This window comes from Felis catus, chromosome C1 (assembly GCF_018350175.1).
Source record: "Felis catus isolate Fca126 chromosome C1, F.catus_Fca126_mat1.0, whole genome shotgun sequence".
Lineage (NCBI taxonomy): Eukaryota > Metazoa > Chordata > Mammalia > Carnivora > Felidae > Felis > Felis catus.
In genome coordinates, this window is record NC_058375.1 from 209,400,527 (window position 1) to 209,472,615 (window position 72,089).

A 72,089-nucleotide genomic window follows, 5' to 3' on the forward strand; every position below is an offset into this window, starting at 1 on the left:
CCCACTCTAAGAGGCCAACATTGACTTCCAGGCACGCTCAGTGCTGGCAGCAGGCAGAACTAACACTATGCATGCGCAAGGAGGAATCAGATCTTGAAGCAGTACCGAGAATAGTATGTTTCATTTTATATTTAACATTATTATCAAAAACAGTGGGGTAGAGAAGACACTAACACAGTCAAGTTGCACCAAAACTCTAAATGAAAGGCTTCTAGGGGACGCCTGGGTAGCTCACTTGGTTAAGCATCCCACTCTTGGTTTCTGCTGAGGTCATGATATCATGGTTTGTGAGTTCAAGCCCCACATGGGGCTCTGTGCTGGCAGTGTGGTGCCTGTTTAAGATTCTCTTTCTCCATCCCTCTCTCTGCTCCCCCTGCTCTCTCTCTCTCTCTCTCTCTCTCTCTCACTCGCTCAAAATAAATAAACTTTTAAAAAAAAGGCTTCTAAAAATGAGGTTTTGTACAAAACAGCATGCACCTCGTCTGAAAATCTGAGAAAGATATTAGACCTCTACAATGAGGACAACTAACCTGTCCTTTCTACTGAAAAGCATCCTGCATGGTAAAAGTATGAGATAAAAGACCAATGGAAAAGAAAAGTATGGAACTGCTATAACAGAATAGCATCTGAAACTCATGACTATAGGAGTTTATGAGAGTTTAACTTATAAACTTATATAAGGGTTTAACTCTTATTATAAGAGTTATAAGGATCTATCTAATACTGAAACATTAGACATATTTCTACCCTTATGAGATGATTTATGGAAGGGCCAGCTAACGCAATTAGCCGTGGAATGAAATAAGGTGTAGAAGATTTGAAAGGAAGAAACAAAATTCTCATTTTATGCAATAGAAACAACACAAATAACAAATAAAACAAAAGTGATTACTGAATATATTAGTAATCACCATTTTAAAAATATAATAGACAAAATATCTTCTAAATACAAAGATTTGAATATGGAAACACAGTATTAAAGGTCCATATTTAACAAAAAAATACTTTAGATCTGAACCCACGGACTCAGAATATCTTTATACTCCTATCAAAAATGGGTTTTCCTGCATGGAAAGTTTCAATATTCTAAGGATGTCAATTCTCTTCCAATTAGACTATAAAGATACTCCAAATAAAACTCAGGAATTTTTAGTTGTAGGTGTAGGGGTGGAGAACGGGGAACTTAACAACATGATCTCAAACTCACCTGGAAGAATGAGCACAGGTATATAGACAAAATTAGAAAGCCAAGAGTAATGAACAAGCTCTTTTCAGTTAATCAAATATATTATAAAATTACATTAATTAGATTCTTTCCAGTAAAAAGATGGAAAGCACACAGATGATTTTTTTTGGTGGATAATGAGTACAGGCATACTAAACATTGAAAGAGCACAAAACCCAAGCTGCATCTCCTCTGATCCCAAGACTGCCTAGAATGGGAAGAGCAGAGGATGTGCAGGAACAGAACACAGCCCAGGCTCATGTAATCTACCTTCTCAAACAGCACACAACATTGTCTCTTCCCAAATGGATGAGTCCCAGGATCAATCTGGCCCCATCCTAGGTGAATTTTCCCTTTGGGCAGAGTTTCATGCTCAACTATGCCAGTGGTCTTTGGCCTCCTACATCCCCATCCCATGGTACCTTTGACTGGGCTGGATAAGCCAAAGTTCAAGAAGCGATGGCTACCTTAGCAAAGTTCGTTTCACCTGATGTATATATCAAGTTTATGAAGAAAGAGAAGCACTGTTGTCATATAATAAATAGTACACGATGTAGTAAGTCGTATTCTCTCCCAGAATACCTTATGCCACAATAAATTCTAGACAATGGCGGATTTAAATTTCACAGGTGAAACTATCAACTTATTAAAAGTATAATTGTAACCATTCTTAAAATATCTCCAAAATCAGAAATACTAACAAAAAGGACTGGGAAATTTGAGTAAATAAAAATTCTTAGGTGGGAGAGAGGGATGAACAGGCACAGCACAGAGGGTCTTTAAGGCAGTGTAACTACTCTGTATGAAACTACATTGATGAATATATGGCATTATATGTTTGTCAAAATGCACAGAATATACAACGGCACAAGTGAACCTTAATGTAAACTATGGGCTTTGGGTGATAATGATGCTATGATGTACCACTGTTGCATGGAACATCAATAGTGGGGGTAGTTTGTGTGTGAGAGGGGTGGGGTAAGTATATGGGCAATTTTTGTACGTTCTGCTCTATTTTGCTATGAATCTAAAACTACTCTAAAGAATCAAGTCTATTAATTTAAAACAAAACAGCCAAAAATTTTCTCTATGGAGAAATACAAACATAAACAACATTTTTTTTAAATAAACAATTAAGGGGAAAATACTTGCCATATGCATAATAAGAAAATGGTTAATCGTCTTAATATACAAATTGTGCTCAATGAAAGAAAATCTGAAAATACACTATATTAATTTCCTAGAGCTTCTGTAAGGAATTATTATAAATTAGTGGCTTAAAACAACAGACATTCATTGCCTCACAGTGCTGGAGGCCAGAAGTCCAAAATCAAGGTGTCACAGTATACACGAAAGGCTGTAGGGAAAAATCCTTCATTTCCACCCTCAGCTTCCTTCTGGTGGCCGAGGAGTCTCTTGGTTTGTGGCTACAACACTCCAAACTTTGCCTCCATCTCCAGCTGGTCCTCTCCAGGTCTGTGTCATCTCATATCCCTTGTAAGGATATTTGTCATTAGATTTAGGTCCCACCCAGATAACCCAGGATGCTCTCATCTTGAGATCCTTAGTTATAGCTGCAAAAACCCTTGCAGTGTAAACGCCTGACATTATAAACTTTTGATTGCCAAGGCAATCATTTTTGAGAAATCCATTTTATGGATTTATTAAGTCGGTTTATTAACAGATTGGCAGCTGTATGACACAGCTACCAGCAAAAAAAAACAAAAAACAAACACACACACACACACACACAAAGCCAGATAAGGAACCAAGCTCCCTAGACGGATGAAGTTACCCTTTCAAAAAACCCAGGGCAATCTAGTTAATTGGTAGCTTGGGTGACCCTGCCACCACTCTCCCACACCCTAATTCCTGCTCTTAGTGTTCAAATTAGCCAATGATGAGTGGCCTCTTAAAACCTCAGACCCCCACCCTTGGATCCTAATAAAGGCAGAGCCCCAGGTTCTCCCTCTCTTTCTTTGTCTCTCTCCCCCTCATTTCTGTACCTTCATGTCATGTACCCTTCAAGACTTATGAGTCTTGAAGACTTATGAGTAATAAATCTTGTTCCTCAATGTTTCCTGATGGCTTTTTGCTGGAATGCATCCTGTGATCATAAGAATGACAAGGGCTGGTCTACTCACAAATTGACCCTGGTGGGAAAGTGTCCGTGGTGCTTGCTACTTGTACCACTGCCTAGGCAGGAGCCTCAAAGCATTCTAGTCAAGAGCATCACCGTCCGTGGGCTGGAATGGGCAAAACAACTCTTTCTCCAAATAATTTCACGTTCATAGTTCCAGGGGTTAAAACGTGGACATGTATTTTGGCAGCCACCATTCATTCTTCTACATACACTAATAAAAAAAAATAGGCAAAACATATGAAAAGGAAATTCCCAAATTAAGAAATATAAACCCTTTTAAAAGTCATCAAGCTCAGTAAAAATAAAATAAATGTAAATATAAATGACACTGAAATATGTTGTGCTCTCAGATGTATGATGAAATAAAAGAAAAAACTCTATGTGGCTAAATTCCAAAGTTTATCTTGGAATACCTGGAAAATTGATCCTCTAAGAAGTTATTTCCTCCCCACAAGCCTCAGGTAGTGAGTGCCAGAATAATAATACACATAGTTTGAATTTCCAATTTTGATTTAGTAACAACTAAGTAATATGATTGTACACCCTATGTCTCACTTTCAGGATTTTTACCTAAAGAACCAACAAAAGGAAAATTGCTCTACGTATTGCTTTTCCCATTAAATTTCTATCTCAGAAGTTAGATGGAAACTTGGATACATCTTTAAATATATGAAATAAGCTTACCCTTAACTGTTCTCTTATAAAACAAAGAGTCGTTTTGAAACCACATAACAATTCCCTAATTTAATGGTTTTGCCAGATCATAAATTTTGCCTGAATATGCCTCATGTTGGGAGTTAAGAATATACACTGGTACAACCACCTCAGATAATAACATACACTAACCCTGGACACACACATATTCTATTACCTTAATCTCCACTAAGCATATATTAAACAAAATTGTGTTTGTATCAGCATTATGTATGATAGCCAGACAGTGGAAACAATACCCATCAAACAGTAGTATGAGCAAATGAATGGGGGCCCATTCATACAATAGAATATTCTACAGCAATGAAAATAAACAAACTACTAGTTCACAGAACAACATGGATGAATCTCACAAAATAAAGTTGGGTGGATTGGGGCGCCTGGGTGGCTCAGTCGGTTGAGCGTCCAACTTCAGCTCAGGTCATGATCTCGCGGTCCGTGAGTTCGAACCCCACGTCAGGCTCTGGGCTGATGGCTCAGAGCCTGGAGCCTGCTTCCGATTCTGTGTCTCCCTCTCTCTCTGACCCTCCCCTGTTCATGCTCTGTCTCTCTCTGTCTCAAAAATAAGTAAATGTTAAAAAAAAGAATTTTTAAAAAAAAAATAAATAAAGTTGGGTGGAAAAAAATCTAGAAACAAAAGGTATATACTATATGCTTCCATTTATATAAAGTTCACAATCAATTAAAACTAACATGAGAGAAGTCAAGATAGCAGCTGCTGTCATGGTGACTAATGCCCTGGAAAAGGTTCATGGACACCTGACAGTTTGCTGGAAATGCTATTTCTTTGTTGGGGCAGTAGTTACATGGAAGTGTTTACTTTGTGAAAATTTACTGAGCTATATGCTTATGATTTATGTATTTTTCTGTACGTAATATATTTGTTACAATTCTGAACCACTATTTCTTCTTAGCCTCTTTTCCTTGCACAGCCAACAATTTGACGAATGTCCTAAGGGAAAAATCAGCAGAGAATATGCTTCCTTTTTCTCTGAGATCTTGACCCATCAAATCTCAGTGTGAGGATGAATCTGATACAGCAGTTAAAGGCAGTGGCAGAAACCATGTAGGTCTGTTTGCTTGCTAGTTTAGGATTCAATGAGATAACACCCATCAAATACTTAGCACAGAGCCAGGGATACAAATAGTGCTAAATTAGGTTGACTGTATAATTTATCATCCAAAACAGGACAATTCTGAGAGTCAGAGACTGCTATTAATAAATACACTGGACTACAAACATGCATTAAGATTTCTCAGAGACAAACTGAAAATTACAGTCAATGTAAAGCTAAATAAATTATGACATGTACAATTAGTGTACTTGAGCTGTCCTTGCTATTAGCAAATACATTAATAGGCTATGGTTTTTAAATTGTAAAAATGAGGAAGTAATGCATTTGAGTGAAGCAATTATAGGTCAGCTATAAAACATTTATCTCTGTAAACAACGTACAACTGCTCTTGTACTCAAAAAAGGAAGGCTCTGAAGAAGGAACACCATCAAACTTCACCCCACTTTGGGAGGAAACTCTGACGCTGACATTTTTCCTAGCTCTGTAGACTGTGCCGGAGAACTGAATTCAGATAACCAGAAATCAAAGCACCCTCAACTCTTCGGGAGAACATAATCTTTATCACTTACTGTATTTCTTCATATTCAGTATCTTCATGTTTAATTTTATTTTTTTTTATTTATAAGTTGGAAGCCCAGTAATCCCAGTAGCATGGTTTATACAAGCATATTGTTATAAATTCCATTGCATATTACAGAGAAATGCCTGGAATCTCATTAGCTGTGATTTAGCACATTTAACACAAATTTTCATGTTTACGCCTAACTGCAATGGCATCTTTTATTGCTGACACCAAGATCCCCTGGGTGGGCCTCAAAAGTCGATGACACTGGGTGGCCACGTATGGCAAAACAGCAAAAGACTGGGAAGTACGACAGAGGCAAGTTTGGGTCCCACATGTTGTGTTCGTTTCCTGCATAAATATTGGCTATACTTGGGCTTCCTTTCCCTGATGTGTATAAACATGGTTTTTCCCTAGCATTCGAAGATGACATCATAACCCAACAACAGAAAAAAATCTTTTTCCCCCAAATTAAGAAAGAGGTTTCCAATGTTCCATACCACTCTTTCCTCAGTTTACTGTTCATGTATAAAGTAGCTCTTTCTATAAGAAATTATTTTATGAAATCAGATGTAGAGATAATTGGACCGGGTCATTGTTGTTCAGTGTTCTTTCTCGAGCCCTTCTGATATCTGGTTGCCAAAGACATTCTATTATAGAGTCAACCCAAATACATAATTTCATTTTTCAAATTTCACCAAGCTCTATATTCCCACATTCAACTTCTGAAACAAGTTTTGTGTGAAAAATACCTTGTTTACTTCTCAGACTGGAAGCTCCTTGAGGGGAAAATGTGTAACAACTCTTCTTTCCTAGTTGTGAGAATGCGACTTACTCCCGTCAGCACACATTTATTGAATGAAGGAATGAGGGGCGCCTGGGTGGCACAGTCGGTTAAGCGTCCGACTTCAGCCAGGTCACGATCTCGCGGTCCGGGAGTTCGAGCCCCCCGTCAGGCTCTGGGCTGATGGCTCAGAGCCTGGAGCCTGTTTCCGATTCTGTGTCTCCCTCTCTCTCTGACCCTCCCCCGTTCATGCTCTGTCTCTCTCTGTCCCAAAAATAAATAAACTTTGAAAAAAAAATTTGAATGAAGGAATGAATGGACAAGGAAGCAGCAGCCCAGACCAATGGCCAGCCCAGGTCACACGTTAGTTCTGTCTGCACACAGCAATCACGGCAGTGAGTCTCATCCTGGGTCCTCTTTGACAGATCAACTTTCCAAAGTTGGACAAAAGGCCAGCTAGGAGGAGATGGTGGCCTAAAATTATGTAACTGGTTCCTCCTCCTCCACACCTGTTTCTGGAGTAAACCAATAAAGCATAGCACATTCTCGCAGAGTCCAGGCATGAAGTGTTGGCATATAGAGGTTGTGGTATTAGGGTACAGTCTAGGGGCCAGCAGGTAGGGAGAAGGGCCATCTCATCTGGGAGCCCACTAGAAATAGCATACGTGCGTGAGCCTGTTTTCACATAAGAGAACCCCTTTATGTTAGAGGACTGGACTTAACTTACACTGTAGTCAAATGTGCAACAAAAAGACATGGTACTTAATTTCCCTAAAACTGAGAAGTATCATGTGACCTATCATCCCATCATTCATGGCACCCTATCTGCTGGGTAGTAAGGGAGGAAACTATACTTCACTTCCGAAGATTCACTTAGTTTGAAACAATAGTTTAAACAGCTCCTTGAGGGACACCTGGGTGGCTCTCAGCCGGTTAAGCATCCGACTTCAGCTCAGATCATCATCTCCCCGGTTCATGGCTTGGAGCCCTGCATGGGGCTCTGTGTTGATGGCTCGGAGCCTGGAGCCTGTTTAGGATTCTATATATCTCTCTCTCTCTGCCCCTCCCCGTTCACACTCTGTCTCTGTCTCTCAAAAATAAATAAATTCTAAAAAAATGTTTTGTAATAAAAATAAATAAATAAATAAATAAATAGTCTCTTGAGTTCAATGCTCAGTTTTCTGGGTCCTCTTCTCTAAGTTGGCTTCTGGCTTCATGAAGTCGAGGCATGGCCATCAGATGGAGTCCTTAAATCCACATGGTACCCTGGTGTCCCCTGGACCTTGTAGCTGAATGACTGGTCCCAGCGGCCCCCACCCAACACCTGCTGCTCTGAACCAGCCTCACCCTTGGGCACCTGTCCGTCACGAGAACCTGTGATGGGAGCACTCAGAGCCTGATCCCTCCAGGTCCATCATAGCTCAGTCATGAGCTCTGGCTAATTGGACTCCACCACCCTGTCAGTCATGCCAACACTTCTGTAATTCTCTACGTCTTCTGCCAGCCTTGACCCTTCAGTCTCATCACAGAGAGCCGCCTCGTCCCACCTTTATAAACGGGTCTGGACCAACCGCCTTTTTATCGATCAACCAAGGTTTTCATGTTTCTAAATAAGAAGATCCTTCGCCTGCCCCGCTGAAGTCAGCATGACTTGGGTTACTTTCTCTGTCCTACAGTTCATGTTTTGACATAAAGATGAAAACATGTTACATCCACCAGCTGCATTCCTCCCAGCTTTTCTGGGTAAGCTGTTCTAACATCAGTGCTCCAGGAACAAGCTTTTTAAATTCCATTCTAACCTTTGAGTTTCTAATAATAATCGCAGGGTATTTATTTTTTTCAACCCAAGATTAGTTATCTGGTGTGTGATAAGGACTTCCACTCTTCTTGATGCTTTCATGAATTCACGAGATTAACCCTTGTACGGCTCCTTCTTCATCCTTCAAAGTACTTCAAAATAAGATGAGAAGGCATAGATGTAGGGCAGTGCACCTCGTGCTGCCTACTCATGATCATACTAAATAAAATACTCATACACAAGTGTCGTGAGGCCCAGTGGAAACGTTACCCGCCTTTGCAGTTCAAAGTGTTGGCTGAATAAAAAATATACAGATAAAGGGAAACAAAGCATTTCTTCCACCAGTGCAGAAAAAAAAATCTGTATGATGTATTCTCCATTTTAAGGTAGAAACTAACGGGAATTTAAAACCTCCCTCTCTCTCTCAAAATAATAAATAAACTTTAAAAGGGGGGCATGTGCCTGGGTGGCTCAGGCAGTTAATCGTCTGACTCTTAGTTTCAGGTCAGGTCATGATCTCACAGTTTGTGAGACTGAACCCAGTGTCGGGCTCTGTGCTAGCAATGCAGAGCCTGCTTGGGATTCTCTCTTTCTCTGCTCTCTGTCCCTGCCCCACTCCGTCTCTCAAAATAAATAAGCTTTAGGGGCGCCTGGGTGGCGCAGTCGGTTAAGCATCCGACTTCAGCCAGGTCACGATCTCATGGTCCGTGAATTCGAGCCCCGCGTCGGGCTCTGTGCTGACAGCTCAGAGCCTGTTTCTGATTCTGTGTCTCCCTCTCTCTGCCCCTCCCCCATTCATGCCCTGTCTCTCTCTGTCCCAAAAATAAATAAACGTTGAAAAAAAATTTTTTTAATAAATAAATAAATAAGCTTTAAAAAAATAAAATCTCCCTTTCTAATAATCAAAGATCTTTGATACCAGATGTGACCACAACATGCCTTCTTGGATGAATATCAGACACAAGGGCCCTGAAGCCATACTCACTGTAAATCTAAGATAAATCATCCACATCCCCACTCAGATACCAGCCACCACACTCAAAGCAAGGAGCCAGGCCTCTCTAGGTGGTATTTTGGTCACCAAAATGCCAGTGTCCTGTGTTATTTTTGAGACTTCCAGGTTCATCTTCCTGTGGAGATTTTGGAGGAAAGGAGGTAGGAGATCAAAATATCATCTTGGGGTTTTTTTTAATGTTTTTATTTATTTTTGAGAGAATGAGAGAGAGAGAGATTGAGAGAGAGAATGAACAGGGGAGGAGCAGAGAGAAAGGGAGACACAAAATCCAAAGCAGGCTCCAGGCTCCGAGCCATCAGCACAGAACCCTAGGCGGGGCTCCAACTCGTAAACCACGAGATCATGATCTGAACTGAAATCAGACGCTTACCCAGGGGCTCCTACAATATCATCTTTTTATTTTTAATTTTTTTACTTATTTTTGAGACAGAGAGAGACAGAGCATGAGCAGGGGAGGGGGAGAGACAGAGGAAGACACAGAATCTGAAGCAGTCTCCAGGCTCTGAGTTGTCAGCGCAGAGCCTGATGTGGGGCTTGAACTCACGGAGTGTGAGATCATGACCTGAGCCAAAGTTGGATGCTTAACCAACTGAGCCACCCAGGCGCCCCCTACAATATCGTCTTTAATGATAGCTCAGCTAAGGATAAGACAGCGATCTCACTCAGAGCCTAACCAACTTCCTCCTCCTTACTTCTTGTAATAAATAACCCATTGGCCACAGGCAAATCAGCCATCAGGAACAAGAGCTTTGCTCTGACAAGAGCCCCACTTGAAGGAGAAAAGAGCGGGGAGAATTTCTGGACTGTGTAGTTCCAAAGTAGCTGACAGACATCCATACCTGTGCAAGGGTCCTGGGGTTGCAATAACAAAGTACTACCAATTGGGTGGCTTAAAACATTCTCTCACAATTCTGGAGGCTAGAAGTCTGAAATCGAGGTGTGGGCAGGGCCACGCTCCCTTCTAAGCCTCTTAAGGAGGACCGTTCCTTCTCTCTTCCACCTGCGGGCAGCCCAGCTGTTCCTTGGTTTATAGCAGCATAACTACAAACTCTGCCTCCCCCTTCACCTTCACATTTTCCCTGTCTCTCTGTGTCATTCACTTATAAGGCTGGCAGTCGTATTGGATTAGGGCCCACACTAACAACCTCATCTTAACTCGATTACGTCTGCACAGACCATATTTCCAAATAAGGTGATACTCACAGGTACTGGGGGATTTGGACTTTATTTTTTGGAAGATATATTTCAACCCGTAACAATGCCCATAAGCTGCAGCACATTTATTCCACCTCATGGAGAAGTCTGGATAAAGGAATCTCAAAATCTTGCCTTCCAATAAGTCAGAGAAAGTGTGTTTTCCATGGGGAGGGTCCAGTGAGGGCCAAATGAAGAGCAAAAGCTTTCAAAAAAAGACACTTTCTTATTTTATGGACAAGAGTCAAAGGAAGTGAGATTAGAAAAGAAATACAGTTTGGGGCACCTGGGTGTCTCTGTGGGCTAAGCATCCGACTCTTAATTTTGGCTCAGGTCATGATCTCACAGTTCATAAATCCAAGTCTCCTGTCGGGCTCTTCACTGGCAGTGCAGAGCCTGCTTGGGATTCTCTCTCTCCCTGTCTCTCTGCCTTCTCTCTCTCTCAAAAGTAAATAAATAGACATGAAAGAAAAGAAAAGAAAAGAAAAGAAAAGAAAAGAAAAGGAAAGGAAAGGAAAGGAAAGGAAAGGAAAGGAAAGGAAAGGAAAGGAAAGGAAAGAAAAGAAAAGAAAAGAAAAGAAAAGAAAAGAAAAGAAAAGAAATAGTTTCGTAAACAAAGAGGGACTAGCAGGGACTGCTTTAGCAGCACCTATATGCTAATCTAACACTTCATGTGTTAATCGAACTAGGGATGTAAGTTATTTAATATGCTAAACTAAATTTGCATGTTTCCATCATTTATAAAATTAGGTTGATCTGAAGGAAATAGCTGACTTACGGTTAAATATTAAGCACGTGAAAAGCAGAAAATACTATCAAAGGCAAGAAAAATCAAAACATGCAAATTCAAACAAGTGGCTGTTGTTTTCGTCTAACAATAATTGGCAAAAAAAAAAAAAAAAAGAAAAAAAGAAAAGAAAAGGAAAGAAGAAACCTCCCAGTGTTCATGATTAGCAAGGATATAGATAAAAAGGTCTTCCTTTACACCACTGGTGAGAATGGAAATTACAACCCTATGGACTGTAATTTGGGAATAAATATCATGTACTTTCCATAGGACTTTCCAAAGACTTTCCATAGGACTCAGATTTTCTTTTGTCTAGGCAATTATCTTAAGGAGAGTCTAGCGCATGTGTACCAACTTTCAGTTATAAGAATTTTCATCACATTACTGTTTCTCAACAGTCATGAACTAAATAAATGCTTACAAGAATATAATCATACAGCCATGTGACAAACTCCTATCGGTGTCATTTTTAAAAATGATTCTGTAGAACAAGGATCAGAAGGCTATAGCCCATGGCTAAATCTGCCCCACTGTTGTTTGTTTTGTAAGGAAAATACTATCAGAGCACAATCGCGCACACTCACTGATGCGTTCTGGATCGCTGATTTCTCCGGGGTAAGTAGTTGGGACAGGCTTGCCCACAAATCATAAAATATTTACCCTCTGGCCCTTTGTAGGAAAAGTTCACTCGCTGATCCCTGCCCTAGAAGATGGCCGATGATAGGGAAGAAATTGTCAATTATGTTTATAAAAAGGAATATTACAAAATAATGTGCTTGCTAAGAGTCTATGGTTTTAAATGTACTTATTTAAAGATTTATGTATATATGTGTATGTAAGTCAGTACACCAAAAAATTAATAGTCATTATCTCAGGGAAATAACATTTTGAGTGTATTTTTTCTTTCTTTCTTTCTTTCTTTCTTTCTTTCTTTCTTTCTTTCTTTTTTTTTTTAATTTTCTATCTTTGGGGCACCTGGGTGGCTCGGTTGGTTAAGCATCCGACTTCGGTTCAGATCATGATCTCACGGTTGGTGGGTTGGAACCCCACATCGGGCTCTGTGTTGACAGCTCAGACCCTGGAACCTACTTTGGATTCTGCCTCTCTCTCTCTCTCTCTCTCTCTCTCTCAAAAATAAACATTAAAAAAATTTTTTGTAATAAATTTTCTATCTTTTCCAAAATGTCTGCAGTGAAAAGGTGTGTATGTATATAAACATATGCTTAAAATAAATACTGCTAATTCAAAACTGAATTAACTTTGAGTCAGTTGCTTAACTTCCCTGAGCTTCAGTATTGGCCACTGTTACTAATGGTATGTTCAATAGTCTTGTGAGCAGTAGCTAAGAGATAATATATGTAAACTGCATGTGAGTGCCTGGAACTTTCTATCCACCAACAGAGTATCAGTGGAAACTACTGTCAAAGCCGGGTCACGCACTGGAAACATCTGTAAACTCAACTCCAGAAAAAGTATAAAGAAATAGCCAACGTCTAGTAGAGTAACATTAAAGTTCACAGTAGTTTTTACTTTTAGCAACTGGTCTGACTAAAGGCACACTGGGGTGGGGTTGGGGGGCACTTTCTGCAGCACAAGAGCTGTGCCTAATTTTGGTGAAAACTTTTAGGTATTGTATTTAGACCTGTGTCCTATAACGCTTACAACACAGATATCAAATAGCCAGTTTGGCTCAATGATTATAAGAATCCTAAACTCATAATTCACCTGCTTTTCAAGATTAACTACAACCACATCAAGACGTCTTTGAAACCAAGGGACAGAATCACCTTCGTGAGAAAGCAGCCGTTTTTGACTTGTGTGCAAGTCAGGCCCCATGTCAACACCATAGAAAAGTGAGGTCTGAGATGTTATTTCAAACTTCTTCAGTTGCTTTCTCTCCCATATTTAGCCTGATAAACTTTGTTTTGTCTGTTTTGAGGCTTCATTTATCTCCTGGAAAATATAATATTTCATTAAACCAGTATGTGTCCAGAGTTTCTTTTCACTTCTTTTTAAATGTCCTCCCGGTATCAACTTGCCCAGAAGCCTCTCCAGATAAGAAAGCAGAGGATATCTGAAAATAATACAAAACCAGACCAAATTCTTATAGACCAGAAAAGCTAGGAATGCGTAAATTAGATAAATTGTGTGTCCTTGTCACACACAGTTAAAAGGACTGCAGTGCCAGCTGTCTTTACATCAAAGAGGATGTTTTGATCTCTGCAGGGAGCTAGCTGTATAATTATTTAACATTTCCTCAACTCTTTCAACCACCATTCGTTGTAGGTAACATCCCGTGTTCCTTCCAGAAAAAAAACAAGTCAAGTCAATTTTGTTTTTCTGATTTATTTATTAAAACTTACGTTAACGCTCTGTTGTGGGAGGGGGGACGGGCCAAATGGGGAAGGGGCACTAAGGAATCTACTCCTGAAATCATTGTTGCACCAGATGCTAACTAATTTGGATGTAAATTTAAAAAAATAAAAAATAAAACAAGCTAGAAAAAAAAGAATAATTACTTTTATTGACATCCAAGTTCTGCTGTGGCCAGTTACAGTGTAATGTTGATCTTCTCAGAAATAATTTTGCAATATAATAAAAAAAAATAGAGCTTAAAAAAACTTACATTAATGCTCAAATATACAATATTCGAAACCATTTTCAATCCATCATTCAATCAATAGCAATTAACACGAAAATGAAAAGCATCCCAACCGAGTAGGAATACAAACAGGACAGTGGTGTCAATTATTTAGACCGAAGCTGATTCCGCAGGAAGTCAAAACATCGAGTTGATTTAATTAAAGAAAAGAGAAACTCAGTCAATCCAGATGTCTGGCATCATAAAAACCAAACACAGGGATGATTGATTGAGTCTTTGACGTGATTCACCAGATGTTTTAGCCTCTTGGAGACAGACTAAAAGGAAAGGATTCGGATGAGTTTCAAATTCCTTCATTTCTCCCTGGGTACTCAGTGTGAATCTTCCTTCCTTCCACTCTGGTTACCTAATCCCTGTGCCCTATGGTAACATTATCTCATATTTGCTTTTGGACCAAATCTTGGGATATCTTGATCAAGTAACAAATTGAGAGCTAAGTGGTAACGTATAAACAATTTCATTTCCGCTCCCCCTAAACATATGACTTCATGCAGCCTTTTTTTTTTTTTTTTTTTTTTTTTTTTTGGCTGGAAAGACTCTAGCACATGCAGGATCCCAGAAGCAGAGTGGTTAGAAGCACTTTAGATGCCCATACACATAAAATCTGACAAGAACAGACAAAATGATAGATCCAGGGGAAATATTCTTGCAAGGTATTATTAGCTTGATTGCTCTGCGTGAACATTCCGTGTTCAGATTGCTTATAATCAGCTTTCCCCATATTAAAGCACTAATGAGTTGATGGTGAGGTAAGCTTTTTCTCCAAGGACAGAAATTAGAGACCGACAAATACCAAAACAAAGAGAGGAAAAAAGAAGCGGGTTCCTTCGCAGCATCACGGGGATCTGCAGGTTTGCTGAATTCTGAGTTAGGACAACGCTACTCGCTTTTTAAAGCCAACTGATTGGTAAAAATCATCCTAGGGGTAGGCAAAAGAGAATCTATCCTATGTGTTACGACTTAAAAGAAACAAAATAGGTGATTTTGTTATATCTTCATCTTTGGCCTGAATGTCCCAGCCTTGAGAATAAGGTCACAATACCTTTCATTTTTTACATCTGGGTACAGCTTCACGTGTATTAGCTCAGTTGGTTGGCTCAACAGTTTTAGAGATGCATCATTATACCCATCTTTACTCAAAAGGCTAAAGGGTTTTCCTGAGGACATAGCGTGCAGTGATAGAGGACCCACATATTCTAACCCCTAGCCTTAGTACCACAGTTGCCTCTGAGAATGAGTTGAAAAGAAATATTGAGACCGCTGGGTCCAAAACGACATCGGGTAAACTACACTCCAGAGAACTTTATTCATTGGCTTAGTCTGTCGATACCTTGAGCTTCAGTGAAGGAAGGAAACAGGACAAGCCTACGTGGGGGCCCAAAAACTGTCACGTAATTTCATGTATTTGAAGACGGTCTTCACAAAGCCAAGTGTACCATTCACTAACTCAAAGATTCTGGAAAACAAAGTTTTAAAGACTTCTCTCCCAAAGAGCAATATAACTAAAGGAAAAGTCAAAGGTGTCTCTTCTCTTTCTGAATTTCTAAAAGTCATATTATCTAGCTATGTTTCCATGTTCCAGTATAACTTCTATTCTTAGAGGCCATGCCATCTGAAGATATCTTTTGGTGCCCAAAATCGTATTACAAAGAGTGGCAACAATGTAGGAGGCATCAGTATGCGGGCTGCAGGCTCCGGGTTGCCTGAGAATGTTCCAGATCCAACCATTGACTTCATCCGCTTCCTCTGTCAACACCTTTCTTAACCTCTGTATCCTCAGCTGACACCAAACGTCTCAGCTTCTTCAGCCACAACCAACCAATCTCAATAGTCACCACCATCACTGAAGCTTGGAGGAAAAAAATTCTCCTTCTAATGAACACCTTTATTTACTCAGCATCATTCTTTTTTTACCAGTGGTTGCGCTTTCACTTGCTGGGCTGTTAGTGATCTGCTTCAGTTCACTTCCCTGGCATAAGGCTGAGCACACGGAAGGCTGAGCACATAGTAGGGCTGGGCAAGCAGAAGATGATGTCTCTCAAGTCAAGCGACTGGATATCACAATAGTTTTGATCCAAAGTGGGCCAATGAGGGTCAGTCCAAGGGCTTTGGCTGGCATTATCAGAGAGGACAATTTCCCTTTGCTCTGGTATTAATACCTATAAGGGTAACACAGCACCACGTGGAAAACCTGCCTGAAGAAAAATCAACACAGAAGGAAGCAGAGCAGAAGGTAGAACAAGAGACATCGTCTGATCTCCCAGCCCACCTATCCCTGGGAGACACTGATACCAGCTTTGACTCTTCACTCTTCAGTTACGTGAGACCATAAACTCCTTTTTTCCTTTTTTTCTTTTTTTTCTGTTTTCTGTTTGTTTTTTTGTGAAAGTTACTATGCCTTGGGTTTCAGATGCTTATAACCAAGAGTTCTGTTCAACACACTCCTCAACCCAAACTTTAAATATTCCATGCACTAGATTTTTCTGAACTCTTTAAATTATAGTGTGGTCAACTTTGTTTTTAAAATAGAGCATTTTGGAATCACAGGACTCTTAATTGACTCTCAGATCTCTCACTATAAAGTACTGGCCAATGTTCCAGATGTTATGTTCTTTTTGGGTTTTTTTTATATATTTATTTATTTTTGATAGACAGAGAGAGACGGAGAACACGTGGGGGAGCGGCAGAGAGAGAAGGAGACACAGAATCTGAAGCGGGCTCCAGGCTCCGAGCTGTTAGCACAGAGCCCAATGCGGGGCTCAAACTCACAAACCCCGAGATCATAACCTGAGCCAAAGTCAGACGCTCAATCGACTGAGCCACCCAGGCATCCCCAGATGTTATGTTCTGAATCTGCCATCACTTCTGATCCAAGGCCATGCTTCCCACAGGCTGCTTCCAGCCAGTGATTGAGTGCAGCAGGAATAGTGAGCAAGCCATGAGATGTGGGGCAGCTCTGAAGAGGGCCATTGGCTGGAAGACTCCTCATCAGCCTTTTCAAAATGTTCTTATAACTGCACACCATCCAAGATTCCTTCACCCAACCTTTTTTTTTTTTTTTTTTTTTTTTGCTCTCTCTAATACAAGCACATGTATCACGGTCTAAGAGCTGTCTCAGGATATGCCAGTTTCCTTCCCGTTTTCCTTCATAGGTGTTTTGCCAAGAATTCTGAAGGGTCTGAGATTTGCTTACCTTGCTTGCAAGCTAGCAAGTTGGCCTACCACCATTTTATGGATGCTGGCAGAAGACAAGAGACTCTTGGATGAAAAATAAAGGAGAGTGCCTTGCTCACAGCAGCATTTGCTCTAGTTATTCAAACCCCAAATCCCACAGGATGCCATTAAGAAGGCCAAGGTGGCATCCCTCGTATGGAGGATTGTGTTGGGGTTTTGTTTTTGAGAAGTTTGTTTTTTTAATATAAGAGGTTGCCCAATCTTAGAAAATTTGAATTTCTTATAACGACTCTTAAGTCTTCTGAACTGTACCTTGAAGGGAGACAGTGTTTTTAATACACTAGACAGTAAACATTCTGTTCTGTGCTCTGTACTATCTCTGATTCCAAGGCTGTTTACTCTACAAATACCCTTGAAAAGATAGTCTACAACAAGGGCAGTCACGAGCTGTACAGAAAAGCAAGCGATCCATGAGCCTCTCATTTCATCCAAAATGTTTCTTCTACATCTAATCTTACCTTGGCCTCAACTTCTAAGAAACTCAGGCTAGCAGAAATGGTGTTACTACTATTTAGATTGCATAAACTTTAAGAGTAAAAATAATGCTTTGCCTGTTTTCGGCCTCCACAGCACTTAACAGGGTGCTTGGAAGATATATGCTGATAAACTGAACCATGGAATTAAGATTAATATTCTAACTAATGAACAGAAGACTTGCACTTTAAAAAATGGCAAGGCATTCCTAAAGCAGGGTATAAATTCTGTCTTTCTTTGTCCATATGGGTTGAACTATTGCTGTATACTGATATGTTTAGCCATTTCTTTGTTTCTGCCTGATCCAACTTCCCAAAGTGATGACTGTCACGTATAAGCTTGGCTCATTCAGTCCCAAGCCAAGAAAAATCTTTACAAATACCCTAACTACTGGAAAATAGTTTAAGCTAAGAGCTCTTATCTCATGACCACTCACTATATAATCAAGGCTGTGTGTCTCAAAATGTACCCATAAGATTTTAATATATAGAGGTGACTGAGTGAGACTCCAATGGCATTGAGAGAATTTTACTGTTGACATTTCCCAAGAAGGAACATGCTACATCATGCAAGGGAACATAAGGAAGCACCAGTTTTGGTCCGAAAGCAGAAGCAAAGAGAGGAAAATTCAGATCAGAGACTTTAGTGGCTTTCACGGGAAAGACAAGGCAGGACAGACTAAACAGCTTAGGATTGGCTGGTTTGAATAATTAAAGGGAACCTTGGGGCATAGAAGCTATCCAGTTGCCAGGTACATGGCCCTGAGTTCATGTAGAGAAGGAGAATATTGGTTTGGTGTGAGACAGTTTGATAAAGGAGATAGAGGTTGTGGGCTCCAGATTGGTTAGTTTCCATATGAAAAATGTGTGTTCCAGAAGAGCTTTTTTTAATCTCTAAAACATAAGTATGTCTCAGTCCGCTTTTCCTAACACCAATTGTTGGAGACACTACCTTTTTTCCATTGGATATTCTTTCTTGATTTGTCAAACATGAGTTGACCGTGTAGTTGTGGGTCCATTTCTGGGTTTTCCATTCTATTCCATTGATCTTTGTGTTTGTTTTCATGCCAGGACTATACTGTCTCAGTGACTACAGCTTTGCTATGTAGCTTGAAATCCAGAATTGTTATGCTTCCAAATTTGTTTTTCTTTTTTAGGATTTTTTGGCTATTTGGGGTCTTTTGTGGTTCCATAAAAATTTTAGGAGTGTTTGCTCTAGCTCTGGCAAGAATGCTGATGGTACTTTAAGAGTGATTGCATTAAATGTGTAGATTGCTTTGGGTAGTATAGACATTTTAACAATGTTTGTTCTTCCAGTCCATAAGCATGGAATGTTTTTCCATTCCTTTGTGTCCTCTTCAGTATTTTTCATAAGTCTTCTATTTCAGAGTACAGATCTTTTACCTCTTTAGTGAGGTTCATTCCTAGGTATCCTATTGTTTTTGGTGCAGTTGTAAATGAGATTGATTCCTTGATTTCTTTTTCTGCTGCTTCCATGGTGACATACAAAGGAATAAAACTGCACCATTTTCTTACACCATACACAAAAGTAAATTCAAAATGGATGAAAGACTTAAATGTGAGACAGGAAACAATCAAAATCCTAGAAAGAACACAAGCAGCAACCTCTTTGACCTTGGCCAGAGCAACTTCTACTAGACACATCACTGAAGGCAAGGGAAACAAAAGGAAACGTGAACTATTGGCACTTCATCAAGATGACAAGTTTCTGCACATTGAAGGAAACAATCAACAAAACTAAAAGGCAGCCTATGGAATGGGAAAAGATATTTGCAAATGACATATCTGATAAAGGGTTAGTATCCAAAATCTATACAGAACTTATCAAACTCAACAGCCTAAAAAACAAATAACCCAGTTAAGAAATGGGCAGAAGACATGAATAGACACTTTTCCAAAGAATGCATCCATATGGCTAACAAACACATGAAAAAATGTTCAACATCAGTCATCATCAGGGAAATACAAATCAAAACCATGATGAGATACCATCTCACACCTGTCAGAATGGCTAAAATTCACAACACAAGAAACCACACATGTTGGTGAGGATGCAGAGAAGGGGGGACACTTTTGCACCATTGGTGGGAATGAAAACTGCTGCAGCTACTCTGGAAACCAGTATGGAGTTTCTTCAAGAAAAATAGAACTACCCTATGATCCAGAAATTTCACTATTAGGTATTTACCCAGAGGATGCAAAAATGCAGATTCAAAGGGGTACATGCACGCTGATGTTTCTAGCAGCATTATCAACAATAGCCAAACTATGGAGAGAGCTCAAATGTCCATTTGCTGATGAATGGATAAAGAAGATGTGGTATCTATATACACCTGAATATTACTCAGCCACCAAAAAGAAAAAAAAAAAAAAAAAGAAATCCTACCATTCTCAATGACATGGATGGAGCTGGAATGTACTATGAATTGGAATAAGTCAAACAGAAAAAGACAAATATCATACGATTTCACTGATATGTGGAATTTAAAAAACAAAACAGATGAGCATATGAGAATGGAGAAAGGAAAGAGAAGAAAGGGAAACAAACCACCAGAGACTCATAATGATACAGAACACACTGAGGGTTGATGGAGGGAGGTGGGTGGGAGATGGGCTAGATTGGTGATGGGTATTAAGGAGAAAACTTGTGATGAGCACTGGATGCTGTATATGAGTGATGAATCACTGAATTCTAATCCTGAAACCAGTACTGCACTGTATATTAACTAATTAAAATATAAATAAAATAAAATAATAAAAATAAAAATAAAACAATGAAACCTGGGTAACCTTGGGAGGGGCTGACTCTCCACTCAGTGAGACCACAAATGCCAGACCGTCAAGGGTACAAAGAATAAAAACATATAGTTAATACAACTGGTGTTGTGACAAATGGATGCCAAATTGACCAACTCAGAGTGTAAGAAAAGAGAACATGGTGTCTCCCTATCTGTCTGAAGCACAGACAGCTCCTGGTTCCCACTGCTAGCTAACAAGCCCACCCTGAAGCAGTCTAGTCATTGAGTGATGAAAAGGGGGCTGTTTGTTTGTTAAGTTATTCCAACTTGTCTTTATCCAGAGGTAAAATTGGTTTCTGGTCTCCTTCCAGTCACCTTGACTTTACCCTCACCTTCCTGGTTGTCTGCTCAGCAGGCCTCAGTGCCCATGGAGAAGGCCTATGTGAATTCAGTTGGACTTTTGGGCAGAAGCAGGGGGAAAAAACCACGTATTCCATCACAGCTGGTTTTTCTAGTCTTCCTCCATATCTGCGTTACCTTGATTTTGTTCCCTACTCATCAGCAGGCAAAACCAACATGTTGTATCATCTTAATTTAAAACAGACACAGTCAGCTTGATCATTCTATTTATGACCAAAATAAAGGTTGTCACTTGAAATGATAAAGAATAGCTCGGGGGGGGGGGGGGGGCACCCGGGTGGCCCAGTTGGGTAAGCATCCAACTTGGGCTCAAGTCATGATCTCACAGACCGTGAGTTCGAGCCCCGCATCAGGCCCTGTGCCAACAACTCAAAGCCTGGAGCCTGCTTCGGCCTGTGTCTCCTTCTCTCTCTGCCCCACCCCTGCTCGCACTGTGTCTCCCTCTGTCTCAGAAATAAAATTAAAATATTAAAAAAAATTTTTTAATGAAAAAAAAGAATAGCTAGGCATGGCTTTTTACAAATAAGTATATTTAGTCGATATATAATGAGCCCATGCATTTATTGTAATGGATAAGCCATCTATTATGAATTAGTAGTGAATTTCCAGCGAGTTAAAAATAAAACTCAACTTCACAGGGGCTTTTTGTGGAGTTTTTGATGCCGTTGGATGGGAGACTCCATACCGAACATTTATTTCTCTGTAATCTGCTTGAAAACTGCAAAAAATGAAACCTATCAATGCCTTCAAAACTTCTAAGACTCCAGCCACGGACTAATACAAAGTAATAATAACTCATTAAAAATTCAAGCTTTCAAAATGAAATCTAAATTGGCATTGCAAAAGCACAGGAGAATTAAAATCAATGCTTGAATTATGTGGGCTCCTGTTAGCTTTATGCCACTCCGGGTGTCGATCTTTAAACACGCCCCAAAAATGTAGCAACATGGTAAGGTAGTACGTAGTAAAATTGACTGGACCAGGAATGGATTTCTACAAAGGAAAGAAACTATGTGACAAACTGTTTTGTTCCTAAATTCTCTGTGAGCTTCATTGCCCTACGGATAAAGCTTCTCCATAATTACTTTTTCTAGGCCAAAGTACTACTGTTTGCCAATGCCTAATGAGCTCCCACTTTCGCTTATGGGAGTCAATGATCCGCAGGGTGCACAGAGAAATCTTTTATCAATTAGGTATAAAAGATCATCTTCCCATCTTGACTTGTATCCGCCCTAGATGGAAACCACTTTTGCCAAGCCCCGTAGTTCATCAAGACATACTATTTATATGTTTCACAACCACACTCAATTCTAACTCAATTTCCTAAGACAAAGTACTGCTGTAAGTGGAATTCAGGAAAACAAGGTAGTTGCAGCTTGCAGTAGATTCTACAGGGGAAAATAAATCCTGTGATCTGTTGCCGTGTTAACGTTAAAGAACATCAAGTCTAGGGGAAAATATACACTGTGTCTAGCTGGAATCCATCGCTGCCTCACATGATAAAATAGGAATCAAAGTAAATATCCTTTATTTCATTTGTGTGGATGGAATTTTGGCTTAACTACACAGAGCCTTTTAACTTCTGGCCAATTATCAACAGAAGCACCTAGATATAAGTACAGTAAAATTAGCATCACACACTTTCACATAAATGGAAATATTGCCAAACCTGCCAAAATATGACAGTTATGCAGTATTTCAAAATTGCATTGTATGTGCCCCTGTTTGCTGAGCTTGATTTTCGAAGTGACAAAGTGCTTTCAAACTAGCAATTCTTTTTTCCCCTCACTAATTGGCGTCTACAATAACAGACTCTCCTTCCTTTATGGAGATGATGCCACAGGTTTGCCATCTTCTGGGCCGGAGTAGGTAGATGGTGAATTAGCCTGTCACTCTCAGGAGTACATTTGCACTTGTCCCTGCCTAATTTCTGCTCGTCCTCTAACGTGTGAACATCAGCACACATCTTTAGACAGTTGGCTGGGAACGGGGTGTAGGCGGTGGCCACGGCTCTCTTCTCAGGATCGCCCTCAATCTTGACCTTGAAAAAGCCGACTGGAGAAAACATCCACAAATTATCATGCTGCGGAACTAGAGTGGTCAGCCGTTTGCTGGGACACTGCCGTCTCACACGGGCAATTCAGAACACAACATTTCCATATATCTCCTGCTTTCCATCATGTTCATTAAAAAAAAAAAAAAAAAAAAAAGGTTATGTACACTGAGGACCAAAGTCGCCCTGACTTGTAAGAGGTTTTAAGTCTTCTTGGACTTGGGAGAACTTCAATTACCCATTTAGACACCTTATATTATATTCAAGAATATTGGAGCAGCTATGAGAAGATAGCAGGGAAGAGAAAACACCATGTGATCCTGAAATAATCAATTCATATGTGACTGCCAAAGGTGTGTTGTGAAGATATATATAAATATATCTGTGTCCCCAGATATTGAACTTTAGAAAATAAATGCGAAAATAACTACCTTTGAATCCTTCCTGAAATAGAGTCATGCAAAGGGCTTCTAAAACTATCATGACTGCAGGGCAATACATCTATTACATCTAAAATCGGTACCCTTAGATATTGAGTATAAAAATATCCTTTTATACTCAGGATTTTGTGTGCATTAGTTTCCAGAAATGCTTTTAATTGTAGAAAGTACATTCCAAGAGGGAGAAACACTCTGGCTATTTTTGCGAAGAAACACTTAGCGGCTACATTTACTTCTATGTACGTATACCTTCAAATCATAAACATCACTATGTAAATGTTGTTTTATGATTGTAGTGTAACCATGGAGTTTGTTCTTTGGTGTAATGGGAGCCACTAGTAATAGAAAAATAAAAGCTAATAGACTAAACATAAAAAGAGACATTTATCGTTAAGAAAAACGTAAGTACTGTAAAATATAAGATTTCACAGCAATGAAATGCTGACTCCTTGGACAGGGATAAAGGACGCTTCTCCAGGGAAACATCAAATACGAAAACATTTTTGAAAGTGTCCTGGAAAAAGCTATTTTCAATGAAAATTCTAAAATCTGCCTTAGGGCAGGTATAGATTTTGCGGAGCCTTTAAAAAAAAAGAATGCAAAATACAAAAGTAAATATGAAAGTGAATATTTATTTACAATGGGAGAATAAATACAAGAAATCACAAAGTCTTCACAGCTGACAGCACAAAATCTGGAAAAATAGCATTTCTATTAATTAAACACCTTTTAATAATTAAACATACTTATAAGTCTTTTTCCTATATTTTTGCCTGCATATTATTTGATGACTCCTTCATATGAAAACCACGTTGTCATATTTCCCATAGAGAGGAGGAAAACAAATGCACTTTGCTCTAGCATGGCTGGCTGAAATCTATTTCTTATTATTGGCAGTTTATAAAACTTCTTTTCAGATTTATGGCTTATTTTCTGTAATATCATGTAAATATCAGACTTGTCACATTTGGGAAGCCTCTCTCAAACTTGTCCTTTATATGCTACTTGTCACACTAATAACTCTATACCCTCCCTCGTCAAATTGTTGCAGACAGGAGGGAGGGAGCCATAAAATATAACAATATTTCCCCATTCCACTTTGCCTCACACCAAAACCTTTCTGTTTATCTCAATAAACACCAAAAAATTGTCAAGAGAAAAATTGCATTTGTTTCAGGTTAATATTCTTTCAAGGATTCTGACACACCGTGCCGGTGATCAAGCTAATAACAAATAAATACATTTCTGAAAAAAATTGATAATGGTATCTTTTTCTTTCTATTCTTCATATTCATTCTCTTGAATGACCTATTGAATACATGGTCTTATGTCTATTTTTAAATCAATAAAATGATCTACCTGTGGAATAAAGGCATCAAGAAGTTACCGATGTTTGGAAGCTGAAAAATCTTAACATTGGAAAGTAAAAAATGATCGTGCATTTTAATGGGAATGCGTGGCAAACCTTTGAATAAAATGGCATGCGGGCTGACAAATTTAAACTAGGAGCAGCTGAAAAGTAAGGAGGAGGTTAACAAATTTCTAACATTAAAATTAACCCAGTTAACATCTCATAACATTGTAAGAATATGTCCCATTTTATTTTCTGGTGAGGCAATCATAACCGATCTGAAAGCAGATATAATGTATTAAATATGATTATAATGATAAAAGTTATTACAGTACTTACAGTGTTTCATAAATGACCGGACCACCTCCTATTATCTTGTAATGTTTGCAAAAGATGTCATTATTTTGTTGCACTTAGTAGTTTAAAATCTGAAGATTTCTTTTTGCCGGCTAATTCAGGTCAAATCACACAGTCATGCATTCTCATCCAAAATTCAGAGATCTTTAACCTCCTGTGGGTAAGAGTCATGGCAGATAAATATTTATAGAAGTCCACAGCAAAGCTTCTGTTTGTTAGAAAAATCTCCAAGAATGACATGACCTCAGAATTTTCTGGAATCATGTTCCTGTTGTGATCTATAGGGTTCAGAGGCCCTTGCCTTGTTTAAATATAAAGCCCTAGGGAAGACCATTAAAAATTGTGTCCATTTTTCATGTTTGACATTCACTTCATTTTGGAACCACTATTTTTTTAAATTTTTTATCATTTTTCTTAATCTTATAAGCTAAAAGGTTAAGTAGGAGGATAGTATGTTACGGGATATAAATATCAAAATGATCAAGACTGACAATTTTCGTGACATCTAAAAAGTTGAATTTCTGTCTTAGAACCCCTCGGTTCCTCTCAGCCTCCACTTCCTTGTTTCCATACATCCATACACACTCTTACCTCTCTCCATTTCGCTTTGAAGAAAAACCACCTTCTCCTTGTTTAAAGCTCACTCAAGACTTACCAATGGACCCCCGCTCTCCTGACCTTAATGGACATAGCTCCATAATTTAGCCTTTCTCTGCTTCATTTTCAACTCCTCCTTCTCTACTAGCTTCTTTTCATTCATTACTCAAAGTGTTCCAATGCCTCCCATTTTCAAGCACTTGCCCTTTATCCTGTGTCTATTTCCTTTCCTCTATCATTTCTTCAAGGACCAAGCATCAGGAAGATGTCATCTTTGGTTGTCTTCCCTTGTAACTTGTCCTTCGTTCTCAACACACTCCTATGAGGCTTCACCCATGCCACTAGCAGTTCTTGTAAGCATCACAAAGTCTTCCATGTCACAAGACCTAGGGACAACTCTGAGGCTTTATCTTATTTAAGTTCTCCATAGCATGTCCTGGCCACTTCATTCTTCTTCTTGAAGTTCCTCCCTTGATGCCTTGATTCTCCCTCCATGATTTGCTGACCATTCCTTCATGGGCTCCTCTGCTCTTCTTCTCATAGTGGGATGCCCACATTTCTGTCTGCAACCCTCTCCTTCTCTCATTTGCCATCCTCTCCTGGCCACCTCATTCATCTTTATGATGTCAGCTCTTGACTATATACTGATGGCTTTCAGAGGTCTCCATCCTAGACTTCTCCTGGATAGATAGCTATGCTTCCTCTTTCACGACAGATGCCATACTTGTAGCTATTGTGTCAAGCCTTCTTTTCTCACTAACAGTGACAAGGACCTGTTGTTCATTGCTGAATCCCCAGCACCCAGCCGAGGATGGACATCACCGTGAGAAGTGTAACATCCACTCATTTTCTTAAGCTCAACACTTGAGAGCAAATATCTGATTCTTCCCTCTCTTACCTTCCACAAGGGAGGACTCAACGAGTTCAGCTGATCCCAATTTCTTAAATATCTCTTGAATCTGAATCTGCCCTTTCCTTTATTGTCATAGAATCTTAACCTCATCCAGTTAACTTGACTGGATATTTCCATCCATCCTCTGTTCCCTTCTATCTCCCCATAAATATCCTACGGCTCTTTATAAAATGCAAATAAGGCCACATTATTTTCCTGCTAGAAGATTTTTCAGTGATTTCCCAACAGGTTAAAAGGCTTAGTCTTTAGAATATGTCTGTATATTTGCGAATATGCATGTGTATGTATGTGTTTGTGTATGTGCGTGTGTGTGTATGTATATATGAATGGGTGTGTGAGCATGTCAGCCTTCCTGACTTGGCCCCTGCCTCCTTGTCCATCCTCATTCTTACTGCTCTCCCCACCCTTCCAGTTTTGCTCCAGCAAGACCAGATGACTTAAAGTTCCCCAACTAAGGTCAATACACTGGAGTGTCAATATGATGGAATGTATCTATCTAACAGGTTTGTCACAATCCAGTTCAGATGCCCCACTTTTTGAAGGTCTTCCCTGACCCTTCCCTCCTACATGGGGCCCCACTTCTTAATATTTACTTTCCCCATTGCCTTGATGACTCTGGACTCTATGGGGTATTTCAGCATCAATCCCAACCATTAGACCATTGTGTCTTCCAAGAAATCTCAGTAACTATTTCTTAATAAACTTTATTTTTTAAAGCAGTTTTAGGTTCATGGCAAAATTGAGCAGAAAATAGAGTTCCCATATATCCACTAACTCCCACTCTCGCGTCCAAACCTATAGCTTCCTGTATTATCAACATCCTCACCACAAAGTTACCTTTGTTACAATCAGTGAACCTACACGGACACATCATTATCACCCAAAGACCACAGTGTACATTAGAGTTCACTCTTGGTGTTGTACATTTTATGGATTTAGGCAAATATATAATGATGTGATATACCATTACAGTGTCATACAGAGTAATTTCTCTGCCCTAAAAATCCTCTGTGTTTTTCTATTCATCCCTCCCCATTAACTCTTAGCAGCTATCACTAATCATTTTACCATCTCCAGAGTTTTGCCTTTTGCAGAATATCTTACACGTGGAATCCTACAGCATGCACCTTTTTCATATCAGCTTCTTTCTTTTAGTAGTACACATTTAAGTTTCCTTCGTGGAATCAGTGACTTTTTAATCTTTGATTTTCTGGGACCTAAGACAGTTCTGCTCACAGAACAGATACCAAAGAAGTCTTAGTTGCATTAAATCTATTAATTTGTTTTGATTGTATAATTATTTGCATCCTCCCTTGAAGATACATTCTTCTATTATTTTCTGACTTCTATCTCTTATTCTAAAAGAAGAGAAAATCACAAAAAATAACTTAAAAAATCCACTTGATTTTGTCTGTTTTAAGCTTTTATGCATAATGTAAAAAGACAATGAGTAGTATTTTCTACATGCAATACTAAGATTTACCAATGCACATTTATACTTTTCTTTGAATTAGAACAATCCGTGTTCATTAACAACTGAATTTGGGGGCTCCTGGATGGCTGAGTTGGTTGAGCATCTGACTCTTGATTTTGGCTCGGGTCATGATTTCATGACTCATGGAATAGAGTCCTGCACTGGGCTCTGCACTAAAAGTGCGGAAACTGCTTGGGATTCTCTCTCTCCCTCCCTCTCTCTGCCCCTTGTATGCTTATGTTCTCTCTCTCCTCTCTCTCTCTCTCTCTCTCTCTCTCTCACACACACACACACACACACAATAAATAAGCTTTTTTTAAAAAGCAATTAAATTTTTTGTTTCCTTAAAACTATACTTCCAACTGCATTTACCTCCCTCTCTCTGACCATTTTTCCTTGGTCATTTTTTCCATTCAGAAACAAAGATACTCTTAAGGCTGTATTGGCATTGTCATTTCCAACTAAGTTTTTATCTACGGCAATTATCTTGCAATTCTTGAGTGAATTTGCTGAATTCATTTCAGTGGCAACACACAAATGACCATCCCACTTTGTGTCAAAAGTGAGAGTATACACAGGAATTCTTGGCTAATACCAGTTATGGACACTGGTGATTTGTATGGCCATAATTCATTGTCATGTGAATCATCTCAGTTGTCTAAAAACATACTCACGGATGCATCATTTCTCAAATGTTGGTGTATATCAGAATCACTGAAGGTGTTCGTTAAGGTTAACATTCCCCAGGGCACACTCCGTAGACGTCCCTGAGAACCAACAACATGCATATTTAATGAGCATCCCAGGTGATTCTGATGCAGATGCTACGGGAATCTGCTTTCAAAAAAGGAAGTGTGGAACACCATATAAAAATGCTTGCAAGCAGGTGGCTACTAGCTACAAGAAACCTCTCAGTGAAAGTAATAAGACTGATCATCTGTTAAATTTAATGCTCTATTCTAAATGAAAATTACAGGAGCAAACCTAATTGATTTCTATGTGTTAATTAACAGGGGGGAAATAACCAAAATGTCTCTAGTACCACAACCTGGGGGATGGTTTGTACTTAAAGAGAAAATGGCTGTTTTATTAGTACGGTTCTATTCTTGGGTGAGGAAAATTTTTCAAGTCTGGGACTTGAGAAAATTGCTTCCTGTAAAAGGAGGTTGGAAATCTTAAGAAATTTGTTCAAATCTGCAAAGTTCTCGTATGTCATTTTTCCCATCAGACTAGAAATATATTGCTAGTAAACATATTGCTTATTTTGCTAGAAAACCAACAATGCATTTAAATCTCTCCATAGGTACCTGACAATTTTATGTGGCTGGGACTAATGAGCTGGAAGTCAAATAACAAAGCCATTTTTGGTACCTTCTTTGCCAACTTCGTTCCCTTTTCTTGTCACAAACTTGGGCACATATAAATGACTTATCCTTTCTATCTCATGCTCTTTTACCAATTATTTGAGCTAGTGAGATCATCTTAATGGGCTTAATCTCTACTCTTATTAAACGGATAGATAACAACAAAATCATGTCCTGGATTAAGAGAAGATAATTGGCAATTTTTTAGCTCATGATGGAAATACTTAAAGCATATTGTGACTTCTTAATGGCAGCACATCATTAAGAAAGTTCTTAGTAATAAGGACCAGAGACAAATGCTCTTAAGGCTTTCTGAAAGCATGGTTATGTTTACCTCTTTTCTTGAGTATAAACATGCTAGTAGACTGTTTGAAAATGTGTAATAGTGAGAAGCCAAGAAATAAAAAAGGTGCCAAGACAGAGTAAAGAAGCAGGGACTAACTTTAGAGTTGGACAAATATGTAAGAAGGTGAATGTATTGAACATTGATCTGGTAAGTAGAGAAATTTCATTTCAAAGGCAGCTAGAAATTTAAAATAAGCTTCTGACTACAAGGAACATCGGGAATATTTCTAGCAGATGGCCTTCAGACACTTGTGGAGTGATTGGAAACACTGCTATTTTTTTAAGCAGGTGCCAACCATTAATACTGCAGGGTCAATATCAATACCCTTCCTGCAGAAAGCACCTTTGCAGGTCCTCTCTCTAAACTTCTGAATGTAACAAAAGAAAAAAAAATGCATGGAGATGGGAATACAGTGCATCATTTGTTTTCCAAGTCCATGGTCACTAAGGAAAGTATTTCGGAAGGAGGTGCAAGACAAGGAAAAAATAGCAATTCTAGAAGAATTTATGAGAAAATTTTTACCTTTTAGTGATGTCTAATTCATCGCCAGCTACCTCCCCACCTCTGCCTACACTGGGCCTCAAGTTGAACAAGTCCCCACAGGGGACCACAACCCTTATCAAATTGGTCTCCACAGAAACATCTGGTCACCTCTGGTCTTCATATAGTTGAGCAGCCAATTGTTAATGGTCATCTAACCTGTGTAAGAAACCGTGCCAGCCCTGTTCAGATTTCAAAAGCGTTCAGGAATAATTCGTACCCCTGTGAAACTTAGATGTTCTGGTGGAGATCGAAGAAAAGTGTGCAAAGTCCCACCTCATAAAAATCAAGCTCTAGGTTGGTTATTAGTAGGGAGGCCTCACATTTGTTTAAGAGAAGCTAAGAGAAAGTTGCTCTGAGAAGGAGGGATTAATGTTAGTTACAGGGAACAGGAAAGATTCAGATGGACAGAAGAGAATGATCTGAAAGGAGACACCTGTTTGAGGAAAGCAGGAAACAGAAAAATGTAGTAAAGTAGTGAGTAGATTTCCAGCCAGTAGGGTAGGGGGCTGGGGAAGAGAATGCAAAAAGAAAGAGAGAAAGAAAAGACTGCTATCTTAAAAAGTATTTAAATACATTGAGAATCCATCTTCAAAATCATGTTTAGGAATTTGGACGTAAGGAAAGAATGTGGAAAGAACAATTGTATAGAATTTGTGATGTCCCAGGGATTGAGCCAGAGGCTGTGTGAAAAAACAAAAACAAAAACAAAACAAGCAAACAAACAAATAAATTTAAAAATTAAAAATTAAAATAAATTGTAAGGTTAAGCATCAACACAGAATGACAATAAAAGAATTATTCCTGAAAAATTTTAGGTTGACGTGTCATTTGGGGAAAGTTTGGAGAACGAAGAAAGCGATTGCAGGGACACTGAACCCAAAAGTCATTTCAGAAATAAAAGAAGATCTTTCACCTCTTTGATTAGATTTATTCCTAGGTATTTTATGTTTTTTTCTGCAACTGGATGGACTAAATGGGTAAGGGGCACTAAGGAATCTACTCCTGAAATCATTGTTGCACTATATGCTAACTAATTTGAATGTAAATTTTAAAAAATAAAAAATAAAATTGAAATTCAAAAAAAGAGAAAAGAAAAATGAACCTCTAAAAGCACAAAAAAAGAAGAAGAAAAAGAAGATCTTGCTCCAAATGGTGGCAGTGAGCAGAGGAAAACAGAGAGGAACGTTTGCTCATGTTGTTATGACTCCGCCATTTTCATCCAGTAGATATTTTCACATTGTGTTTACCTGGAGGATATTCTGAGTATACGTATAATCAGAATATAGAGCAACTGAAGGATTTTTGAAGAGAAAGCATTCTCCAGAGTATAATTCCTTAAACCACCTTAATTCCTTCATCAATTGTGTAAACAGAGAAGAGAAACTACTCCTAATTATTCCATTTTTATTCTTATTTCACTGAAATTGTCGTAATCAAAATAAATTATTTTTCTCCAGACAAAGTTTCAAAGCAATAATTGATTTATCAGTCACTTTTTTTTTGGTATATTTGTTTGGATTTTTTTGTTTTGTTTTCAATAACAAATTTTACCCTTTCAGATCCATTATTGTGAGTTTTCTTTTTTGGCCAGTAATCCTATCCAGTCTAACTTACCCAGGTCACATTTCTAAGGATCAAAAAATTGTGTCAAAAATATTTGATTTTTCCACCAATTTGTTAGACCTATCAAGTTTTGGATTTGCCTTTTTAGCAATGGCTTGTTTTACTTTCCATTAATTACCCCATTGAGAATATTCATTATGAAATCTAAGAATAGACTGATAGCTTATGTTATTTGTCAGATAATAAATACAAAATCTTTGATGAAAAAATTTCTTAGCTATTCCAGCATTGCCAAATTGTGAAAATCCCTTAAAATCTCAAAAATCTTATTTCAAAAATGTCCATGAGTACTTTTTCCCTCAAATGGCATGCTCTTGGTTCAGTGTTCTTGATCTCTTACAGATTAGGCAAAAACAATTGAATCTAAATGGTATGTTTAAAATAGAAGGATCAAAACATTACTTTCCAATGCAAAAAACACTGAAACTCAGGGCTAAGTTGGGATAACTATCTGGTGGGATTGGGAATGGGGAAGATGAATAAAAAATGAACTCATGAGGGCACCTGGGTGGCTCAGTAGGTTAAGCGCTGACTTCGGTTCAGGTCATGATCTCACAGTTTATGGGTTCGAGCCCTGTGTTGGGCTCTGCGCTGACAGCTCAGAGCCTGGATCCTGCTTCAGATTCTGTGTCTCCCTCTCTCCTTCTCTCTCTCTGCCCCCTCCCCTGCTCACACTCTGTCTCTCTCTCAAAAATAATAAAAATAAACGTTAAAAACAAATGAGCTCATGACTTTGAGATCGGGTGACATGTAGACTATTAATGGCACTAAAGAAATTGGGAATTCTTTATGATAAAATCTTGAATGGCTTGAACAATACAACCGTGGTATTTGTTTCAACATTATATTCTTCATGTTGGAAGGACACCTTAGAAGTACTGAGCTGGAATACAGGTGAGCACTCAAGGTTCAAAATAACATGAGAGTTATAGAGCCAGAGTTGACACACAGAGAATTATTAGTGTATGACCCAAGAAAGGGGGTGTAGTGAGAGAATGTAACAAAGGATGAGCAGAGAGAACTTTAGAGTCTAAGGAGAGAAATGAAAGTTAGAGGGACAAAGAAGGAAGCATTGTCAAGAAACATGGCAGGAGAGTTGGGAAATGTGTCATGATGGAACGCAAGGAAGAAGAAAATTTCAAACGGAGAAGACTGAGCAACAATAAGGAATATGGACACCATCCTTTTATTCATTCAACAGCAGTGAACCATAGCTATGATCTGGGCATTTTGAAAGGTGCTGAGGAAAGACAGTTTCTGCCCTCAAAGAATCCAGAGCACAGACAATTCAATACAAGATATTGTTGTACAGGAACACAAAGAAAAGTTAAGGATTATCTAATAATTTATGTAAAAATCCACAGACTATAAAATGTTATACATGTTAGGTATTTTAATTATTACTAACAATAAAAGTTGAGAAGAACCTTCTGGATTTCGAGTCAAGGAGTCCATCACTGGCATTCAAATAATAACATTTCAGTTGAGTGGTATTTCCTTCTATGCCTATTCAGCTTTTAGTAACTCACAGAAAATCTGTAATTTTATAAGTATAAATTAAATTTTGGACCGAAGCCAGTGCTTCCTGAATTGCAATATGCCAAAAGAACAAAAGAACTATTCTCTTAATGTTTGTCTATATTGATGATCTTCATCCTAAAGACTAAGAACCATGTTCTGCAGTCATGAGACCAACTAAGTGTTTGATCCCAGAATCATTGATTTTCACATAGCTTCCAAATTTAGAAGTTCTGCCCCTGGTGACATTGTAGCCCTTTAATATTCTTTCTCAGGGAAATGCTACAGAACGCTAATGATTACTAATTGGAAGAAACAGTAAGAGCTCTATTGAACCATTTCTCAAAGGAAAGTATCTAATGAGTACATTTATAAAAATAGACTTGAGTGTTTATGTAAAGTAGCTGTTTTGCATTTTGTAAAACGAACTTTACATTAATATGTTGGCATGCTATGCTAGATAATTTTTGATAAATTCGATTTTGAGCTTTGGTGAAAAATATGCAGGATTCAGTTTGAGACAGTTGTTCTTGGCCAATTAGGATGGGCAGAGGAAGAGGTGGGAGAGTGAGCGGAGCAGTGCGTGGAGAGCCAGCAAAATAGAAGGCTTAATAAGAAGGATCATAGCTGAAGAAAGGAGTATAGTGCAGATCAGTAGCACACTAGGTCACACAAGCTAGGCTAACGATTCTGAGAAAGCAGGAGAGACTCAAGCAGGAACATCCTGGTACCAAGGAGAGTTCCAAGTGAGTCACGTTTTTTCTCCCTATGATTGGAAGCTTTCATCTTGGGCACCCGGTGCTTTCTTTTCTAGCATCATTCTAAATGAGAATTTCTCAGCCAAAAATAAAGTACTTACCAATTCAATCTCAAGCTCCTAGACTATTCCACCTCTTCTGTAAAGAGCTCTTCATTGAGTCCTTTCCACAAAAATGCCCATTTGAAGTTCCTCCCAATGTCCACAGAGTTGCAAGGATGGGCCTTGAACTCCCCATGGGCAGCAATCTCATTCACAGTGATTGAACACCCTTGGAGACCAGGATGGGGGTCTCCTGTAATATGGTATCCTATTTTCAAACTTGATCATTTTTTCATCGATATTGGTCTATTTATGAATCATCTTAAACATCATGAAATCTATTCTATTTTTTCATTTGTTTTATGGCTTTTGTACTATCTTTGCATCTGGGTCTTCTTAATATAATCCAAGAAAGTGCCTCAAACATGCCTCTGCCTTTCCTTTTGTGTGTGGTCCAGGGCTTTGCACATAGTAGATATTTTACCAATATCTATAGATTTCATTTTAAATCACTAAATACCTAACGGAAGTCTATGACCCAAAGAGAAGGAATGTGGGCAGTCTAGCCTCCAGAAGCTGGAAAAGGGCAATGAAAGTAATTCTCCCTCAGAACATTCAGAGGGAACAACCTTGGTTTTAGACCAGTGGAAACCATTTCAACCTTCTGAAATCCAAAACTGGAAGATAATAGATTTGTGTGGTTTCGAGCCACAAATATTTGTGGTAGTTTGTTAGAGCAACAATAGGAAACTAAGACACTTTCCTCCACTTCCTGAAAAATTGTGTCCTTGAGCTACTTTTCTCAAGAAGAAAGTAGAAATGAAGGCAGTTTTAACATACTGTGTCAATCTATTAGTATGCCCCTAACAGTTCTTATTGAACAAAGGAACATATGAATGAGAAGCTTCCTGCTTATGAGGTAGCCTGTTCCATTCTTCTGATTGATAGAAGTTTCACCCTTTGATTAAGTCGAAGTCAGGTTGTAATTCCTGGCTGACTGACTGACTAGAGGGGTAAATTCCAAAGTATCTTCACTGTAATTAAAAGCTGTGTATTCATTTCATTAATATTTACCAGGGTTACAAGTACAAGAAAACCACAGGGTTTGTTGAGGACCATCTCACAATAAGTGAGCTAGGTTGGGAATCAGAGAACACAGAGACTTCTGTTGGGGATGTTAGTGATTTAAAATAAAATTTGTAAGTATTGGTAGAATGTCTACTATGTGCAAAGCCCTGGACCACACACAAAAGAAAAGGCAAAGGCACTTTTTTTTGTTCTACGAAGGCAAATTTGGATAGCCGGGGGTGGAAAGGTATGAATGAAATGAATCAAGGCAAAGTAAGCACAATGATACACTCAGGGGTTCTGAATGGATCAATCACTTCTCAACACACAATGACTGAACACATGCCAATTGCTGACCAAAAAGGAAGGAAAGGAAGCTAAAATGGAAAATAAAGGACTAGACTTGTAGGCAAAAGAGTAAACAGAGTAACAAATTGAAAATAATGTTTCAGTAAGTGTTTTGGAGACAGCATGTTATATCTGGAAAAGAAGAGAGGAGCTGAGGAGTTCTTAACAGCCTGAAATAACATGGTGCTGAGGGCCTGAACAAGAGTGAAATAATAGATAGGCAAGACACTTTGGGCAGATGAATGAGACAGAGTAGAAGGAGACATTGGATATGGAGCTCAGTGAAAGAAGAAGGTTTTCTTAACATAAAATTCAAGCATTTGGGGGACTCCTGGGTGGCTCAGTCGGTTGGACGTCCGACTTCAGCTCACGTCGTGATCTCACAGTCCATGAGTTCAAGCCCCACGTTGGGCTCTGTGCTGACAGCTCAGAGCCTGGAGCCTGCTTCGGACTCTGTGTCTCCCTCTATCTCTGCCCCTCCCCTGCTCATGCTTTGCCTCTCTCTGTCTCAAAAATAAATAAAAACATTAATTTTTTTTTTAATTCAGGCATTTGGACTGACCTGTGGTAACACATGAGAACAGGTGTGATTTAAAGTGTCAGAATAGGGGGTGCCTGGGTGGCTCAGTCGGTTAAGCACCCAACTCTTGGTTTCACCTCAGGTCATGATCAGCTCAGGTCATGGTCTCATGGTTTGTGAGTTCGAGCCCTGCATCAAGCTCTCAAAAATAAATAAATAAATAAATAAATAAGCATTAAAAAAAATAAAGATAAAAAAAGTGTCAGAATGGCATCAAATGGAAAGGTATTGGCTGCAAACGAAGACGTGAGACTAGAACCAAGTCAAAGCAGCGGGGGTGGCGGGTGCCTAGTGGGTATGTCAATAATTTAGGAATCAAAACTCCAAATACGTTCAGGGCTCAGGTTGGCCAATTACAGGAGAGATGGGAGCTGAAGGCACTAGCGGGTGGAGGCGACCACCAGACTCTTCGAGGAGGGCTGTCGCGCGGAAATCAAGCCCAGTGTTCACAGGTCTTCCAGCTTTTGAGGAAAGGCCAGAAAGTGAGGTACTTATGTGAACTATCAGCATCTGCTTTTTCATCTTAGCCACCAATTAAACTTTTCGAACACAGGGTGAGTCCAACGAAACCTGGCCATAGGCCAGACGTGGCTTAAGAGCAGGCCGGTTCCAACCTTGAGGAAGCAAAGGTGTCAGCGGAGACAGAGGAAAGAGCCAAGCTGCCAGTGGAGTGCTGGCACGACGGGACGTGGGAGCTGCGGGGTCCCTCACGGTGGCACCTCACCCACCCGCTGGGACTGAGGCCAGGCTGCATGGCTTTGGAGACTGGGGAGTTTTACCAGCTAGTGTGCGCTCCCGAAATTCACATGGTGAATCTCAGACCCCAGAACCTTGGAATGTGACTATATTTGGAGATAGCACCTTTAAAGAGGTAAGTTCAATAACCTCATTAGGGTGGGCCCTGATCCAATCTGACTGGTGTTCTTAAAAGAAGAAGAGATTTGATTACAGAAGAAAGACCGCACGAGGACACAGCAAGAAGGCAGCCATCTACAAGCCAAAGAGAGAGGCCACCGTAGAAACCAAAGCAAACCTGCCGGCACCTTGATCTTGGACTTCCAGCCTCCAGAACTGTGAGAAAATAAATTTCCGTTGTTTAATGCCCCAGACTGTGGTATTCTGTTAGGGCAGCCTTAGCTCACTAACATAGGGATTAGCAACCAACCTCCTCCTGGCTTTTAATGAACTGAGGATTTCCTCTGCACAGGTAGATAAGGAGGGAGTAGATATTATAAAGGGGATATGAAAGGTATAGCCAATTCATTCACGAATCTTGATGATCAAAGGAAAAACAGAAACAGCATGTCAACAAGTACCTCTGTTCACTAACCCACTCACATACATATCTCATTTCTATAGCCCATGAAAACAAACCCAAGCTTACCTATCTGCTGAAGCAGCCTCTCAGGGAGAGATCCGGCCCTCCCTGCTTCCTGAATACTGCTTTGTTGGCCTTGAGCTTGTTCCAACTGCCTCGTTCTCTTCCTTCTCTGCTTTCAGTACCTCCTGGATTCGGCGCTCCTACGAACTCTTCTCCTGGCATTTGGCCCTCAGTTGTCCTACCCTGATTTCCCAGGACTGCCAACTCCCCTTATCTTGGGTGAGGACATCTTGGCAAGTCTCTGGATCCAGCCCCAAAGCCACTTCTTGGTTAAACCAGTCCAGGTAACCTTCCCCCAAATAAAGTGGGAAGGTTCAGAAACCTGGAGGGGAGGTTTCAAAGGAAGAGTGTGAGTGTGTGTGTGTGTGTGTGTGTTGGAAGTGCATATGTAGCATCACTAGGAACTCCAGGTATGTTTGAAGACTCATCTTTAGAGGACAAGCTGAATCTGAGTAGGGAATGGGCCAGGGGAGACCAAGGTCAACACTCTTGACCTTAATGAACCCCCTTGTTGAAAGAAAACAAGATGGAAGGCTTAGCTCTGCCTCTTCAGGGCTCAAGCTTCCCAATGGAGTCCAATGTGATTTACTATGAGTAAGCTGATATTCAGAGGGTCAGGACCTAACTGGAGTCTCACAGGAGAACTGGACAGAGGGTCTGCATGCTCTACAGGGATGTGTCCAAGTCTAGACTGGGCAAGGAATTCAGCACAGCCAGAGGGAGGCAGGGAAGATCTCTACTAAGCAGGGTCAAAGGTCAGGTTATCCAAAAGTCTATGACAACTGGCAATTAACAACTGTGCTTTAACCTCTGTGATGAAGGCCAAAAATGTTTCCATTCCTGCCCTGGCCCCTTCTCCCTACACCCCCTGGCTCATGCTTTATCAAAGCTTCAAATACTATTGCCTTTATTATGTTAGAAAACAATCACAAGTGCATTTACCAAGCACCCCCAAGTAAGCACACGACTGAAAAAGAATTGCAAAAGAAGATCTTTATTAGGATACGAATACTTTCCCTTTAAACTTCGAAGTTATCCTAAATATAGCTTTCCTTACTGCCTGCATTTCAAATTCCAAATTATACGTCTTTGGTCCACTTAAAAAGAGAAGTATTCTACTCTGAATCAGAGCAAGTAAACAGCAGAGCAAAGCAGCTTGGAGACTCCTAAGTCCAGCTTCAGGAGAAGTTTTAAAACTTTCCTATTTTAATACAACACAGCTGGAACTGGGGATCTCAAAAGTCAATTTTCAGCTTTATTGCTCAGCAAGTTACAATTATATAGATAACCAAGTATTACGTAGCCATTTGGTAAATGTCGTGATCTCTGCTATGTTTTACTTCTGCCCTATCTTCTACAAGGGCACCGAGCTCTAATAAACCCAGAACACGGACTGACTATTGTTAAATAATTAAATTAAAAAATGCCTTTTGCCTTTTTAAGGCACTCTTTTTTCAAGATGTTTTTAAAATAATACATGTGTCAAAACTGTTGAAACTGCAAGAAACCTCACGGCACGCAGCTTTTGAGGAACTATGTCTACTATAGAAAATAAGGTAATGCACTTAAAAGATTAAAGTAGTAAGATCACCATGACAGCTTACACTTGTCCGGGCTCTCCACTTTCCTTCCTTAAATCCGATCATCTGCCTTTGTAAAAAGAACCATAAAATAACATCCGTGTCTGAGTATCAGTGAGAAGATTTATCCATTCCTTTGGCATAATCCCCACTCTTCCAATTGAGTTAGCATCTGGCAAACGGGCTGGAGGGATTTGGTGCAAGGACACATCCCCAGGCAAGGTTTCTTGATTCTCAATTGCTATGACCCCCAAATGACTCAGGGTCACCGCTCCATCCCTCACAGCGAGGCTCTCAGGGTCAGGCACGCGTGGTCCCATCTCCAAAGCAAACGCGAGTATTTTTTTTTTTTATTTATTCCTGCATTTCATTTATCCCCACCAAGCAAATAGCAAGTCTATTGCCCAAAGGCTCTTTGTTCTATTCAGGGTAAGAAAAACTTTTCTGAAATTTTAAAGACATTTTTCCGTGCCCTCTAAGAAATGGGCCATTGCAGAGAAGGATGCCTGTTTGTACCTCTGTCTGTCTGTTTTGATCTCAATGTGTTTAATCAGTACAACATGTTAGAACTTCTGTTAGACCTAGTTCTAATCTAAACATAGCTATTTAGAAAACTTGCACATGGGCAGCAAAGCAAGAACAGGTTTGTCAAAGTACAGGGTGTGGAAAGGATTTCTGCTCCCGGTGGGGCTTTGGGCCCAACAACATCAGCACATTTCTTGCCCAGCAAACCTCCCCTCACCCTTTATTGAGAGCAAGGATTTGGATGAGTTAGGTCGGTTCCCGCAGGTACAGTCACTTGTCTTGTCTAGAACCTCAAAAGCAAAACTATCTGTGATGTAAACATTTTTCAGACAAGGCAGGTCTGCCTTTTTTTTTTTTAAACTCAGAAGTCATGCTTTTTTTTTTTTTAACTCAGAAGCCTTAACTCAGTAAGGCTTCTCACTGTGTTTGATGCTTTATGACATGCGCCCTCAAGAGCAAAACCTCTTTTCTGAAAAGGCTGATGATGATATTCACAAGAGGTGTGGTTTCTGAACGTGCGCCTTTAGCAGTTGAAATGTTTTTCCTTTTCTTTTCCATCACAACACGTCCAGGGCCCAAACTGAAACAAAGGAAAGACTCCTGCAAATCTTCCTTGCAAAAGCTCACGGGGGCCCAAAAGCTCCCAGTGTTTTAAATACTTCCATATAGTTAAAAATCCATTTAATTTTGTTTTGGTCTACTTGTTAACAGATTACTAACACTAGTCAGAAACTAGTTTCCTGGAACCTCATAATATTTGATGATTCTAGGAATTTTTTTTTCTGATTTTTATCACTCTTCTTGGAAGCTGTAAAGAAAAAACATCTTTGTGGTGTTCAAGACACATTGGTCTCTTAGGTACAGAATCTGTCCGCTGAAACCAAGCAGAAATACACAGGAGTTGTTTATTTGGAGGCAATTTCATCTAGAAATTACGAGAATGGGCTTAGGAAATCATCAGACCTAAGACCTTTGTCATTTTTGCATAAGCTTGGATCTAAACCACAGTTGTCCCGTTTGGAAAATAGTAATCAAAAATAGTGCCTGATTCTTATTGCTATTGGGAGGGTTTGTTAAGATAATCCACAGAAATAAAGCACTTAGCTCAGTGCCTGTCACACAGTACGCTTTGTCGATAATTTTAGCTCATCGTTATTAGCAACCAAAACTCCAGACAGTTACCATGTGGGTTGTTTTTATAATTATCCCATATCTGGGAGGTTGACTTTCATAAAACTGATATAAAAAGGATGCTAATAACAATGGCACGTTACTCAGACACCAAATTAAAATCCTCGAGCAGGGAGACTTAAGGCATGCACAAAAACAACAAAAACAAACAAAAAAAACATTGTAGAAAAATTGTAAACAGCTGGAGAGATTGATTTCAAAGTAAGCAGTATGTTAACGGTGACACTGGACAAAAAATTATTATTCAGAAGAAATGAGATAATGTGCAAAAAAAAAAGCTTGGTAAAAAAACACATCTCAAAATATGCTTTATGAGTTACTTACAAACCATGGTTACATGCCTGGTTTTCTCCAAAAGTGAAATGTTCAATTACTGACATGCAGTACATGGTCAAGGACCTGGCCACTAAAACCATAGAGGTTTTGTAAGAATGAGATGTGGCATTATAGCACAGACGTAAGAATGGTCTTTTTAAACGCACTCTAGCACATTCTATATCCTGGAAGAAAGCACAAAAGAACAAAGGGCAGGCCGAGGGGCCAAAATTAAAACTTAGGAAATCCAAACCGGTACAATAGCATTCCCCCATCGCTTCAAAACTGTGGTCATCTGTTAAATACCTCAATCTGCCTAATTTTCCCACTAGGATGAAGCAGAAGCCGGCTGTTTGATTCCACAGTCATGTTCAACGTGGACTGTATGAGACCGTGGAGAATTGCTTCCATACCATGAACACCACAGAGGCGGTTGGAACAAATTTATTCCTTCACTGCTGTAGCTGGGGACAGATTGACGGAGCAAACAGGAATGTCACAAATGGAACAGATCTGAATAACGATTTCGTCCCAGACCTCCTTGGCTCTTCTCTCTTCCCCTCACTTTTTAAAAAAATTGTTTTAATGTTTATTTATTTTTGAGGGGGGTGGGGAGGGAGGGGCAGAGAGAGAAGAAGACAGAGAAGCCCAAGCAATCAGGGCGCTGTCAGCACAAAGCCCAGCATGGGCTCAAACCCACAAACCGCAAGATCATGACCAGAGCCAAAGTCAGACACTCAACTGACTGAGCCACCCAGACACCCCTCTTCCTACTCACTCTTTCGGGACAAAACCTTTTATACAGGAAAGCATAGCCTTGGAATCATCAATGTGACCAAAGTGAGGGTAAAAACGATGTCTACTTGCAAGAACCCCTAAAAGGAAACATTGTCACCACCCTCCTAGATCCTAAGAAAAATTGAAGTCCAGGTAATAGAAAAGTGACAGGATTAGAACTACCTTGGGGAGCCTGAGTGGCTCAGTTGGTTAAGGATACAGCTTTTGATATCTGCTCAGGTCATGATCTCTCACAGTTCATGAGATTGAGCCACATGTCGGGCTCTGTGCTGACCACAGGAACCCTGCTTGGGATTCTCTCTCTCCCTCTCTGTCTCTGCCCCTCCTCCCCTGCTCGCTCGCTCTCTCTCAAAATAAATAAACAAAACTTAAAATAAAAAAAGAGCTATCTTTAATTGCACAGCCCATTATTGCTATAATAAGTGTGGAATTATCTAACTATAATTTGTTTTTATTTTTAAACGGCCGCTTTTCTTTAAAGTTACACTTTGTTCAACGAGGAATGCAAGTTCATTAAGCAAAATCTTGTAAACCAGAGAAATATAGAAAGAAATCACCACTATATAAATACAATGTAATATTAGTCAGCCGTCAAAAAGAATGAATGAAGTCTTAACATTTGCGACCACATGGATGGACCTCCAGGGTATTCTGCTAAGTGAAATCAGTCAGACAGAGAAAAGCAAATACTATGTTCTCTTATTTATATATGAAATCTAAAAACGTAATGCAATAAAACAAAACAAAAACAAAAAACAAGCTCATAGATTCAGAGAACATTTTGGTTGTCAGAAGTCAGGGAGTAGGGGAGAGAAATGGATGAAAGGGGTCAAAGGCATAAACTTCCAGTTATAAAATAAATAAGTCATGGAGATGTAATCTCCAGTATGATGACTACAGTAAATAATACTGTATTGCAGATTTAGAAGTTGCTAAGAAAGGAAATCTTAAAGTGCTCATCACACTAAAAAAAAAATGTTACACAACACGCAGAAAATTTTTGTACTGTGTAGGGTGATGAAAGTTAACTAGATTTATTGTGGTGATCACTTTGCAATGATTACAAATATCCAATCACCACACTGTATACCTGAAATTTATTTAATGCTGTGTGTCAATTATACTTCAAAGGAAGATAAAATTTTAATTAAAATTTTAAAAAAGAGAGAAGATATTTGCAAATAACATATCAGATAAAGGGTTAGTGTCCAAAACCAGTAAAGAATTTACCAAACTCAACACCCAAAAAACAAATAATCCAGTGAAGAAATGGGCAAAAGACATGAATAGACACTTCTCCAAAGAAGACATCCAGGTGGCCAACCGACACATGAAAAAATGCTCAACTTCACTCATCATCAGGGAAATACAAATCAAAACCACAACGAGATTTCATCTCACACCTGTCAGAATGGCTCACATTAACAACTCCGGCAACAACAGATGTTGGCGAGGATGCGGAGAAAGAGGATCTCTTTTGCATTGCCGGTGGGAATGCAAGCTGGTGTAGCCACTCTGGAAAACAGTATGGAGGTTCCTCAAAAAACTAAAAATAGAACTACCCTCCGACCCAGCAATTGCACTACTAGGTATTTATCCAGGGGATACAATTTGTGCTATTTCGATGGGACACATGCACCCCCCTGTTGATAGCAGCACTATCAACAATAGCCAAAGTATGGAAAGAGCCCAAATGTCCATCGATGGATGAATGGATCCAGAAGATGTGGTATATACATACAATGGAGTATTACTTGGCAATCAAAAAGAATGAAATCTTGCTATTTGCAACTACCTGGATGGAACTGGAGGGTATTATGCTAAGTGAAACTAGTCAGTCAGAGAAAGACAAAAATCACATGACTTCACTGCTGTGAGGACTTTAAGAGACCAAACAGATGAGGGGCGCCTGGGTGGCGCAGTCGGTTAAGCTTCCGACTTCAGCCAGGTCACGATCTCGCGGTCCGGGAGTTCGAGCCCCATGTCGGGCTCTGGGCTGATGGCTCAGAGCCTGGAGCCTGTTTCTGGTTCTGTGTCTCCCTCTCTCTCTGACCCTCCCCCGTTCATGCTCTGTCTCTCTCTGTCCGAAAAATAAATAAACGTTGAAAAAAAAAATTAAAAAAAAAAAAAAAGAGACCAAACAGATGAACATAAGGGAAGGGAAACAAAAATAATATAAAAACAGGGAGGGGGCAAAACAGAAGAGACTCATAAATATGGAGAACAAACTGAGGGTTACGGGAGGGGTTGTGGGAGGGAGGGATGGGCTAAATGGGGGAGGGGCACTAAGGAATCCACTCCTGAAATCATTGTTGCACTATATGCTAACTAATTTGGATGTAATTTATAAAAAAAAATTAATAAAAAATAAATAAATAGATAAAAAGAAACCAGTGCAAAGAAAACACAAATATATTTGTATGTATTCCCTGTTTCACTATCACTGTACATATATATTTCTGAGATTGGTGGTAAATTTAATCTAAAAAATAAAATGAGCTTTCTCAGATGAACTTGTGGCTAGTTCTATTCCCATAACAATGAGCAACAATTTATAGTGAAAGAATTTGCTTGTAGCCTACCCCCCAGATAACATTGCAGACAGAGGCAACAATTCCTTCAAATTCTTGTAGCTTTCTTATTGTGGCCAGTTTAAACACATTTGCTGGAATGACAGTTTGCCCCAGGACTTGAGAAGTAAATTGTATTTGTGCCCAACTCTTGTGCCACTGGGTCCTGGAGCAGTCACCTTGTAACTTGGCTTAACTCTTCTCAACTTTCATACATTAAAGGATCATTTTCTTTTTCAGAAAAAAAAAATCAGATGGTTGGCATATTTCTAGTGTATGTGTAAATGTCTTTTTTTTTATATTAACAGATATGTTAAAACTTGGCTAAATGGTCATGTAACAACTTTTTCCTTCAAATTCTGAAGACATAGCTCTATTATATCCAAGGAAAAGTCTGGTTAAGACCAGTATAGCTTTGTTCTTTTGTTTTTCACCTATTTTTTTCTGCAAGAATGCTTATAGTCTCTTTTTTTTTTTTCTGTCCCTGTAATTCAAATGTTACAAAGCTCTCCCTTCATTTAATTTACTTTGAACACAGTGAGCCCTTTTGATCTGTGCTTGTTCACTCTTTTTCAACTCAGGAAACTTTTATTTAATTATATCTTTGAATAATTGCTTCTGTTCTACTTGTTATTTTTCTCCTAGAACACCTATAATTCTCAGGTTGGCTCTCCATTCTGTATCCTTTATGCATATCATTTTCTGTCATTGTTCCCAACCCTTGTCTTTTCCTCTATATCCTGGTACAATTTCTCTCTCTTCTTTGTTCTGATTGTTTAGAACACCTCTTCTATTCTTTGCTGCTTTAATTCTGTTAGTGAATCTTTATTTTTTCTGCAATATATTTCTAATTTACCCAACAATTTCATCTAATACGGATTCCTGTTCCTATTTTGTGGTGCCCATGTCTTTTTGTTTTTTAATCTCATAGATGATGCCAGTTTTCTACATTTTTTTCTTATTCCTATAGTAAATCTTTTTCAGGGGTGTGCTCTTCCTTTGTGTCTTCCGAATGATATTCCATTTCTCTTGCTCTAATATGTGTGTGTGTGTGTGTGTGTGTATCTTGTGTTATATATACATTATATATATCTTGTGTTATAAATATATATATATCTTGTGTTATATATATTATATATATGTATTGTGTTATAAATATATTATATATATATATATATCTTGTGTTATATATATTATATATATGTCTTGTGTTATAAATATATTATATATATATCTTGTGTTATATATATTATATATATATCTTGTGTTATAAATATATATATATAACACAACAAGATATATGTGTGTACATATATAGTTTTTATATATAGTTTATATATAGTATATATTTTATATATAGTTTTTATATAAATATATATTTATATATAAATATATAGAAACTATATATAGATATATAGAGATAGATGTATAAAACTAGGCTTATATAAACATAAGTGTGTGTGTGTGTGTGTGTGTTTCTGTTTAAATAAGAGATCTGTCCAGACCCAGCATCCAAAAGGCAGGATGTATGCATTAACTTTGGATCTGTTCTTTGCCCAATTGGGTTCTGGTCAAATTTCTCTCTCCTTTCTCAGATCTCCATGTGGATGGCAGATGGATGCATACAGAGCTCCTAGGAGAATTTCCCTTCACTAGCACACATAACTCTAATGAATGAGAAGGGATCTACTCAAGCCCATTGTTTGGCTCTCTGGCTTTGAACAAAGGTAAGTAAGAAAATACAATACACCCCGGATGCCCTCTGTGTCTGCTTGCATCTACCATTATCCCCTCCACCCCTCCCCTGCCTCATCCCCCTTCTCCCTTTCAGTGAGTCGCTTTCTGGGAGTGTCAGTCTGGAAGTAGAAAGAGAAGAAGGACTGGGGTGCCCTGTGACACCCGGGAAGCTGTCGTATTTTCCGGTCGATAAAGACTTTAGTTCTACGTTACTGGCAGAGGGTGGAAAATGGTTAAAAGGGTGTCATGTCCACTTTCAGGACCACTGAATGTATTGTTCAGATTCATTCCACCAGTCAACAAAGCTTAGTTGTGACTGTTCAAGCTGCCGGCCACAGGCAAATGGTTTGGTTTGACGTTTGGGTCCCAGTATAAATTATTACCTTTTTCTGTAAAACAGTTTGTGTGTGTGTGGGGGGGGGGGGCCACTAACCAGATGTTATTCTTAAGTTGGAAGTTCTGAAGTGGATACTAAGGAAGGGGTTTTTCCTCTACCCTCATTACGTTATTATTGGTGACAAAGTAGACGTGGCAATATATTAGCCAGAGCCATGAGATACTTGTGTTCCTTTTCTGACAGTGTTATGCAGAAGGGTGAAAGTTCAGACACCTGAGCTCTTCTAGCAGCACATGGAGCTGCAGTGAATAAGATGAGGCTTCAGGGCACCTGCGTGGCTCAGTGGGTTGGGCGTCGGGCTTCGGCTCAGGTCATGATCTCGCAGTCCGTGAGTTCGAGCCCCGTGTCGGGCTCTGTGCTGACAGATCAAAGCTCTGTCTCTCAAAAATAAATAAACATTAAAAAAAAATTTTTTTAAAGAAAAAGATGTGGCTTCTACTACAGTCTGCAGCAACTCAGTATGACTATGTTTGAAGGAGCAGAGGGAGCTCAGAGACAGCTCTCACACAGGCCCAGGGTGATACAGATTCTTTTCAGAAGAAAATTAAAAAAAAAAAAAACTCTTTTTTTTAATTTCTAAGATGAATCTTTAAAAACCAGTCTCTAAGATTAAAAAAAAAAAAACAGAAATTAAGATAAAAAAATTCAACCCAATACTACAAAATAAAACATTCACTTGGGTCGCAAGATCATGTAACTTGGAAATTACATTAAATAAGGACCAACTGACATTGAATGTCTAGTTTATGACTGGCTATGACAGTTAACAATTCCCTTTAGGAAAGACTCTAGGATTCTTCAGTTCTGTGTGTATATGAAAGTAAATAGGTCAGTTAGGAAGAATGGTTGCTAGAGTTTATGCCTTATGATTTAGCAAGTTTATACAACTGCTAAGTACGAGCAGTAGCATGATTTTCGATAGTTCAAGAAGGTATTTCTAGATGAAAGAAAGGCCCCAACCATTTCAAATAGGCACTGAAACATTGGGAAAGGAGCTAGTTTCTGTGGAAATTGAAACTGGAGGTTAACACACACTCACGGACACGCCGACACCCACGGACGTGGGCACACGCGCACACCTAGAGAGGAACGTCCCTCTCCAAGTGACGCTTTGGTCCTAGAGACCCTCCCACCTAGGCAGCTGTGGATTTGGCTTCCTTGCCTCATTTAATTTTTATTTCCAGTATAAGCAAAGCTAAGCATAAGCTGTAATTAAGAGAATATTCAGGAACTGAGGAGACAAGATAAAAATTGAAAATTAATTAAGATTAAGTGAAATTAGTTTCACTTAATAGACACACACACTAGCCTAGCGACAGTGAGCTTATTAGTTCTATTGATGTGAATTCATAAGAGCTTAAAAGGTCTATATTAAGATTCTGTCTTTGAAAATGTTTTCCATTATCAATCTGACTGCTTGATGAAACATCATATGGGAAACTCATGCTCTTATTGACTTAACAGTCTTCCAACACCCTTGTCATCTCCCCACAGGCAAAATGGAGTGGTCCCACGGCAAGGTGAACCACCGCACGTGCGTAAAATGCCACAGTAAACACTGAGTCATCCACCTGTTCATTCCCAAGGACATGGGACAATTTCTAAGTGGTTAAAGTATAAGGTCCTTGTGAAACTTTTAAACTTTAATGACTCAGGCTTCAAATGTAATAGGAACAAGCTATAATCTTCCTCATACTGAACGATCGATTCTTTTCTCAAGGCTGAAATGCATGCATATTCTGTAGGGCATTCGAGTACAGTGTCCATTTTCATCTAAAATAAGCACTTTTGTTCTTTACAAGATGTGGAATAAAAAATCTGTGTGTGCACCAGAGTGCTGTAATCATCCCATAGTCTAATAAATTGGTTTTTAAGTATCTGTTCACTATTCATGTTCAAAAATGTGTGGAAATTCTATGAAGACTTCACATTCATTGACACACACAAAAGCAAGAATATCTTCCAGAAATAAAGAAACAAATTTTAAAAACAACAACAAAGAAGCAGCCTCCTTTCTTTATAAATCAGTTCCTTCAAAAGGAGAAGCAGGTTTGTCAGCTTATATTTCAACTGTAAGTCATTTTTTACAGTGATTTCAACTATCAATCACTTTTCTTTATGTCTAGTCCATAGCAGGTGTCTAAAAAGCAATCTTTTGATGAGCGATATTGTGTTTTGAGCACCCACTTGATTTTGAAACATTTGGAATTAACATTAGACAAGAGTTTCTCAACAGCAGTGTATTCACATTTTGAGCTGGATAGTTCTTGGGTGTCCGGGGTTGACCTTTGAATTGTAGGATATTTAGCAGCAAGCCTGGTCTCTGCTCATGGATGCCTGTAGAATTCTCCTTACACCCATTTCTGATCACCAAAAATACCTACAGTCGTGGTCAAATGTCCCTTGTGATGTCAGGTAGGGAGGGGTGGGGAAAATAGCCCCTGGTTGAGAACGACTGTTCTATGGCCCTTGCTAAACTTTGCTTGCTCTGGAAGTGAGCAGAACTCTTTCTTCTTGGTCAGAGGAAATGAACATATGTGAATGTCTGAGGGTGTGGTTCTCCCTTGCACAAAGGTGTTGTTGGGATTCACTGCATTCTTGTCTTTGCAATTTGTCAATCTCAACTAATATGTGGCTCTCATGGCTGGAAGCACCATCCTGTTCATGTTGGGGAAGAGGGCAATCACTGTTTTCAGCTAATGAGTTTTGTTTAACTATACACAAGACTCGCCCTTCCCTCCCTGGGAGGAAAAACAAGTTCGACATCACTAGAACCAAAAGTATATCTTCTAACTTGCATTCTTACATTGGTTTCTATCTTTATTTCCTTGCCCTATTGACTGTTCTTATTGGGAAATAATATGTTAGCTTTTTTTTTTTTCGCTTTGGCGATTGCCAGAAGGAAGCTTTGGGCTATTAGTCCTACCTTGGGGTCTCTTCCCAGTGCTCAACACCCAATCCCTCTCCAGCTATGTCTCCTATTTAGGTCATTAATTCCCCTGTAGCTCTCTCTGACACTGCACACCCCAGCCCTGCCTCCAACAACAAAACATACTCATTCAGGTAGCACCTGGCAAATCGTATACCCTGTTCTCTACCTTCCTGTCTACAACAGCTCTGTAGCAGAAGGCAGAAAAGAAGCCGGCCATTTCAAGAAGATCGGTAGATGGCAAAAGAGTAAGAAAATTTGCTTATTATACACCGGGTGGGTTGTGCTTTTACAGTGCCCAAAGGAGAAATTGGAGTTTCCGTCCCTAGGAGGAAATATTTGCAGACCTTCAAGAGTTTTCCAAGCCAAAAAAGAGCTAAAGAGCTATTTGCAAAGCATCGGGTGTGGAGGGTAGTTTTTATAAGAGGACACACAAAGAATAAAATCATATCTGCTCTCATTATGAATGTGGCCTGGAACAGAATCTGGAATGGAATCACGTGGGTAAATGATACTTGTTTGCATGCACTTAAGAGAATGCCCTCTGGGCTGAAGGTAGGGGAAGATCTAGTCACCTGGAGACCATTCTGGTTCTAGCTGACACCAAGAAGATGAATGCACACTGGGGAAGGGCAAGCACTGGGCTGTTCTCCAGCTAGTGCCTCTGTCCCTGATCCAGTTCTTCCAAGATCCAGCATGTTCTAAGAAAGCCAGCATGGCTCCAAGGTCAGTCTGTTGCTGCATTTACCCCGGTTAGTAGTAAGAATCTCATTTGCCGAGAGTCACTCGAAACCACGCCCGAACCTTCAATCTATACACATCTCCAGGTTGAGGATTAGGCTGTGAGTAGGCTCTTCAGGGAATTTGAAACAAGACCAAAAATAAAGAATTAGAAGCAAACGTTCCCCCACAAAGCCCTAGTAGAGCAATCAATCTTTAGAGCATAAGTTCTCAGTATTTCAAAGTCAGTCAATTACAGAAGTGGGTATTCAAGGCCCAAGAAAGGGACCTGCTGGACAATCTCTCTCCTTTCTACACAGGCCTCCCAAATACAAAATGCTTCCACTCTTCCTGGTGGCAACTGGTTTCCACAAGCAACCAGTTAAGATCAACTGCTGCTGTACGGTTGTAGTAGCCATGACCTTCAAGCCCAAACTCATATCTACAAGAAAGAAACCTTTTTTATTTTTACAATAAATTCATGTTTTCTTTTTTTTAATATAATTTATTGTCAAGTTACCTGATATACAGTGTATACAGTGTTCTCTTGGTTTTAGGGGTAGATTCCCGTGATTCATCGCTTACATAGAGCACCCAGTGCTCATCCCAACAAGTGCCCTCCTCAGTGTCCATCACCCTTTTTTTTCCTCTCCCCCAACCCCCTGCCAACCCCCAGTTTGTTCTTTGTATTTAAGAGGCTCTTATGGTTTGCCTCCTTCTCTGTTTGAAACTATTTTTTCCCGTTCCCTTCCCCGTGGTCTTCAGTTAAGTTTCTCAAGTTCCACATATGAGTGAAAACATGAGATCTGTTTTTCTCTGACTGATTTATTTCACTTAACACAATACCCTCCAGTTCCGTCCACATTGTTGCAAATGGCAGGATTTCATTCTTTCTCATTGCCAAGTAGTATTCCATTGTGTATACAAACCACAATTTCTGTATCCATTCATCAGTTGATGGACATTTGGGCTCTTTCCATAATTTGGCTATTTGTTGAAAGCGCTGCTATAAACATTGGCATACATGTGCCCCTATGAATCAGCACTCCTGTATCCTTTGGATAAATTCCTAGTAGTGCTTTTGCTGGGTCATAGGGTAGTTCTATTTTTAATTTTTTGAGGAAACTCCACACTGTTTTCCAGAGCAGCTGCACCAGTTTGCATTTGCATTCTCACCAACAATGCAAGAGGGTTCCCGTTTCTTCACATCCTCGCCATCATCTGTTGTTTCCTGAGTTGTTCATTTTAGCCACTCTGACCAGTGTGAGGTGGTATCTCAATGTGGTTTTGATTTGTATTTCCCTGATGATGAGTTAGAGGCAACAACCTCTTTGACCTCAGCTGCAGCAACTTCTTACTTGACACATCTCCAAAGACAAAGGAAATAAAAGCAAAAATGAACTAACTGGGACTTTGTCAAGATAAAAAGCTTCTGCACTGCCAAGGAAACAATCAAAAAAAACTGACATTTTCATTTGGAATGTCCATTTCCTTGGGCAAAGATAAGGAAGAGAGAAACACAATCTCACGAAATTCAGAGTTGTCCCCAGAGATAGCCCTTTGGTCCCACAGGCATGCAAAGATCAAGACTTAGAAGCACAGACACACCAACTGTCCGTGTCCATGAGATGTTTTCAGGGTCTCAGCTCTTCAATGGTGGATCTGCAGAGCTCCTGTGGTCTCTCTTCCTCTTGGCCTAAGACATCCCCAGTTCCATATCCAAGTGCCTCATGAACACACAGGAAATCTATGACTAGGAGTGAAGAAACTCTGCATACTGATTTCTGACCCATGTGTCCAAACACTTCTGCTCAGAGTACCCCTGCCATGAAGAGTGTCTTATAAACTAAGCAAATTGTCATATCTAACAGCTGTGCCCAGGAAGCAAAGAGTAGGTCTCCTCAACTCTCAAGTGAGCTCATACACCTGAGGTTTCAGTTGTGTGTTCTCTCCTCTTTGCCCAAGCTAGATCTGGGCCAAGAACCTACCAGAATCAAAAGTTTCTTTTTCAAATTTGATTTTCACCTCATGCCAAGCCCATGGAATCTTTATCTTCGAAGGGAAAGATACATAGAGAAAGAGGTTGCTGTCTCTTACTTCATCAGTGTTGTATGGGCACACTTTCATTTTTAAAGCTTACAAAACAAGCCAAGAATTTGGTTCCTTTGTTCTACTATAACAATTCTTATGAGGCATATCTTAATATTTGCTGGTTAAGCTAATATCCCAAACTGTCTTCCTACTGCATAATCAAATGGCAAGAGTGCCTACCTTTAAGGTTGGGTTAGTTCGAGCAAAGAGTGTGGCCATCTATCCTGTTTTCACTTGCGTTACAGACTTTCCCATTTAAGGCTGCTGAGTCTTCCTACAATTCAGATGAATATCACGCATGTACTTTTTTTCAGCCTCTTTATTAGCCCACATGCTGATGGTCTTGTATTCATAAGTGCTCCTGATAATTAAGTTGACTATTCTTAATTACCTGGATCTTCCAATAGTGGCTAGGTTACCATGCTCTCAGAAAAGATTCTAGGTTTCTGCCATCTCCTTGATTACAGGGCAATAAAGCCATTAAGGCTCAAGATATATTATTATCAATAAATAAGAGGACAATTTGCTAACAATACTCAACCATATGTGCAAGTGGTAGAAACAAATACAATAGGCTCATTTTTTGAATGCACAATTTCTCTGGAATCGCTGATGAATAGTATATGATTCTGCTGGAGACATTATAAAATACCATAGACTGGGGGGCCTGAACAACAGATATTTATCTCCCACAGTTCCATGGGGCTAAAAATGCAAGATCAATGTGTCAGTAGGGCTGTTTTCTTCTGGGGCCTTTCTCCTTGACATGCAGACAGCCACCTTGTCACTGTCTTCACATGGCCTTTTCTCTGTGCATGTACATCCCTGGGTCTCTTCTTTTTATAAGGACACCAGTTCTATTAGATTAGGGCCTCATCCTTATGAGCTCATTTAACCCTAATTACCTGTTGAAAGGCCCTATATCCAAATACAGTTACATCGGGGGTCAGGGCTCCAATATATGAATTTGGGAGGAGGACACAATTCAGTCCATAGCAAATAGCATAAATCAATGACTCTATATAATAAGTAAAACTTAAAATCTAAATAATAAAATGTCCCTTCTCCTAACATACAGCATAAGAATAAAAATCTTTAATTTTGTTTTTCCAGTCAAAAACTAATAATTGATCTCACTCCCCTTCTCCCAATATAGAATGGTGATCCACACTTGGGAAGCATGGGTCAGAGAGGAGTCGGCTAGGGGTGTGCGTGTGCCTGAAGATGATTCTCAATGTGAGTGATATGATGATATGTGTCCAAATCACCACCACATACCTCCTCCCACTTACTGGTGGGTTCTTCCCTCTGACAAAGAGAAGCCCTGGTTCCTTTTCCCTGAGCACCATTGCATTCATGCATTAAAAGCTCACATTTGCTCCAACACCCTTATTTGTCGTGAATCCTATTTCTCGACCATGTTTGACAATTAGGAATCCCCTCAATTGTATTTTACCCATTATAAACAACAAAGTGTATAAGCAGTCAGTGCAGATAGAAGTGATAGACTCCCTCTGGGAAAAAAATTCTCTTGGAAAATAATATTGTTGAATTTAAAACAATAGGATTCCTTGTCTGGCAGAATTGAACAAGTGGACCTAAAAAAAATCGTTAGATCTCTAAGGAGGTTAAATAAATCTAAGTTGAAAAGTTATTTATTTTTTTATAAGAGCTGGCTTTCCTTTTTTTCTAGAGTCCTGGCACACTGTAGCCACAAAAAAATTAAAATAAATGTCTCTCTGAAGCAATGGACTATTGTTTTAATGTTAATGCAACTACCTACCTGAGAAGGAGTATTTATTCAATAAAGTCATTAACACAACACCTATAATTCTCTGTGTGTTTACCTTTTTTGAAATATGTGAACTGCTGTCCTTTTCTGTGGTTTCATTAGAACCAAAGACACCAACACACACACACACACACACACACACACACACACACACACACATATTGGAGAAGATACTAAAGGCAAAAATTGTTTTGGTCTATATTTATATAAAGAGCATGTTAATTTACAACTTAAGTGTACAGTCAATTGCTTGGCTTTCTAGAAAATTTAATATCTACCATGAATTTTAACCCTAGGACTAGCCAACCTCACCTTTCAAAATTAGGTACTTGGAATTTATTTCCTCTGTGGGTAAAGAACAAAGAAAAATGCAGTCAAAGGAATTTTTTGTTGTTGTTATTCAGTTGCATGTATTTTTAATAATATCTGTGGTAATATAATTATGATATTCAACCTTTCAGTTTAATTAATTGAAAGGAATTACTTCTTGGCTATAAAAGGTGATGAAATGCAGCAGAAAATGTTGTATAGAAAGAGAAACATATACACACAAAACAGACCCGGAATGAATGTAAGTATCATTCTATGATATCGTTTTTAAAACGTGGAAAGAAAAAAGACTGACCCCTAGACATCAGTCTAATTACTTTTTGTGCTCAAGTACAAGAGAAAAACTTCTCTCCCTTGTCCACACACACACACACACACACACACACAAAGTGACAATTCAGCCATAGTCAACTCTGTGTAAAACTAGTCTATGTCCCAGCTTACCGTTTGTATACAGAAAGAGACAACTTACAAACCCTCAACTTACCGATGGCAGGTTCTCAAAGATACTTTGTTCGGAACCTGTCCCCAACCCCCAGATCAGAGCACACAAGGGGATGTGCACTGCTCCCGTGAAGAGAGAAACTGAAGACACTTAAGGATTTTAAAGAGTCCTAGGATTTCGAACTTAAAGAGATGAAAAAGTGAGGCGATCAGGAACAGATCAATGCTTTCCAGGGACCTCAGACTCCCAGATGGGACTTGATTCCCTTTATTCATTCCTGATGTTTACAGAAAAAAAAAAAAAGTGAAAGGGAAAAAATAGCTAAATCCTGCATTAGGAATGAAAAAACTCTCTTCCTCCTGCTCATATGCTTAAGGCCCTCTGATCACATTAAAAATATAGTTCATATAAATATGAAGAAAAATGTGTGGTTTGTTCTGAAAATTCTACCCTAGGGAAATTCATTTTAAATTTAAAAGCCAAAAGCAAACAAACTGACTTAGAATTGATTGCAAGGTTACTACCTGGCAAACACTTGTGAAGCCCTTTCCAGGCATTTCCTTGCGTATTACCCTTCACAACAGTATCTGTTGATGGGATTTTGTTATCATTTCCATACTGCCACAGGGAAACTGAGGCTGAGAGAGTCTGAGAATCTGGAGGAGTGGCAGGGGGCGGTGTTGGGGGGGGGAGCAGGATATGACCAAACATGGACTCCAGGGCCTGGATTCTCATTTTTCTATCTTATTACCTGTCACCACATCCATCACCACCAACAACCACCCCATGATACATGGCTAGCGATGATCCCTTTCCTTTCTTCTGAAATGCCTTCTTTTGATCTCTCATTTTCTTGAGGTTAGAAGGATGCAGGCCTCTAGTCTAAGTCTAGACCATCAATACCTTAAAGCCAATGCATATTATTTTAATTTCTCTGTATCCCAAACCACGCCCATCTAAGAAGCTTTCAGGTGGCAGGATTCCATTTGACTTGATACAACATGCTACACAATGTGGCTTGAGGGTATGAGAGGGCTTCAAACTTTCCGTTTATAGTCTGGCAAGACAACGGTGGGCTTGCAAACAAAGTTAATAGCTGATGTCCAAACCAGAAATCGCACCCTTCGCCAGCCCAGAATGCCATATGCTTTACTACCCAGAAGCACTGACAAGCGTAGATAACACTAAAAAGAGTGCAATTTCAAGTCATAAAATAAAGTATGTGATGCATGGATTCAGGCGTCTATAGCAACATGTTTTCAGGGTTTGGGATGGAGTTCCCGAGTTAAGTGTGTTTTGAAATCCCCCGGGAATCCTTGAAAAACAGCCATGACATTTAAAATGTCCATATAGCTATACAGCAGGAGCCCTGGCCTCCTGTGAGTGCGATGAAGTGTTCTTCAGATGGGACATGAACTAAAGTGGCTGAGGATGGGCCCGGGATACACAGAGCAGTAGTGTATCCCTGCTCAGTACTGAGCAGGTGCTCAGGAGAGGAAGTTGTCCCTTGGTGATGGGTAATACAGGTGAGGGCCTGGGAGGACATCCATGTGGATACACCTGAGCCATCTATTGCCTAATGGGAGGTTCTTTTTTCCCCCGCATGTCAGTTTTAGCTCCTCCCTTCTCCAGAAGCTTCCTCCTCTTGCCTCTTAGCTGTCACTATTAGTCACAGTGATTCATGTCAACTGCTTATGAGTTAAGGATCATTTCTGTCATATGTGTATATCTTGAATTGGTACATTTCACAAAGAATATCCCATAGAGTCATAGTGTTGGCAAAGATACAAGGTAGATTACTTGGGTGCGCTCTCTCTCTCTCTCTCTTTCTCTCTCTCTCTCACCAGTAAGTGTGTGACGGTGCATTGTGTGCACGCGTGTACAAACACACAGGGTGCATCAGTGGGGGTACTAGTCTGCTCAGGCTATCATAACAAAATACCACAGACTGGAGGACTTAACCAACAGACGTCTATTCTTCACAGTTCTGGAGGCAAGAAGTCTAAGATCAAGGTGTTAGTAAGCTGAGTTTCTGCTGAGATCTTTCTTCCTGGCTGGTACGTAGGAGAACAGATACTTGAGTTGAGATGCACTCGATTCCAAAAATATTACACTCTTTTTGTTTTGTTTACTTTTTTCTTTATTTTTTTTTAATTTTGAGAAATAGAGAGAGAGAGAGAGAGACAGCTAGCACACCAGTGGAGGAGGGGCAGAGAGAGAGAGAGGGAGAGAGAGAATCCCAAGCAGGCTCCACGCTGTCAGCACAGAACTCGACTTGGGGCTCAATCCCATGAACTGTGAGACCATGACCTGAGCTGAAACCAAGAGTCAGATACTCAACTGACTGAGCCACCCAGGCACCCCATAAAAATATTAGAGTCTTGACACTCTGATCTACAATATACGGAAAACAAAGACTGGAAGAAGAGACACAGACATCAACAGAGCCTTTCTTTGGATAATGATATCATGGGAATTACTTTCTTTTTTTTTTTCTATTTATCTGTATTTTTCTGCTTTTTCACAATGTATCTAAAGAAAGAAAGAAGAATGACTTCCAAATACCACCAAATAAGAATCCCAGTACTATTCCCCAATATCAGAGTTAAGGGTAAGATTGTCTGATCAAACCCTCCTGAGACCCCTGAGATATGATGACTTCTACATACACAAATACAATCAAAACCTGTCCTAGGAAAACAGGAAATGAAATGCAAAGGTATTACATAAACCAGTGGCTTCCTTCCTCTGTCCCCCATCCCATCCTCTAGCCCATTACACTTCCTAGATCTCTATCCAAGTTCCGTCCTTTTAAATTCTTTTTTGAGCAACTCACAAAAAGAAGGGAAGGGTCACATCCCAATAACAATTGTACCCCTTCACTAGATGAATTCAACTCTATATCCTGCCAGATGACAGTGTTTCAATGAACTGTTTGGTTTTTCCAACATTCCATTTTTCTCACCTTCCATATACACAATTCCTTAGGACGCTGTATTTCTACTTTGCGGTAAACAACAATTAACAAATGCCAGCTCTGTGTTCCTCACTGCTCCACAGCAGAGATGTCTGAGAAGGAGCTTCAAGGTCAGTATTTGAGAATTATGCTTCTTAAAATCTAAAAAGAAATTTGGAGCCGTAGATTCAGACCACCGACCCCAACCAAATCCTGCCAAACCTGCAAGAAAAGTTTTCTCCACTCTCTTGAGGGAGGTGGGGAAATACGGCTTCACAGAAACATCCCTAACAGAGACATGTGGCTGCCTCTGCAGAAATGAATTTTCACGGATCAAGGGGCTCTCTCTTGAAGAAACCTGCCTGGCTTCCATCTTCTAGGAGTCTACCTGGACACTTTGGACCATGCATTCTCACAGGGCACACACTTTTCTCACATTTGTCCAGCCTTCGAGTGGTCCATGATGGTTGCTTCTCAAAGTCAGCAATTTCATTAATAAACCATTGACTTTAATAGTAGTCAAAATGCATTGAATATAAACAGCAAAATTTGGGCACATCAAAATGGATTACTGAAGAATTCCTTGGAAACACACCCAACTGGGGCAGCTGGGTGGCTCAGTGGGTTAAGCATCCGACTACAGCTCAGGTTGTGATCTTGCGGTTTGTGAGTTCTGGCCCCGCCTCAGGCTCTGTACTAACAGCTCAGAGCCTGGAGCCTCCATCAGATTCTGTGTCTCCTCCTCTCTCTGCCCCTCCCATGCTCATGCTCTCTCTCTCTCTCTGTGTCTCAATAATAAATAAATGTTTTTAAAAAGTTTTAAAAAAAACACCCAACTTTCTGTTGTTTTTGTCATTTTCTTTTTGTTTTTCTTCTTCTTTTTCTTCTCACCCACTAAATTCCTCATATTTTCACACTGTTCTGCTGGATTATCATATTACTTTGGAGGAGGGTAAATAATTGACTTGATCCATTACCTCTAATTCCTATTGTTCCATTAGATATGGTGTGATAAGACTATACATCAACACTGGAGAGATTACATTTTATACCCAGATTCCCAAGTAATCTAGCCATAGCATTCTTGGAAAGAATTCAAATGATCAATTTAGGGTTACAGTGAAAAATGATTTAAGAGACAATAGATGAACTTACTATAACGAGGTCCTTGATGGTGTACAAGTGAACACTGGAGTATTTCTAATGTTTTCCACAAAATAGCATCTACTTCTAACAACTAAACAACCTGTCCCTTCTTGGTAGATTCTCAAAATCAAGTATTTTCATTCTCACTCACTTTTATTAGGGAAGTAGCTATTATTAATAGATTAAAAGGGTGGCTTAGCTCTGTGCTGACAGCATGGAGCCTGCTTGGGATTCTCTCTCCCTCTCTCTCTCTCTCTCTCTCTCTCTGCCCTTCCCCTGCTTGCTCTCTATCTCTCAAAATAAATAAATAAACTTAAAAAAAAAAAGGTGGCTATTGCAGTAACTGAGGAGCATCCAGAAAAAAACAAAAAAACAAAAAAAAGTGCTCCTGTGGGCAACATTGACAGCATCAGTGTTAACCTGATTTACAAACCCGGGTCAAAACCTCATCAACCCACTTGCTTGATGAGTTGTTATCCATGATGCACTTGGTGGGTGGAGTTTGGATCTGCAAGTCCAGACTGCACACCAGCTTCTTGAAGTTCATTGTCTCTTCTTCTTGTGGTTACTGCTTGGTTGCATCTGGGCATGAGAGGATGGTTTCAGCGGCAAACTTAAGTAATTGCTTTAGTCAAAGCAATGGAGGTTCAAGGACTGCAATTCTGACGTAGGTGTAGAAGTCTGGTATAAAAGCAAGCAAAGATTAAGGTTACCAGTCTGAAATGCAAACAAAAAGTTAATAACCTAAATGTCCAACAACGGGGGATAATTAGTAAATGATGACGTCACTATCTGATGGAATAACATGTTCATTTGAAATCGCGTTTTGTAATCCCTGGTAACACTGAAAATATTAAGGCATAATATCAAGGGAAAGAGACAGGATTCAAAATAATATATAATTACGATCAAAATTTTAGAGAAAGAAAATGTGTGTGTATGGATGTGCATGAAAGTAGAAGGAGACATATCAAAATATCAGAAGATACCTCTTTTGGGTATTTTTACCGAAGAGGGTAAAGCTATCTTTTCCAAATTTTCTAAAATGAGCATGTTTTACTTTTTATAGTAAGAAAATAACAAACTATCTTTAGGGAATATAAATCAGTGCAGAATAGATCTTTTCTGGGTTGTGCCACTGTCTGTCTCCTCCCCAGAGATTTCTCAGGCAATCTTTCTTTTTCTTTTTTTTTTTTTTAATTTTTATTTATTTTAGAGTGAGAGAGAGAGAGCATAAATGGGGGAGGGGCAGAGAGAGAGGGAGACACAGAATCCGAAGCAGGCTCCAGGCTGTGAGCTGTCAGCACAGACCCTGATACAGGGCTCGAACCCACTACCAGAAAGATCATGACCTGAGTTGAAGTAGGAGGCTCAACTTACTGAGCCACCCAGGTGTCCCTCTGTGCCTGTCTTTGCTGTGAGACTATGACCACACCAGGTCAGAGACTAAGCCGCTTGGGTCTTCACTGCCCCTGCTCCTGGTCTATAACTGGTCCTTGGCAATGCTTATCGAATTGAAGAAAGAGAAGTCAAACAGCAGCAAATACTGGATTCTGACTCAAGAAGCCAAAAAAACCCAAGGCAGTTTAAATCGTGGGCTGCGATTATATCACATTAAATGATTGTGTTAATTTTATTAAGTGTGATAATAGTATTGTGATTCTGGTTTTTCAAGTCTTTATCCATTCTCTGGAGGATTTATGGGTAAAAAGTCTCTAGCCTCTCTGATTTTCTTTAAGGTATTTTAGCAAAGAAAAATCAAAAATAAAACAAGAGGTTGGAGGTGGATGGGACAAAATTGGCAAATTGTTGATCACTCTGCAAGGTAGATGTGTCTGCCTGGGACTTCATTATACTGCCCACTCTGCTTTTGTGAATGCTTGAAAACTTTCATAGTTAGAGTTCACCAATACTAACAACAAAATAACCGGAAGTTTCCTTAACAGCAGTAAATGATCTCAAAATGCTGGTATTTTCACGAACTATCATCTATGTAAAAATTCATTCGGTAGGCACAAGAGTACCCATCCCAAGTGAGGGAGGCCCTCCTCTCCCGCCTAGATGAGTTACAAAAGATGACTTGACTTGGAATTAGCAGCACAATCATCAGAAACCGGTTTCAGGGGCACCTGGATGGCTCAGTGGGTTAAGTGTGCGACTTTGGCTCAAGTCATTATCTCACAGTTTGTGGGTTCAAGCCCCGAATGGGGCTCTCTGCTCACAGCTCAGAGCCTAGAGCCTGCTTCTGATTCTGTGTCTCCCTCTCTCTCTCTGCTCCTGCCCCGCTCATGCTCTCTTTCTTTCTCTCCAAAATAATAAATAAACGTTCAAAAAAAATTTTTTGTAAAAAGAAACCAGTTTCAGCTATGAAAAGGAGACCACAGAATCCACCTTTCAAAGTAACTAAAACTGATAAATAATTAATGACAATGAGGACTCTGCTAATATAACTGCAAATGCCCATGTGTCTGCTTGATTTACATGCAAATGGTCTTTTTAAAAAAAAAATCTATCAGTAGTGGAAAATCAATACTCTTGGAGAAGGGAAACTGATTTCCAAAGCTTTTTTTTTTACTGTTAAAAAAGTTAAAGTTCGGTGTTAATGACTGCCCACATCATCCCATGACCACCACCACACCCCCACCACTGCCAAGGCCTGAGCCAAGGCTTAGGAATCACAATCTCCACATAGATGTGGATTCACTTTGTAACCTCAGGCAGCACACATGTGTCCTTGTGTCCCTAGAAAATGAGAGAAGCTCGTCCAACAGGCTCTGAAGGAAAGGATCCCACAATCTCCCTTTAAGCCTTCACTGCCATCTCATATTCCAAAGTTCTTATACTCCCCTCCACCCCCATTCTCTAGGCCTATTTTCTTTGTCCCGGGGAAACAGACAATGGCCAAGAGCCATCCACCAATAAGGCCCTTTGTGTGGATTCCTCAGTTCATGATGTTTTATATAAACAAAAGGGGTCAGGTCAGGATACATTCTGGCTGGTGGCCATGATGACTATGAAGCATTAAGTTCATGGCATGTGATAGGCAATGCCTTTATTGCATGATGAGTACAAAGTGACTGTTATAGTTTCACTTGTGTGAAGCATTGCAAAGTGCTAGGCACCCCATAACACGAGCAAAGGGCAGAGCCCATCTCTAATGTACCCTTCACTTGAAAGAAACTTTAGAGCTCCAATACTAAGAACTTCTCACGACGAGCGGGCAGAAAGTGGCTTCATTGTTGGTAAGAAATAATACTGACTTCTAATTTAAGAGAAAACATATATACAGATACATTAACTGACTCATAATTAAATTCTCAACTTCATTATTGGAAGTGAAGACAGTTTTCTATAGAAACAGTTATTGGGTACAAAAAGGTCAATTCAAATAATACAATGAAGTTTAATGTAAAGTTTCGGTTTGGAACATGCCATGTGAAACTGATTTGAGTTTTACCAAAGGTGGACAATACGCTCGCAGCTGACAGTTTAAAAGTCAGCAAGGCGTGGGACACCCGGGTGGTGCAGTTGGTTAAATGTCCAACTCTTGATCTTGGCTCAGGTCATGACCTCACGGTTAGTGAGTTCGAGCCCCGCATCGGGCTCTGCACTGATGGTGCAGAGCCTGCTTGGGATTCTGTCTCTCCTTCTCTCTGGGTCTCCCCTGCTTGTGCTCACTCTCTCTCTCTCTCTCTCTCTCTAAAAATAAATAATTTTTTTTGTTTGTTTTAAAAATCATCAAGGCAGTCAGTCATGACAAGGCAGTCAGCTCCTGAAGATTCGCTTTGGGTTCCAAGTTGGAAGGGATATTCTAGCTGGTCTGCCTTAGAATAGAGCCTGTATGGCACTCAACAAAAATCCACTGTGAGAGGCCCAACCAAGGATTTACTTCCAAGAGATGTAGGTGGAGCCTTCAGAGAAGCTGAAATGTGACCCAGGGAGGGAGAGCAGATGCTCCAGACTACACGTGCGAGAGGCTTGTCAAATGGGCAATTTCTAGACCAGCTGGGAATTGCAGCAGGGGGCAAGGGTAAGGTGGGGTCCAGTAACAAAGGTCCAAATTTTAAGCAGGCTCTTGTTCTCCGGGCCAAGGCAGATGCCTCCTTAAATTCTCTTCCCGGACACCTCTGTTGCCTCACCGAGTCCTGTAACTGGTGGTGTTTCCTCAGTGGCGATGATTCTCCCAAATGCTTCCTGGAAGGCCAGCTGAGTGTTCACAAGCGTAATATATTCAATGGACTTACCCTCCCCCCCCCCGGGGCTCTGTGGGACAGGGATGCTTCCCAGGGCTTAGGATGGCAAGCTCTCCTTCAGACATCAGCAGCATGGAAGAGCCCCCCCACTAAAGACGTGGCCTCATACTCCTGAAATAGGACTCTAAGGTAGGAGACTGTTGAAAGACCCTAGAACACCCCTCTGTGGCCCACCATGCCCTCTCCAGATGGGGGTCACTGGGAGAGTCAGAGATGTGCAGTGTTTTAGCTCCTCCCAAGACAGGTCATTTACATAAAGCCCTGACCCAGGCTCCTCCCTGAACGCGGAGAGAATCATTTAGATCTCAGCCCACATCCGCCACTCCTGACAGCAGCCTGAAGCACTGCCCCACCTTCAAGAAGTCCCTTAGCATCCCCACTCGAGGTCATTCTATTTCTCAACCTCAGCTGCACATCGGAATCACCTCGGCCACCTCGCCACCGGTTAAATCTGATGATCAGGGTGAAGAGCCAAGGCAACAGTCATCTCAAAGCTCCCCAAGTGATTCCAGAGTGCAGCCAAAGTGGAGAACAACTGGTCAGCGTGATTTAGGTTACACCAATTGCTATGGATCCCTAGTGGGCCAGCCGCTGCCCAGAACACCCAGTGGTTTCAGTGAAGCCTGAGGGCCTCACACTTATTGTTAGACTTCATTGGATTAGATTACTCACCACTCCCACGTGAGCACACGCGCACCGGAGGCTTGGGGTGATGAATAGACAAAGTAGACACATTGTCATGGCTAAGAAAATGGATGTGTTATGATCGGTCAGACTTGGACCTAGGCCCCCTCTCTGTTCCTCCATATCTAGGGTAACCAACAGTCCCAGTTTTCCTGGGACTGGCTCAGCTTTAGCACTGGAAGGTCCCTGAGCCCCAAAACCCCCTGACACCCAGGGCTGGTCATCCTATGATCCACTCTCCGCCTACTTCTGCCTTCTGCCCGAGAGCCTGACCTGCACGGAAAGCATCAAGGGCTCCCTTCTCTCTGGCTTCCAGTTGGGGTTGGCCAATGGGAGGAGCTGAGTTGAGATTAAAGCATGGGAGAAGTGTAGAGTTATGGTGTTCACTGCCTCAATCACAGCTCATCTAAACACCTCAGCTACTCTCAGACAGCCATCCTCATTAGCTGCCCTCTCCAGGGCCCAGTACCCACATCTTCCTTTCGCCTTTTAGGCTTAGAGGTAGCGAGCGTGTCTCACTTTTCTCAGCTCCAAAACACTGCATTATCTCTTGTTCATTTCTCTAAATCCTGCCCCCAACTATGTAAACACTGTCATTGTTCAACTGTCCTCGCATTACCCACTTTGAGGGTGCCATCTGTCTCCTTTCGGGACCAGGACGGATCCTTCCTGTGTTCAGGAGGGGCAGAGCACTCTGCTTTGGAACCCCTCCCGAGCACAGGGGATGGAGGAGGGGCAGTTCCCAAAGGGAAAGGAGATGCTGTTTCGAGGGCAAAGGTGAAGGGATGCTGAAGAATGGACATCCACTATAGACAGCACAGGGCGAAGGGGAAAGTCTAGGCCAGCGACATCATCGTCGAAGAACTGGGGCTGGTGGGCAGACTGGTGTCACTGGTGTACGATGAAGTAAGAAGAAAAAATGAGAGGAAGTATCTAGAAACTCTTACAGCAATTTCACACTGCTGCACCATGTAATTGTTTTACAAAATAATCAGGCTGGTCAGGCAGATTGGAAACTAAAAGCTGTAGGGGCACCTGGGTGGCTCAGTCGGTTAATCATCCGACTCAATTTCAGCTCAGGTCAGGATCCCACGGTTTGTAGGTTCAAGCCCCACATCGGCCTCTGCAATGACAGCCAGGAGCCTCCTTAGGATTCCGTGTCTGCCTCTTTCTCTGCCCCTCCCCTGCTCGCTCTCGATCTCTCTCAAAATAAATAAATAAACCTTAAAAAAAGAAAGAAGGAAAGAAACTGAAAGCCCTAAGAACTGCTCCTTCACAACAGGCACGTTGAGAAGCTCCGATTCACCAGGATGTTACCTATGGTGTGCTATAGGTAAATTTCCACAGCCTCTTCCTGCAAAAGCTGACTTCTAAGCACAGGTTTTTAGATAATATAAATAAAAATCCGTGTACATTGTGTGCCAGCGGATGTTTGAAACTCTTTACATGGGTTCCCTCATTTAATCTTTGCAATTTGCCTGTGAGCATGTGCAGTATTCTCATCCCCATCTTGAGGATGAGGAAACCAAATCTTAGTATGTGTTTTCCGCAACACCCACCCGGCCAAAATAGGTATCTTCTCTGGTCTTAATTTTGAGCTGGATTAGAAGGGATGTTTCAATGTGTCTTTTACTTTTAGCTGCATCTGCTGTTGTTTTTCTTCAGACCCTTCCAGAACAGCCAGTGATACAACTCGACGCACTCCGGCACCATCTATCCAGAGGGGAATATGTCTTGTTCCAATAAAAATTACTCAGAGCTGAATGGTACAACCCCCGGAGCATTCACTCAGCTTCCCATATATTCAGCGGGAATTTCAATGCAGTGTCAGAACTAAGTGTCTCTTTATGCCGCCTGTAGTTATATGCTATAAATTGGACATTTACCAATGAGCTATAAATGTCCATTTTATTCAGGGATATGATGGAAAACGAGAGCAAAGTTGCCTCAGAAATAAAGACGAGACCTGAATGTCGACCAGAGTTTCTGCTTCCGTTGACATATGTGTTCAGGCCACTTCTATCCTTACCTTCTAAGTGAGAGGGAAGCTTCTCTGCCATTGTTCAAGAGCAGTCAGAGGAACACAGAAGAATGAACTGTGACTTTGCAGACGGAGGTACAGACAACTGCCACTGCAATGCGTTCCGATGGTAACTCAGATAAGACCATCTGCCTTCACCATCTGCCTCGATACACCGTATGCGAGTTATGTATTACACGAAGAGGTTGACTTGCCCAAGGTCTCATGATACGTAGCTGCAGCTCCAACCGATTCTTCACTACTCCTGTGTTTCCCACACACAAAGAAATATTCTGGCTTCATTAGTCCGCAGCGTATTTTAGTTGCCAGACATCACTGTTAAGCTGGTTACGAGACGCAGACTTGGAGTGGGTACCCTTCACCACTGTCACATTTTCACCTTCTTAGGCTCTCTTTGTGTGTTTGTCCAAGGATGTGGAGAGAAGGGTGGGGAGCCGTGCTAAGGCACAGCCTCCGAACCAATCTCCCCAGGCTGAATCAGAGCTTTATAATCCCAGCCCCAAAATCGGCGGCTTGTTCTTTAGCTCTCTGTCCCCCAGCAGCCTTGCCTATAAAATGAAAATGAAAACATAAGACCTGCCTCACAGGTTGTGGTGAGAACTGATTATTATATATAAAAGTCTTAGAAGGGGGCCTGGCACATAGCAAGTACTAGATAAATGTTAGCTAAGATTCCTTCCAGCAGCGAATTTCTACTTTTCTGAAGATGAAGCACCAAGTTAGTCTCTTCAAAAGACAATGATCTAAAACTCTTTTGGTCTGTGGTATTTCCTGAGAGTGGGAATATGGAATAAGCAAGTTGGGTGACCATATTCCACATTGAAGAAACCAGTTACCCTTCGACAATGGAGGTGACACCATTAATGATGTTAATGGAACAGTAGGTGTTCTGAGCTGTCAGCACAGAGTCTGACACGGGGCTCGCACTCACAGACGGTGAGATCATGACCTGAGCCCACGTCAGACACTCAACCGACTGAGCCACCCAAGTGCCCCTACATACCGTTTTAAAGGTAGGGAATCATATTTAGAACACAAGTGGAATCATTAAGGCAGAAAGTGTGTAACTTCTAAAGAAATATCTGCATTTTATTTCTAATTTAGAGGATGACTATGATATTGGGAGTCTCAAGTGCTGGGAAATTGAAACTCTATTGAGGAAAGAGCCCATATGTGAGATATTTGTAAAGGGGGGATGGTGGTGTCCTGGACTGCCTCATACAGAGAGCAAACCACACATGTTGCTTGATCTCAGACATATTGCTTATTCAGAACCTGGAGCCTGTTTCAGATTCTTTGTCTCCCTCTCTCTCTGCCCCTTCCCTATTTGTGCTCTGTCTTTCTCACTCAAAACTCAAATAACATTTAAAAAAAGGTATGTGAATCTTGACTGAAGCCTCACACCTTATACAAACATAAACTCAACGTGGATCATAGACTGAAAACACAACATAAAACTACAAAACTTTTAGGAAAAAAAAAAATAGAAGAAAGTCTTCCAGACATGGAATTGGGTGAAGAGTTCTTAGACTCAACACCACAAACATTATGCATAAAAAAGAAAAATGAAACATTGGATGTCATCAAAATTAAGAGTTTTTGGCCTGTGAAAGTTCCTGGTAAGAGACTGAAGTACAAGTTACAGACTGGGAGAAGTATTTGCAAATCATGTAGCCAATGAAAGGATTGTACCTAGAATATATAAAGAACTGTGGAACTCAGCATCATCCATCTATGGATAAATGAATAAACACAATGCAGTTCATGCACACAATGAAATATTAGTCCATATTTTTAAAAAGGGAAATTCCGACACATGCTAAAACATGGATGAACCTTGAGGATATTTAGGCTAAGTGAATTAAGCCAGTCACGAAAAGATAAGTACAGTACGATTCTACTTATATAAGGTCCCCAGAGTAGTCAAATTCCTGGAGACAGAAAGTGTGAATCACGTTCAACAGGGGCTGGGCTTGGGGGGGGGGGGGGTGGCCTGTGGAATTGCTGTTTAATGGGTACAGTTTCAGTTCTGCAAGATGAAAACACTTCTGGAGACTGGTTGTACGTCAATGCGAATGTACTTCACGCTACTGAGCATGCTTAAAAGTGTGAAGATGGTAAATATCATGCTGTAGGTATTTCCAACCATTTCTTGAAACCTGGACATTAAAACATAAACAATCCAGTTTAAGGATGGATGAAGGAAAGGACATGAACATTCATTTCACTGACGAGGACACACAGATGACACAAAGGCACACAAAAAGCCGTTCAGCATCACTAGCCATTAGGGAAACGCAAAGTGAACCACCAAGAGATAAGAGTGGTGAGCAGGGGTGACGTGGGTGGCTACTTCTCTAATGTGACCTGGGAGGGGACCTATACACTGCATTAAGGAAACTCGTACCGTATGAAGGTAGAAAGAACAGTATTAATAATTGCAGTGAAACAACAAGCTAGATCCGAGACTGTCTATCTGAGACAAGCCTGTTAGAATGAATAAAATAACAAAACAAAAAAAAAAAAAAATAGGGCTAACAACAAACAACAAATGCTGAGGAGGATGTGGAGATACTGGATCTGTCCTCCGTTGCCAGTGGGAATGTAAAACGGTACAGCTACTCCGGAAAATTGCTTGGCAGTTTCTTTTAAAACCAAAAATAGATTTATCATAAGTCCCAGCAATTGCACTCTTGGGCATTCGTCCTAGAGAAAGGAAAACTTGTTTTCATGAAGAGAATTGTTAAAGATGATGCCACCGACACAGTGGAATATTAATCGGTCATTTAAAGGGACCCTTAACAGCAGTGGTTATAGAAAGAGACTTAAAGTGATTTCTGAAATAATGTCATGTTAAAAAAAAAAAAAAAAAAAGCAGAAATCAAAACTCCAGACCAGACTAAAGACTTGCAGGGAATAAGTAGAAAGAAAATAACTCGCGTCTTGAGGCAGTGGGGTGGGTGACGGTATTCATTTCCATTCTTTTTTTTTTTTTACAGTGTTTTTCGCTGTTATTTTTATTTTTTTTTATTTTTTTTATTTTTAGATCTCACATTTTAAAAACATGAAACCCAAACTGGAAAATCATTAACAGAATACTACCATTCATAGGGAGACTCTTCCCGGGAGTGGGAGGTTGGGGGGCGCGGGGGTTGCCTGGAGCCATGCTGTGGCCCTGGTCTCTCCCACTGAAAGCACTCACTAGAATGATCTTTATCAGATTAGCCGTAGTTGGTGCCAAGAGCCTGAGGATTAGGACACAGAAAAGTATCAGGGGAAGCAGAGGAAAGCCAGAAACAACACAACTGCCCAAGTTGCATGATTAATTGAGTAGATACAGAAAGGGACCTTTAAGGAAAGGGTGGGGGGAATATGAATAGGAAGGGAAGGGCAGAGTGCAAGCAGGAAGGGTGAAGTAAATCAGGGTTGTGGGCGGGCCCCATCCAGGCAGCAGGGTGGGGAAGGAATGGAAGGCCTAAGCACAGGTAGGAGAACTACAGGATTGCAGCCCCAGGAGGAAGACACGAAAAGGGAGGAAGGGAACCCCGTAGGACAGGAGGAATGTAATAATTTCTATTTTCAGCAATACAGCATAATCATGGCAAATCTTACATTCTGGTTTGCAACAACATAAATAATTAGAAGAGATAATAATACCCTTTGTTAACACACTTCATTATTCTTTTAGTTATTTTGATTTCTATGTGCAGCCTGCAAGCCTGCAGGGGACCTTTTAAACACCAAACTGTTCATTACTCCTCCCACAGGAGAGAAGGTATGAAAGCACAAATTCGGAAACAAAGAGCATCACTTCAATGAGATGATCTGTCCTAACACACCATGAGCCACGATTTCAGCTATGCCCCCATGAAGGCGCCATGCCACGTTTACTTGCCCGATGGTGGGGAAACTTTTGTATTCAAATGATCTAAGGAAGAATTGAATCTCTGTTGCTCATTGCAAAGTTACTTAATCTCTCTGAACTTCAGTTTCCTCATGTGGAAGTTTGAGGATGCGATGGGCTGGAGTACACACACACAAAAGCACCCCACGGTGTCCTGTGTATATTAGGCCCTCCATAAAAGCTAATCCCTTCCTCCTTTCCCTTGTCAATCTCCACCTTGCCCTGCTCACCCTTCCCTTAGTTGTAACAGACCCAGCCCACTGTTCTCTGAACTTGCCGCCCATCTGGACAAGCACTCCTACCACAAGCACTTGTGACTCTATCTCAGGTTTGGTTTTGTTTGTTTTATTGTTGGCTTTGTTGGTTGGTTGGTTGGTTGGTTGGTTGGTTGGTTGGTTGGTTTGGGGGGCTTGGTCTTTGATGTGTTTCCTGCAGGCATGAGGCAGGTCACATGTGCTAGGGGTTGACACCCTGAGAACGACTTTCAGTCAATACAAACAAGAGTTGGAGAATAAATACTCAAGCTTCCTTCCCTCCCCAAAGGGCAAGTCCGAGGTGTGTTTCATATTGTCTCCAGAAAAAATGGGCTCCAGATGCCATAGCAGTAATTGAGCATAACACCTGTATTGGCTTTTGTCCCTTTCCACCTCAACTCTTCATTTCCTTATTGATTCCTACTAATATCATCTCCTGAATAAACTACTTATACACAAATCCTCATCTGAGTCAGCTTTTGGTTAAACCCAACCCAAGAGTCTAAGTCACCCAACCAAGCATTTTGGACCTTCTAACTCCTGAATGGATAAGACACGCTCAAGATCCCACTTGAGATCCATTGAGTAGTATCCATTCACTCACTCCAACATCGCAGCACAAATCATTCTGTAGACCCTTGCAACATGGTTTCGGCTCCCACTCCTCTTCAGAAACTGTTTTCTCAAAGTTTCCAACACTCTCTGAAATGCAAAATTGCAACCCTTTGATCCTTGTCAACTTCTGCAGAACTCAACAAGAATGTCGACCTTTTTTTGAAACCCTCTTCTCTTTATTTGTGGTGGAATTCATTCTCTGGTTTTTCTGTCTCTGTCATTTCTTCTCAGAACTTTCTTGGGATCCCCATTAAATGCCTGTTCTTTAAGTGTAGGCTTTCACAAGTTTCTGTATCCTGAATTTGCTTCAGATTTCACACTCTCCTCCTAGACAATCTCATTCACTTTGATATCTCAAAATATCTCCTTTCTGCAGATGGCTTCCAAGCCTACATCTTCAACTTGGCCTTCTCATGGCTAAACTTCAAATGCAAAGTCCTGCTAAACATCTCAACATAGAAATTCTCCCATCACCTCAAACACAAAAGGTTTCAAACTGAACGCCCTATCTCCTCTGATAAGCTTTCTCCTCTTCTTGTGATCCCTGCCTCAGTTAAACCACCTCCACCTGAGTGGTGCTTCATCTTGAACTTCTCTCTCTCATTTGACCCATCCAAGCCATTTCTCTCATATATCTCTCCTTCCCATTATCATTAGTTCAGACTTTCACAATCTCTCGTCAAGAATAATGTAGTTGCTTTCTAACCCCTGTGATATAGCAACTCACTCCTCACTATACAATTCCTGTATGTAATCCCATAGCAAAAATCCTCACCTTACAGGAGAAGATATGGAGGCTCAAATAGGTTAAGGAACCTGTGCAGTGTCACCCCAGACAATATATACCCAGTGCAACCCAAACAGAAAATCAGCTAGAAAAAATCTTGAAGCTTTTCCACCATGTTAGATGACCCTTGGGGTGGATTGTAAAGTCCTTCATCCATTTTATGCACTGGAGGAGGATAAGCTTTGTCTTGCTACATTACATATAGTCCCAAAGAGGGAGAACATCGCTTGGAGCATGGACTCCGGGCATGGGATCTGGACACACTCTGGCCTGAGTTTAGATCCCAGCTTTGCCATTTACAAGCTCCATGACTTCGGGCAAATTAGTAATCTCTCTTAGCCTCCATTTCCCCCTCTATAAAATGAGAACAGTAAAATCTACTTCAGAGAACTCTAATGAGGATTAACTGAAATAGTGGAAGAAAAGTA

The 72,089-nt window shown here is 40.2% G+C and overlaps 1 long non-coding RNA gene across 2 annotated transcripts; it reads right to left on the bottom strand.

Annotated features, from left to right (window-relative positions):
- Nucleotides 1-22,357: 22,357 nt before the first annotated feature.
- LOC109502901 lies at nucleotides 22,358-26,650 on the bottom strand. Of its 2 annotated transcripts, XR_002161800.3 has the most exons (3): nucleotides 25,639-26,523; nucleotides 25,030-25,201; nucleotides 22,358-23,013 (listed from the first exon to the last, which is right to left on the bottom strand). It is a non-coding gene; the product is annotated as an uncharacterized LOC109502901 (long non-coding RNA). The 2 variants fall into 2 exon arrangements; XR_006583580.1 differs by having other exon boundaries at nucleotides 25,030-26,650.
- Nucleotides 26,651-72,089: the final 45,439 nt, after the last annotated feature.